The 72,089-nt window shown below is 38.2% G+C and overlaps 1 protein-coding gene across 2 annotated transcripts; it reads left to right on the top strand.

The window, feature by feature from the left end:
- The first annotated feature begins 6,707 nt into the window (after positions 1 to 6,707).
- On the top strand, positions 6,708 to 57,778 carry NAF1 (nuclear assembly factor 1 ribonucleoprotein). Of its 2 annotated transcripts, XM_055587575.1 has the most exons (9): positions 6,712 to 7,140; positions 9,962 to 10,130; positions 26,399 to 26,492; positions 40,849 to 40,931; positions 44,984 to 45,144; positions 48,076 to 48,127; positions 49,105 to 49,207; positions 56,521 to 56,625; positions 57,456 to 57,778. In XM_055587575.1, the coding sequence occupies exons 1-9, from the start codon at positions 6,881 to 6,883 to the stop codon at positions 57,596 to 57,598; spliced, it is 1,170 nt and encodes a 389-aa protein (XP_055443550.1). In that variant the 5' UTR covers positions 6,712 to 6,880; the 3' UTR covers positions 57,599 to 57,778. The 2 variants fall into 2 exon arrangements, with proteins under 2 accessions (XP_055443549.1, XP_055443550.1); XM_055587574.1 differs by lacking the exon at positions 57,456 to 57,778 and having other exon boundaries at positions 6,708 to 7,140; positions 56,521 to 57,431.
- Positions 57,779 to 72,089: the final 14,311 nt, after the last annotated feature.

Here is a 72,089-nt window from a genome sequence, read left to right on the forward strand (position 1 = left end):
GGTCTCCTGTATTACAGGTGAATTCTTTACTAACCGTGCTATCAGAGAAGCCCATGACAAACCTAGACAACATATTAAAAAGAAAAGACATTGCTTTGCCGACAAAGGTCCATCTAGTCAAAGCTACGCTTTTTCCAGTAGTCATGTATGGATGTGAGAGTTGGATTATAAAGAAACCTGAGCGCCAGAGCATTGATGCTTTTGAACCGTGGTGTTGGAGAAGACTCTTGAGAGTCCCTTGGACTGCAAGGAGATCCAACCAGTCAATCCTAAAGGAAATCAGTCCTGAATATTCATCGGAAGGACTGATGTTGAAGATGAAGCTCCAATTCTTTGGACACCTGATGAGAAGAACTAACTCATTAAAAAGACCCTGATGCTGGAGAAGATTGAAGGCAGGAGGAGAAAAGGACAGCAGAGGAAGAGATGGTTGGATGACATTACTGACTAGATGGACATGAGTTTGAGCAAGCTCCAGGAGTTGGTGATGGACAGGGAGGCCTGGCATGCTGCAGTCCATGGGCTAGCAAAGAGTTGGACATGACTGAGTGACTGAATTGAGCTGAACTCAGTTGTTCCACTTGTCCAAATTACCATCCAGGGAAGCCTGTTCATATTGCTCTTAGACATTTTAAACTACCTTATGGACAATTTCCTGGTGGCTCAGATGGTAAAGCATCTGCCTGCAATGCGGGAGACCTGGGTTCAATCCCTGGGTCAGGAAGATTCCCTAGAGAAGGAAATGGCAATCTACTCCAGTTCTCTTGCCCAGAATATTCTATGGACAGAGGAACCTTGTAGGCTACAGTCCATGGGGTCGCAAAGAGTCAGACACGACTGAGCAACTTCACTTCAATGGACAATTCAAGGTCTGGGAAATGAATTTCACATAACTTCCTTCTCTTATGGATAGAAATATTTTTAGTCATGGTGTGTATGTTTTCACACTGCACTGAAGCCTTCCTTTGCAGACAGGCTACTGCCTCTTCTGTGGCTAAGGTCCTTTGTACCCCTACCTGAGGAACTCCTCTCAAACTTCATAGTGATGGAGCAACCTATTGTACCAGCCACATACTTTGACAAGTCTGTGCTATTTTGCCAGTTTTTCAGCACTTTCAGTGTGCTTTCCTCAGCCCTCGGTTTAACACATTAAGGCATTATTGGAAGACTCAGTTGGCAGCATTTGTAGAGGTACTCCAAATACTTTGGCCAAAAGCATTGCTGTTGGTCCTTCTAAAGTTCAGATCCACTTGCTTTGGACACTCAGCTTCGAGGATGGTCAGAGGATGCCCGATGCACCTTGGCTCCTGTTTCTTTTGCTGCTGCTGCTGCTAAGTTGCTTCAGTTGTGTCCGACTCTGTGCAACCCCATAGATGGAAGCCTACCAGGCTCCCCCATCCCTGGGACTCTCCAGGAAAGAACACTGGAGTGGGTTGCTATTTCCTTCTCCATTGCATGAAAGTGAAAAGTGAAAGGGAAGTCGCTCAGTCGTGTCCGACTCTTAGAGACCCCATGGACTACAGCCTACCAGGCTCCTCCATCCATGGGATTTTCCAGGCAAGAGTACTGGAGTGGGGTGCCATTGCCTTCTCTGCCTGCTTCTTTTGAGCCCTAACTAATGAAGGGGAGACACTCCAATATTATAAAGGCTACTTGCTTCTATTAAAAATAGCCATGTTTTGGTAGAACAACCTTTTCAGAGTGTGCCCTTAAGAGATAAAAACCCTAAGCTTCATGCTTAGTAAACTGGAGACTTCATCTGTTGGGGAAGCTCTAGTAGAACACTCCTCAACCTCAGTGGAAAGGTTACTATCAGGTATTGCTTATCAAGTCTTGTGGAGCCGAACTGCAGGGCAGACTCCTGGATCCACATGACACACCTACAGGAAGCCCAGAACCCTGACTGGAGCTGCATGTACTCTGGTGACTTCAAAGTAGAGATTTCCTAGAGCTGAAACAGATGACACTGGATGACACAACTTTCCCAAGATATCCAGACTAAGCCTGTTGGAAGTTTGTCACCAAACCTTTGGAGATGACATAGCACTTCAGATGATCTCCAATGTCTATGCTCTTGATAACATCAGTTCAGTTCAGTTGCTCAGTCATGTCCGACTCTTTGTGACCCCACGGACTGCAGCATGCCAGGCCTCCCTGTCCATCACCAACTCCCGGAGCTTGCTCAAACATATGTCCATTGAGTCAGTGATGCCATTCAACCATCTTATCCTCTGTTGTCCCTTTCTCCTTCTGCCTTCAATCTTTTCCAGCATCAGGGTCTTTTTAATGAGTCAGTTCTTCACATCAGGCAGCCAAAGAATTGGAGCTTCATCTTCAGCATCAGTCTTTCCAATGAATATTCAGTACTGATCTCCTTTAGGATTGACTGGTTGGATCCCATTGGGATTGGATGCCATGATCTTAGTTTTTTGAATGTTGAGTTTTAAGCCAGCTTTTTCACTCTTCTCTTTCACTTTCTTCAAGAGGCTCTTTAGTTCTTCTTCACTTTCTACCATAAGTGTGGTGTCATCTGCATATCTGAGGTTATTGGTATTTCTCCCAGCAATCTTGATTCCAGCTTGTGCTTCATCCAGCCCAGCATTTTGCATGATGTACTCTGCATATAAGTTAAATAAGCAAGGTGACAAAATACAGTCTTACCGTACTCCTTTCCCAATTTGGAACCAGTCTATTGTTCCATGTCCAGTTCTAATTGTTCCTTCTTGACCTGTATACACCTTTCTCAGGAGACAGGTAAGGTGCTCTTGAATTCCCATCTCTAAGAATTTTCCACAGTTTGTTGTGATCCACAGTCAAAGACTTTGGCCTAGTCAATAAAGCAGGAGTAGATGTTTTTCTGGAACTCTCTTGCTTTTTCAATGATCCAACAGATGTTGGTAATTTGATCTCTGGTTCCTCTGCCTTTTCTAAATCCAACTTGAACATATGGAAGTTCTCAGTTCATGTACTATTGAAGTCTGGCTTGGAGAATTTTGAGCATTACTTTGTTAATGTGTGAGATGAGTGCAACTGTTTAAACATTCTTTGGCATAGCCTTTCTTTGGGATTGGAATGAAAACTGACCTTTTCCAGTACTGTAGCCACTGCTGAGTTTTCCAAATTTGCTGGCGTATTGATTGCAGCACTTTTACAGCATTATCTTTTAGGATTTGATATAGCTCAACTGGAATTCCATCACCTCCACTAGCTTTGTTCATAGTGATGCTTCCTAAGGTCCCTTGACTTCATACTCTAGGATGTCTGACTCTAGGTGAGTGATCACACCATGATGGTTTTCTGGGTCATGAAGATCTTTTTTGTACAGTTCTTCTGTGTATTCTTGCCACCTCTTCAAATATTTTCTGCTTCTCTTATGTCCATACCATTCCTGTCCTTTATTGTGCCCATCTTTGTATGAAATGTTCCTTGGTACCTCTAAACTTTTTGAAGACATCTCTAGTCTTTCCCATTCTATTGTTTTCCTCTCTTTCCACTGATCACTGAGGAAGGCTTTCTTATCTCTCCTTGCTATTCTTTGGAACTCTGCATTCTGAGGGATATATCTTTCCTTTCCTCCTTTGCTTTTCACTTCTCTTCTTTTCTCAGCTATTTGTAAGGCCTCCTCAGACAACCATTTTGCCTTTTTTGAAGATCCAGAATTACAATTCTCTGCTGATCCTGATCCATCTTTGCTGAAGAAATATCAGTCATTCTTTTAGATCAACATCAATATGACATCTACTTTCTTTGATTCCTGGTTCACTTTAAAATTCCAGTTCATTTGCCTTTACTCTCTATTGTTTTCTGTTTAGTATTACTTTGGGTTATCTGTCTTCTGTAGTGCATGCCTGTGCTACAATACAGTTCTCTACTAAAGTACTTATCCCTTGTTTTCAACTTGTCTTTTCTACTAAAGTGTTGGCTAGTTAGGGCAGGGCCTGTGTTTAAATCACCTTTCTATTTGCCCAGTTCATGATGTAAGCATGGGCACACTAGTAAGTAAATGATCACTGAGTGAACAAATAGGTATCTGGATTGTTCCCAAACCTAGGCTTCTGGTCTTGACCTTTCTATTCAACTCCTCTCAAAGGACTATGGGTATTTTTCAATTGTCCAGTTTTTCCTCAATTTCAATATCACAAACTCATTATCTTGTTCCAAGTCCTTAATGTTTATTAGTAATGCCAACTTCTTGCCAGTTTTCTCAGTTAGACAGTTTAGAGTACTTTGATTCTTCTGATGCTTGGGATTTCCTTTACTCTATTTCACTGACTGTATCGTTCATTAAGACTTTCAACACTCAATTCCTGGAAAAACTCAAGACTTTTTTGGCTAACTGGAGGATCCCTCTGACCCAAATTTGTTATCTGCTTAAAATTATACTGCATAGATCTGCAAGATCATTGTCACTGAAGCATCATTTTATTCATATCCATGTATTAGTCTATTTTCCATGGAATTTTGTGCACTAAACATGTATATGACACATGCCATTCTTTTGTATAAAACCTTAATTAAAATATTCATATGAACTAAATGAGATATTGGAGTCTTGACTGTGTGGATCACAACAAACTGTGTAAAATTCTTAGAGATGGGAGTGCTAGACCACATTACTTGCCTCGTGAGAAACCTGTATGCAGCTAAAGAAGCATCAGTTAGAACCAGACATGGAACAATGGCCTGGTTCAAAATTGGGAAAGGGGAACTTCAAGGCTGTATATTGTCACCCTGCTTATTTAACTGATATGCAGAGTACATCATACAAAATGCCTGGCTGGATGAATCACAAGCTGGAATCAAGATTGCCAGGAGAAATATCAAGAACCTCAGATATGCAGATGACACCACCCTAAATGGCAGAAAGCAAAGAGGAACTAAAGAGCCTCTTGATGAAGGTGAAAGAGGAGAGTGAAAAAGCTGGCTTAAGAGTCAGCATTCAAAAACCTAAGATAATGGCCCCCAGTTCTATCACTTCATAGCAAATAAATGGGGAAAAATTGGCAACAGCAACAGATTTTATTTTATTGGGTTCCAAAATCACTGCAGATGGTGACTACAGCCATGAAATTAAAAGATGCTTGTTCCTTGGAAGAAAAGCTATGAGGAAACTTGACAGTATATTAAAAAGCAGAGACATCAATCACTCTGCCCACAAAGGTCCATATAGTCAAAGCTATGGTTTTTCCAGTAGTCATGTATGGATGTGAGAGTTGGACCATAACAGAAGGCTGAGAGGGGAAGAATTGATTGCTTTTGAACTCTGGTGCTGGAGAAGACTCTTGAGAGTCTCTAGGACTGCAAGGAGATCAAACCAATCAATCCTAAAGGAAATCAACTCAGAATTTTCATTGGAAGGACTGATACTGAAGCTGAAGCTTCAATACTCTGGCTACCTGATGTGAAGAGCTGACTCGTTGGAAAAGACCCTGATGCTGGCAAAGACTGAGTGCAGAGGAGAAAGGGGAGACAGTGGTGAGATGGTTTTAAGGATGGTATCACTGACTCAATGCACATGAGTTTGAGCAAACTCCAGAAGACAGTGAAGGGCAGGGAAGCCTGGCCTGCTGGAGTCTATGTGGTTGCAAAGAGCTTAGGCACGACTGAGCAACTGAACAACAACAAAATTGAGATAGTATTTTTACCTCCATTTTATAGATAAGGAAAATGAAATTTAGTTATGTCAGACTTTCTTTCCCAAATCAGTTATACCAACATGGCAATGGCAGAGCTAAGATTCAAGCACAGGTCAATTCAGCTGGACATACTGAGCTTAATTTGTGCTTAATCACTGTATTAGCAAGTAGTACCTCGTCTTTAAATTTCTGCTTCTACTTGGAAGACTTCTAGGATACATCATGTCAGTCTTTAACTTTCTATCACTGCTGAACTAGCAAATTCTATTCCACATTTCAAATATCTCTATCTCCTGGGCTTTGACCTTTTCATTTCAACTGAATGGTAAACTCCTTAAAACTAGCAACAATGTATTATTCTTGTAGTAACTTCTATGAAGGTCTGGCACTGTGGAGGGCACATAATGAAACTGCATGAATACTGATAGTGTCTTAGGCACAGTCCTTGGCACATATGCACGCTTACTAAATGGTCACAATGATTACTATTTATTATTATCTGAGGGGCTAAAGCCTCAAACTGAAGTTCTAACAGGAAAACAAGAAAATTCTTACCTCTTCTTCAATCCTAAGAACTTCTTGCTTGCCTTCCTTAAGACCTAGAGTAATGGTTTCTCAGGCCATTAGTCATTTCACCCCCATTCCACCCTTTCTACGAAAGTGTCAACTAAAACACCAACAGGCAGCAACATGTTTCCCCCACGATTAGTGCTCTTTAAGTTGGGAGCGCTTTGGAGAAAACAAACAAACAAAAATATGAGTTGTAATTTTGGGGATGGATGGTCATTGTGTTTGTTGCCTGTCCACTGCTGTTGGTTCAAAGCTTCCTGACTCAAGTTTCCAATGTGCAGGTCCTCGCCCCATCAGGCGTCTCCCAGTCCTGCCATCCCTCCTTCCCATCTCAGCCTCCGTGTAACTGTCCCAGATCTAGCAGCGGCAAAGTCTCTCCATCTGGCCTCTCACAGTGAGCAGCGTTTCCCAAGACGCAGGGAAACCAGCGGCTTTAGGACCGCTCGGCTCCGCGTGCAAATACCTTCGGATCGCCCCGCCCCAGGGATCGCCGTTGCGTCCCGTTACGTCACACGCTTCCCGGAAGTGCCTCTGCGTTTGTTGCGGGGGCGCGTCTCCGGACGGCCCCGCGTGTGGTTATCAGAGCGGCGCGTGAAGCGGGCCTGTGCTTCGTTTCCGCGGCCGCTGTCGGCGAGGTGGTGAGCCTCCCGGCGCGAGCGTCCTAAGTTTGCGCCATGGAGGTGGTGGAGGCCTCCGCCGCTCAGCTGCAGACACTGCAATTCGGTGGCGCCGGCGTCGGAATTGGCCAGGAGGTGGTCGCGCCGGCCCCGGACCCCGCTCCGGTCGCAGCGCCGCCGGCGGCCCAGGGGGCCCCGGAGTCTGCGGGCGAACCGTCTCCTCAGCTCGTGCCGCCGTCGCTCCCGGGGCCGCCTCTGGAAGGGAACGGCCTGGAGACGTCGGACTCGGACTCCGACTCAGATTCGGACTCAGACAGGTCGTGCCCCCGGCGGCCGGGCACGTGGGGATGGCTCTGGTAGCGGGAGGCCTGGGCCGAGGAGGCAGGAGGGCCCGGGAGCCGGGGCGCGTCCCTTGCCGCGTCTGCAGTGTCCCCGGGAGGGAGCGAGGCTGTCGGGGCCCCTCCTCTAAGGCTGGGGGTCCGAGAGCCTTCTGTGGACAGTTTATCGTTTTCAGTTAGAACGTAGAAAACCTGAGAGTGGGGGCTTATTCCGGTGACTACTCGACGTGGTATGGCCTTGGGGGTTATAATTTAAAGTTTGTGGCACATCTTTTTCTCAAGTTTAGTGTGTACTCTTGCTGGTTGAACCAGGTAAATGGGGCATCAGATAAAGGATTTTTGTTTCTTTTCAGATCGACTCCTGACAGTTTTGTTAGTAGAATTTCTCTGGTGATGAATTTTCATGAAATTAGAGGAAAGTGATTCAACTATTACTACATGCTTTGCGTAGCTTTTGAGGCTTCTCCAGCCCTACCTCCTGTCTTTTATATAGTAAAGTTCTGTGGTTGGAGGCGAGTTCCCTGAACCACGCTGAATCTTGTCTGCAAGTGTTTGAGTGTGTTTTATGCCATGCTGTGTCGGTGAACAATATAGACACGATCCTTGCCTTACATTTTGGTGAGAGGGACGAAAAATGAAGTAAAAAAAAAAAAAGTGAGTTGTTGAAAATTACAAGGAAGGAACAAGCAAGGCACTTGTAGTAGAACCCAACCAGGTAGGACCCTCTGGCCATGTTAATTTTCGTTCTAACTGCTAGAGAAATTTGAAGAATTTTAAGCAGATGATTTTCATGCTCAAGTTAGCATTTTAATGTTTTACTCTGTGGAGAAGGAACTGAACTGTGTGTTCAAGAGTGAAAGCAGAGTGGTTGGCTTAGTGTGAAAGCAATGGGAAAGATGTTGTATTAGTCCACCGTGTGACGGTATTTGGATTGAGTATTTTGAAACTTTCCCAATTTGGATCGCTAATAGATGTGGCCTATGAAGAGGGCCATCAACTGGGTAGATGGCGGTGCTGTTTACTGAGATGGGGAGAAACCTTTCTGGGATGGGGGCTGTAAACCAATAGGAATGTTAAATTTAGACAGTTAATTTGAGATTTCACTGTCAACAAATTGGAGATGTCAGGGAAGCAGTAGGAGGACAATTCTGGTATGGAAATGTAAATTTGAACATCAAATTACAGGTAAAACTTACTTTAAGCTTTTTTTTTGGATATGAATTTTTAAATTTATTTACTTTTAATTGAAGGACAATTGCTTTACAATGTTGTGTTGGCTGGTTTCCGCGGTACATTGACATGAATCAGTCATAGGTATACATTTGTCCCCTCCCTCTTGAACCTCCCTCCCACCCTATCCCACCCTACTTCAAACTTTTTATTGTGGACATTTTCAGACTCAGAGTAATATAATGACTGTACACATAGCCATCACCAAGTTTCACAGTTTCCATTATTTCCTAGCTTTATTTAGTTATTTTTGGCTGTGTTGCGCAGGCATGGCTTTCCTCTAGTTAGGCGAGGTTGGGGGGCCGCTGCTCTTGATTGTGGTAGGTGGGCTTCTCATTGTGGTGGCCTTCTTGTGGAGCGCGGACTCTAGGTGTGCAAACTAAGTAGTTGTGGTACACTGGGCTTAGTTGCTCCACAGCATGTGGAATCCTCCTGGACAGGGGATTGAACTCATGTCCCTTTCATTGGCAGGTGGATTCCCGATCACTGGAGCACCAGGGAAGTCCCCTTAACTTTGTTTTACCTAACATTTCTAACTTGATAGTTTTAAAATAAGTGTCAGACAGCATGCCACCTTCCCTGTAAATTCTTTACTGTGCATTTCTGATAAAATATTTTCTACATAACAACCATGTCATTATCAGCTGTAGTAGAATGAACCCTAATTCCTTAACATCAACTAGTAGCACTCTGTATTTAGATTTTTCTAGTGGAATAGGAGTCATGTTTACCAATTTCATCATTGACTGAGCATGCAATACTTTGATACAGTTCCAAGGTTTCTACCTCTAGTGACTGGATTCAGGACTAAACAGTGAAATACAAGAGAAACTGAAAGAGAGAAACAGAATTAGTAGGGAGAATGCACTGTTTTTAACTTGTGAGTTTGTAGGTCATTAATTTGGCAGTTGTTAAGAGTTTAGGGGTGGAGCTTAGGGATATCAAGACTGAAGATTTAGCAGTTATCTGCACATTGGTAATGATTGAACTCATTGGAGGTTATACATGGAAAGAGTACTGGAGAGAAGAGAAGATGAGTATGGGACTTGTAGAAACAGCACATAAAAGGAGCTGAAGGGGGTACCAGTGAACAGTTCAAGCTAAGAGGATAGTTTTTGGCTCTGAGAATTGTTGTGGAAGTCAAGGGCTAAAGGGATTTTCAGAGAGTGGAGTGTTCAGCATGGATGGTAACTTGGAAAAGTTTCCAAATTGAAGACTGAGAAGCAAGTCTCTTTGCTTAATCTGATCCTTGGTGACTAATAAGACAGGTGCCTGGCCCAGAATTCTCTTCGGTCAGTGATTTGTCACATGCTTCAGACTGATGCATCACATAAGAGACAGTTGTAAAAAGAGGGTTTGGGTTAGAGCAGGGTTTGTGATCAGTTGATTAGAGTGATCAGTTGATTAGAGTGCTTTCCAAACACTATAGTCAATTTCAAAATGCTAGCCTTTGAATTATACCAGCAATCATAAACATCTAGTAACGCAGATATTTTCTAGTTGAATAATCATATTTTAATACCATTGTAATAATGCTTTTGTATCATTTTCAACTTTTTCTTCTCTATAGTGAAACAGATTCCGATAGTTCAAGCTCCTCCTCTTCCTCATCATCGTCCTCATCGTCTTCCTCTCGTATGTCCCTTCCTCCAGTTCTGTCAGATGGAGAAGATGACTTACTAGTTGAGAAGGAAAATAAGAATTTTCCTCTTAAAACAAAAGATGAGTTACTTCTTAGTGTAAGTACTTAGATTTGTTACTAAACTTAATTTATTATGTTCTGAAATATTTTGTGATACTGATATCATTTCATTTGGCCTGTATCTGCTCCATGAATTTGAAGACCACTCTCAACTTTTACTGGTCATACTTTTGCCATGCCTTGGCTTTCTTAAGTGAAAGAAAGAATTGATTCTGAATAATTTTTCAGGTTTGTTTCTAATGCTAACTTTTGATAATGTGCTGGGCATCTAGTTTAGCTTGCTGCCTTTCATTCTTATCTTCCCTAAAGATTGTAAGATGTACAATTCTTTTTTTGGGAAGGGGTCCAAAACTCAGAGAAACTTTAGTTCAGTAGCAGTTGAAACTGTTTTTTTAATCAATTGCATTTGGAGAAATAGAAAGCAAAATTAGGTCAGTTGCACTTTTGAGGATTTCTGTTTACTGGAAGTTTTTGGAACGTTATCATTATTACCGTTGGAGAAAACTTGTTTATTGTGGATAGATATTTATTGGCATTTGAATGCATGGTTATTTCCTCTTAGACTGTATGCTGTTCCTAGGAAGTTAATGATAGTCTTGTTGAAGCCTTATGGTATAAGAGGAAGGTCTTCTCAGAATTTCACAGTATGGGCTGTATTGCCGTATGGTTTTTTTTTTTTTTACAACTCCCACGTGTACTTTTAGTTATTGTTAATGTTTTTAAGAAATTTAATGGTCCCTAATTATAGTTATAAAACGCTTAAACCAGTGAAGTAGTAAAGCAAGATTTGAGAGAAATTTTTAAAGCCTAGAGACATTCAGGAACCTTTTCATGACCATACTGGATCGATTATTTCCTTTTTCTCTACTTGTAATAAAGAATTTTCTATCTCAGTTATGCCTTGTGTATTGAGAACCCTGGAATTTTGTGTGTGAATTCATCAGTGATTTATGTTTTCATACTGCCGACCTTAATCTCAGTGGGTTTTTACACAGAGGCTCTCCCAACTTATGATTATTTTCTGAAGTTATTGGCAGATTTGTTTGGTCTTGTCCCTGTATCTTAATCACTTTTCTACTTAAATCTCTCTTAGAATATAAGAATCAACAAATAAAGGATCATAGTACTTTAGTGTGTACATGTGTTTCATTTTCTTATTTATCCTACTGGATCTGAAATTCTTCCCTTGGGAATTCCTTGAAATTTAATGCAAAATCTTAGTCAATTTATTTAGGTATTTTTCTGGATAGAGTGCCCATATTTTCATCAGAAAGTCAAAAAGAGTCTGTGTCCACATTTTTGAGGACTGGTTCATAGCTGATCTTTGTGGCTCATGTAGTGCCCAGCAGAGTGCTTTTCAGATATCGGGCTGTCAGTCAAGAGTAATATGTGACTTGTGGAGCGGGTGAGTGAGTGGGCATGTGACATTCACTCATGTTTAAACTATTACAACACGCCTGCCATGTGCCAGAAACAAGACCCGTCTGGTTTCTACTCTAAATACACCTACTGGAGAGGCAGACAGTAAATGACAGGGAGAAGTGCTGGAAGTGCTGTTGAATTGTGTGAATGTATGCTTAGCTCATATCAAAATTCCTTTTTTTGCTGGGGAAAATATATTAGTTTTTAAAACTTGAAATAGTGAGAGGGTGTCTTCCTTTTTGTGCTAGTTCTGAAGGATCTTTGGGAAGGGGCAATTGTAGCCTTTTTTTTTTTTTCCCTTTTAAATTTTGGATTCTTAACTAGCTCCTCACACTATTTTATATTCTTAGGATTAGAAAGCAAATGTACTAAAAGTTCCTACTCCTACATATGGTTCTGGAGATATGTAGAGGAATGAGTTCCCTGGTCTGCTGTAAATCTTTTAGGGCTCTAGAAGAGTATATGAGGACTCTTTTTGGGATTTGCGCTCTCAAGGGAAAAGAATGATTTGGCCCTGAATTTCAAGAATGGTATGGCTACAAGTACTCATTGTCTTTAGGATCTGCTCTTTGTTGTTCAGGAGATGTTTCTGCATGTGGCTGGTGGCTTGGCCTCTGATACTCCTGAATGAACGTCGTGGACAGAACTTGGATTGGTTTACTGGGAGCCTGGTTCATGGGTCTGAACAAATAATTGAAGCTAGTGAGATGGGTATTCTGATTGCCTGGACATGAGTTGCATGATCACTCCTATACTCTCGTATGGAGAGTGTGTAGGAAAGTGTAAATGAGAGAAAGCAAATGAGCGAGTGTGAGGGTGGGAGTGTATGTGATAAGTGACAGAAAGGGAGTGCGAAAGGGTGTGAATTTTGAAGAGTATGGGTAGTATCAGCCCCATACAAACCACAAGGGATACGTTCATGGGAAGGGGAGGCTTAGAACGTGGCAGCTGTTGTTCAGTCAGTAATAATATTTATCTTCTGTGGAGGGAAAGAGGGAAATACGTGGAAGCAGTTAATCACATATGACATAGGTTGGACTCTTGGAGCTGCAACAGAGACCAGATTACATCAGGAGAAGGGGATTTACTGTAAACTTACTTGGCTAGGAAAGCCACTGGGAACCAAGGTAGCTATTGAGGATGGCTGTGCTGTTTCTTTTATGTGCTTCTTGGCATTCTCATAGCTTTGAGTGTCATTTTATTTTCTGACTCACTTCTGTTTGCCTGTAGATTCAATCAGTTTACCGCTAGCTTGCACTTGGGTTTCTTGTTCCTGGCTCTGTAGAAAATTTGATATGTTCTGCTCTCACTTTCTCCATGAACTGGCTATTCATGCCATATTCTTTGCTGACTTTTGAGACAGTCCTATTACTTAGCTTTGAATTTGTCTTATTTCAGATGACAGTTCATGCTTCCTGGGACGCATCCCCTCCTTTGTTACATAAAGTAGCTCTACTGCTGCTGCTAAGTCGCTTTAGTCATGTCTGATTCTGTGGGACCCCATAGACCACAGCCCACCAGGCTCCCCCATCCCTGGGATTCTCCAGGCAAGAACACTGGAGGTTGCCATTTCCTTCTCCAATGCATGAAAGTGAAAAGTAGCTCTAGCTGGTATTGAATGTGCCTTTGTAGGTCTACTGGTGTGTATCTTCTCAGGCAGCAGGGCTATGCAGTGGAACTGTTTGCTGTGTGTAGTCTACTAATTTCCTAATGAAATTCTGAAGAAAACCAGTGAAATATCCTGTGTTGTCTTTGCAAAAAGGTGTACATAAATTCAAATGGGTCAAATATTTAGTACCAGTTTCAGAGTTTGTGATGCATCTATGAGATCTTTAGGACAAAGACCAGCTTTACTGGTTTTATGGCCTAACTCTTCATAAAGTTTCTCATATTCTGGACTGTTTCCTGTTGTTGAGGCATTTGTTGTCGTTCAGATGCTAAGTCACGTCCCATTCTTTGTGATCCGTGGACTGTAGCACGCTAGGCTTCCTTGTCCTTCTCTGTCTCCCAGAGTTTGCTCAAATTCATGTCCATTGAGTTGGCGATGCTATCTAACCATCTCATCCTCTTTTGCCCGCTTCTCCTCCTGCCCTCAGTCTTTCCCAGCATCAGGGTCTTTTTCAGGGAGTCAGCTCTTCTCATCAGGTGGCCAAAGTATTGGAGCTTCAGCTTCAGCATCAGTCCTTCCGGTGAATATTCAGGGTTGATTTTCTTTAGGATTCACTGTTTTCATCTCCTTGGCGTCTTAAGAGACTTTGAAGAGTTCTGCAGAACCACAGTTCGAAAGCATCAAATAATTCTTGGCTGCTCAGTCTTCCTTATGGTACAACTCTCACATCCATGCATGACTACTGGAAAAACCATAGCTTTGACTATATGGACCTTTGTCAGTGAAGTGATGTCTCTGCTTTTTAATATGCTGTGGAGGTTCCTCATAGCTTTTATTCTAAGGAACAAGCGTCTTTTAGCTGCGCTCACCATTTGCAGTGATTTTGGAACCCCGCAAAATAAAATTTGTCATTGTTTCCAGTTTTTCCCTATTTGCCATGAAGTGAGGGGATCAGATGCCATGATCTTTGGTTTTTGAATACTGAGATTTAAGCCAGCTTTTTCACTCTCCTTTTTCATTCATCAAGAGGCTCTTTAATTCCTCTTTGCTTTCTGCCATTAAAGTGGTATCATCTGTATATCTGAGGTTGTTAATATTTCTCCAGGCAATCTTGATTCCAGCTTGTGATTCATCCAGCCTATATTTCACATAATGTAAGTAGGGTGACACCATACAAACTTGACATACTACTTTCCCAATATTGAACCAGTCTGTTGTTCCATGTTTGGTTCTAACTGTTGTTTCTTGATCTACATACAGTTTTCTCAGGAGACAAGTAAGTTGGTCTGGTATTCCTATCTCTTTTAAGAATTTTCCAGTTTGTTGTGATCCACACAGTCCAAGGCTTTAGTGTAGTCAGTGAAGCAGAAATATATTTTTTTCTCATATTCCCTTGCTTTTTCCATGATCCAAGGAATGTTGGCAATTTGGTCTTTGATTCCTCTGCCTTTTCTAAAACCAGGTTGTACAGCTCAAAGTTCTCAAGTACTGCTGAAGCCTAGCTTGAAGGATTTTGAGTATTATCTTACTAGCATGTGAAATGGGCACAACTGTATGGTACTTTGAATGTTCTTTGGCATTGCCTTTCTTTGAAATTGAAATAGAAACTGACCATTTCCAGTCCTGGGGTCACTGCTAAGTTTTCCAAATTTGTTGACATACTGAGTGTAGCATTTTAACAGTATCATCTTTTAGAATTTTAAATAGCTCAATTGGGATTCCATAACCTCCAGTAGCTTTGTAGTGATGCTTCCTAAGGCCCACTTGACTTCACACTCCCAAGTGTCTGGCTCTAGGTGATTGACCACACCATCGTGGTTATCCAGGTCATTAAGACCCTTGTGTATAGTTCTTCTATGTATTCTTGCCACTTCTTTTTAATATCTTCTGCTTCTGTTAGGTCCGTACTGTTTTTGTCCTTTCTTGTGCCTATGTTTGCATGAAATGTCCTCTTTTTATCTCCAAATTTCTTGAAGAGATTGATAGTCTTTCCCATTCTGTTGTTTTCATTGTTCATTTAAGAAGGCTTTCTTATCTCTCCTTACTGTGCTCTGGAACTCTGCACTCGGTGGGGTATATCTTTCCTCATCTCACATCTCTTCTTTTCTCAGCTATTTTTAAGTCCTCCTCAGACAACCATTTTGCCTTTATTTATATTGAGGATGAGTTTGGTTACCACCTCCTGTACAATATTGTGAACCTAGTTTGTCCATAATTCTCCAGGCACTCTGTCTACCAGAGCTAATCCCTTGAATCTGTTTGGTACCTCCACTGTATAATCGTACAGGATTTGATGATTTAGGTCATATCTGAATGGTCTAGTGGTTTTCCCTACTTTCTTCAATTTAAGCCTGAATTTTTCAATAAAGAGGTCATGATCTGAGCCACACTGAGCTCCAGGTCTTGTTTTGCTGGCTGAATAGAGCTTCTCCATCTTCGGCCGTGAAGAGTGTAATCAGTCTCATTTCAGTATTGACCATGTAATGATGTCCATGTGTAGAGTCGTCTTTTGTGTTGTTGGAAGTGAGTATTTGCTATGACCAGTGTGTTTTCTTGGCAAAACTCTGTTACCTTTTGTTTAGGCATGCTGAGCTTAACTTTTACCTCTTTAGTCTGTTTGTTAAGCAGGAATGTTGCCTTCCTGGATCTAACTTTTTAAATCATTTCTACTGTTGGACAGTTAGATCCTGATGATCTACCTACTAACTATTGCAGATCTATATTTGTAAGTATGTGGGAACTAAAGTGAAGTGACCTCAAGATTGTCCTTTTAGAGTTAAACAGAGCTGCAACAGTCCTTTGGGATGACAAGATGTTGTTATAACCTGATTTAAAAAAGTTGAGAGGAAGAGGAGAAAAGAGGGATTGGTCAGCCATAGACACATTGGAAAGGAGAGTAGTTGTAATCATCTCTTTACTTAGTGCAGGAATGCAGTATAGGACTTAAAGTTAACCAAGGGGAATCATTCTTTTAAAACATAAACACTTGAAAGCAGAGAAGATTTATATATAATCTATACAATAAACGTAAAGCAGCACACATATTACAGTTTTGGAACTACATTTAAACCACATAGGGTTTATGAAGTGTTTCAATGAATTGGAAAATCAGATTCTTTTTGAAGAATTTTCTCTCAGTTCTCAGTTGAGAATGTTCTCAACTCTTCTTTCAAATAAATTAGATGTGATGAAGATTTAGAATCATAAGGACATTTATAGGATTGTGACATTTTTAAGTCTTAATAAGAAGTTAATTGTATAAATTAGTGCCCATTGTTTTCTCTTCTGAAAACCTGAAGTTACATAATATTTAAAAATTATGATTGCAGTGTTTATGGGGATAAAACATGAATAATACTGCATTAGAGATAATGTGTATTTATGTGTGTAATATAGCATGACCAAGAAAAACATTTAAGTACTTGTAGGTAACTCTTGGTAAATTTACTTTCATAATTTAGAGACTGCCTATATTATATATTATATGGAGTATACAGTAGGCAATATAATTATGCAGTATAATTAGGTTGGCACTTTGTGTAGTTGTAATTAGGGTGAGGACAGTTTTTCTGATTGTGACAGTGAAGACCCATATCATGAAACTTCCTAATGTGAGGATCTGGAAATACCTAGGCCACCTGAAGTGATCAGAAGTTACAGTGGATTATTTCAGTTTTTTTTACTTCTCACAGTCTTGAAATTGTCTTGCACCTTGTTCTACTCTTAATATCGTTGATTGACTATGGTGTTTTCAGGGCCTAACTTGATTTATAAGTTTTGTCTTAAATGTGTAGACCTTAAATAGCTTCAGCTTTTGTTGAGTCTAGTATATGTGGAATTATCATATCATACCTTAAGACTGTTGATGACACTTTTTAATATTATTCTCAAAATGCCTGATATTTAAATGGCTTATATACTTGAAAGGAGGTAGGTTTTCAGTCATACTTGGTGCTTTTTAAAAACAGTGCTCACATTTTTTTAAAAATTAAAATTTTGTACTTCATTGCACAGTTACTTCAGTAAGCTTCTATGAAGCACAAATGATCCTGGATAAATACTGATTTATTCAGTAGAGTACCCATATGTGTCTTCTGTATATACATGTATATGATCATTATTACAGAAAAACATTCTATTAGGTTCCCTGACCCCTGTAGATTTTAATGAGTGAGTTGTGGCTGTTTTAGAGGATAAAGACCAATGTCTGTAAAGAAGACTCCAGCTTGGCTGGAGACACAGTTGGCTGCCACGTGCAGTCCTCTGCTCCTGGGTAACAGGAGAGAGTGGTGGGATAGTTTTGTTCCACTCTCCTCAGTTTTTAAAGTTCTCCCCAAACTGGCATCAAATGGCTTAGTTGCCATTTGGAATGTTTGATTTCTTTCTCACTATTTGCCGCCCTTTTTCTGTGTTTGTGAGTGAAAACCCAAAACAAGGTTCTTTAGATAATTTTACCTGAAAAGATCATGAATTAGTGATTTTTTCCCCCCTCCCCCAGTGATAAGCCTTCCTTGAGCTAGGGAAGTCAGGGCCATTGTAAGATATTGTTGTTTTTTCAGAGGGCCATTTCTGACTGATTAGCTTCTTCCATTTTTCTGATGAAAGTCTTAGACACCATTTTTTGACTGGCATTATCTACAGTTTAATTTTTAATAGGATGAATTTTAATGTTAGATGCTACACATTTGAATATTTTGTTTAACTGAGCAATGATAGACTGTTGTTGATCTTTCACAGTTACTTGAGATGTGGTTGGGACCTTGCATTTCTTTAATGCCATAGCTGAAGATCATAACATCTGTTCTTCAGAATCAGAGTAACTTGATTCAAGTCTGTTATGTAATTTCTGTATTAATGTTCTGTCTTTTTGATTGCATGCTGTTAAACATTTTTAAAAATTGTACTATTAGTCACTTGTATGAATTGTTGAGAAATTTTTTTTTTTGCTTAGTTTCTCACTACTTATAGATAGATAAGAAAACTGATAACCCAAAAATAACTTTCCTGATGCAGTGAGTGAGGAAGAGCAGATTCAGATCTGGCATCAGATGGAGTCTAGTCAGCTCTGTTTTTCCGTTCCTGCTTAGGACTTTTTCACAGCACTGGAATTTGATCATTTGAACTTCCCGATTATTTGGTTTTTGAGTAATGAGCATAATTTGTAATGGTGAAAGATGATTCTGTCGTCTAATTTAAGCTTTCCTACATTATTGTAAGAAACCCTCTGTTGCCCTTTAATAAAGCCTTTGATTTGGATCTGTAGATGCACCAGAAGCAGAGGATTGGATTTCATTAGTATGTTGACTTTCAGCATTTTGCTGAATGCTGTGACTATTTTTGGTGACTCAGTGGTGGAGAATCTGCCTGCCAATGCAGGAGATGTGGGTTCAGTCCCTGGGCCAGGAAAATCCCCCAGAGTGGGAAATGGCAACCCACTCCAGCATTCTTGCCTGGAAAATCCCATGGACAGTGAAATCTGGTGGGTTAGAGTCCGTGGGGTCACAAAGAGTCAGACACAGCTTAGCAACTAAGCACACATGAAAGCATAGATATTTATATTTAGCTGCAGATTGTATATATCCAAAATAAGTTGTTAGTTTCTTTTTAATTTTGGAAAGTAACAAATAGCAATAATGACAAAGATTGATCACACACCTTCATTTCCCAGGTATTCAGGTTAACGTCAAGACCTAATATGGTGCATACTGTTAAAATGTGGTCCTAAAATTATACTTGTATTAATGGCTAAAAATAGATGGTCCGCTTATACTTGGGTATATATTTAGTAATGGAGGGCTCTTTGGATGTATGAGAGTGTAAAGCAGTGCTATCCAGCCAGTCCTCCTGCAGTGATGGACATGTCCTATTATATTAACCCTGTTTTTATACCACAGCAACAGAACACTTGAATGTGGCTAGTGCTCCTGAAGACTGCATTGTAAATTTTATTTAATTTTAATTAATTAAATTTAAATAATCAAATTAACTAACATCTTGTATTAGATAAGCAGAGTAGGAGTCTTTCCTACTCACTCATTAATCTTTCTGTGAGGGTCATAGGTAAACCAGGCTCATGCTTTAATCTTCCTCACTAGCTGTAAATAGGCTTCTTACTTTTTGTTTTCATGAGACTCAGTTTTGTTTATATGATAAAGGGCCCGGATTTCTCTCATCATGTCTGCCCTCGGCCTTTTGGTTTGTCGTCGTTACGTGTCTCATCTCTTACTCTATATACTCTCCACTGGCAAGGCACTAGTGTCATTTACTGTGTGTTTTGGTCCCTTTCTTTTGTTCTTTGTCACTGGAGTGTGCTTCTCCCCGTCTCTATCACACATACACATCCTTTCTCCACTTGTGGAAAACAAAGTTTTGGTTTTCATTTGAAAGAGGTTATGAGACTGAGCAGATTGAATTTTGTACCAGGGCAACTGCTGTATTAGTTACTCTCCTGGCTAAAATAATACTTGCTGCTGCAAACCTGAGGTATCTGTGTGTCAGTTCTGTGCAGTGAAGCTTAATTGGAAGCCACCCTTTTTTACTTTCTTTTTGAGAAGGCTGGGTTGAGATTCTTTTCATTCCTTGAGGATTCTCTTTTGAATTTTAAGAATTGTAGTTTCATTATCTGATTTGTGCTTTGACTGAAAAACTCCAATTTAAATTTTTTGTTTGTTGTTTGTTAGCTTGGGTTGATGAGCTAAGTCAATTCATTTAATAAATATATACTAAATACCTACTTTGTGATAGTCATTGTTCTTACCATAGCAAGAAGCAAGGCAGACCTGGTCCTAGTTTTTGTTGGATTTGTTGTCTAGTTTGGGACATAGATTTTAAGCAGGTAAAAGAATAGTATGTTAGACATTAATATATTCACAAGAAAACAAAACCACAGGATAATTTGATACAGACTGACTAGGCTTGGTGGTGGTGCAGTTCTTTAGCTTAATGGTTAGGGAAGTTAAGATCACTTGAGACATCTATCTACATGTTGAGACAGGATTTTATGTTGACGGTGTGACATTGCAGTCCGAGAAGCTTTCCATTTGAACCTTCTAAAATTATGCCTTCAAACCTGTCAAAAATCTTCATGGAAAGCACATCCCTCGGATGAATTGTTGAGGGAGTTTGGGAGATTTGTGCCCCCTTTATCTTTTATCCCTTGTTTCCTAGCATGCTTATTTGAAAAGGACAAATATCTCTTTTCTCCATTGATTCCGTTTCCAAATATCTGCCATTTCCAAAGCAAATATACTGGTTGGCTTAACTAGACTTTCAAAAGCAAATTCCAAAACAGGCTGTTAACCTGGAATTGTAATAGGCTGATTGCATTTATCTCTTAAGTTATATGTACTATACATACCTTTTGTGTTTTGTAGAGCATTTGTGATAAGAGACTTCATGCATATCGCTTTTATAGGTAGGGTCTTTTACCATTAAGAAGCAGTTGAATGCCTTCATTGGCCTTCTGTAGGAATCACAGAAAACTGTATATATTCCCACATTTCAGAGTCCTGGGGTCAGTGAGCTGGAATTAGAAGTATGATATCTGTATTCTAAGTTTGGTTCTATGTGAGATCAGAAATCCTTCCCATTAGTAGGTAAAACTTGCTGTTTTATTAATACATAGGTTGAAAATGGGGTAGTAACAGTTCAGGGAGCCTGCCAGCCTGTATTTTGAACACAAGTGCAAGTCCCCACCTCACTGCAAATAGTCTAGCTTTATTTACCTTCCCTTGTCTCTCATGCTGGCTGTCTCACAGACATTCTTGGAGCAGGATGTCAGGACTCTGTCAGACCCTGTATAGTTTGACATGCTCAACTCAGAGTGATTTATGTGATAATAATCTCAAAAGATGATGAAAAGGCATTTGGTAAAGTTTTAACAGTCATCATGTCTCACTTAAAAAAGAGACATAAAAATAGGAATATATGTATACCTTTCTTAACCTTATTAAAAAAAAAATCCCAATCAAAATGCATTCTTATGCTTGACATTTGAAACATTCCTGATAGAGATACAAGCCCACAATCATCACACTTGCTTGACATTTGTATTGTAGTCATACCAACCACAGTTATTTGAACAGTTCAAAATACAATGTGCTAATATTGAAAAGTAGAACTTATTTTTTTGAAAATATGATAATAGAGTGACTATACAAGAAAAGCACTAGACATGAATTTCAGCATGATATTGTGTTCATGTAATTTTATTTTTTGATAAGAGTACTTTTATTTATTTATTATTAATTTTTTAATTGAAGGATAATTGCTTTACAGAATTTTGTTGTTTTCTGTCAAGCATCAGTATGAATCACCCATAGTTATATGTATGTCCCCTCCCTCTTGAACCTCCCTTTCATCTCCCTCCCCATCCCACCCCTCTAGGTTGATACAGAGCCCCTGTTTGAGTTCCCTGAGACAGAATGCAAAGTCCCATTGGCAGTTTTACATATGCTAATGTAAGTTTCCATGTTACTCTCTCCATCATACATATAATTTTAAAAGTGAAACTAAAGTAAGGAAGGAGAAGGCAATGGCAACCCACTCCGGTACTCTTGCCTGGAAAATCCCATGGACGGAGAAGCCTGGTAGGCTGCTGTCCATGGGGTCGCTAAGAGTCAGGCACAACTGAGCGATTTCACTTTCACTTTTCACTGTCGTGCATTGGAGAAGGAAATGGCAACCCACTCCAGTGTTCTTGCCTGGAGAATCCCAGGGATGGCGGAGCCTGGTGGGCTGCCCTCTGTGGGGTCACATGGAGTCAGACACGACTGAAGCAACTTAGCAGCAGCAGCAAAGTAAGGACAGGAACAATGTTTCAAATGTGATCTTGTTATAGAGGTCTTCATAAATGTGATACAGGGTTAAAATCAGAAAAAAGGAAAAGATTGATATATTTGTGAGATAAGGGAATGGATATTTGCTGTATAGTTGATAATGGGAAAATGTTCTTAAAAACCCCAAATTTTCTTACAAACTGATAAAAAGATAAACCTTTCAGAAGAACTATATATAAAGTATACAAACAATTCATAAATACATTCAGATAGCCAGGAATCATGTTGTCCTGATTAATGAAGAACTTTAGATTTAAGGCAGGATACTATTTTGGACCTATTGGGTGGGCTTTAAAGTTTGCTCCTGAGCGATGACATTGATAATAGGAAAACCTCTTCATACATCATTCATGGAAGTGTGCATTGATGCAGCCTTTTTGAAAGGAGATTTAGCAGTATTTGTCAAAATTAAAAATGTTTATACCTTTGGATCTAGCAGTTCACTTAGAAGAATTTATCATGAGAGTTACACAAACGTATGTATTAAAGAATGTTCATTGTATCATTTTGTGTAATAATAAAAATTAAAGCTTGCCGATTATTATGATATAGGATGATTGGTATACTAAGTTATAGTCCCTAAAATAGATACTTATTTTTGATGTAGAAAGACGTGCAAGATATAACATGAAAAGGATAGCTTATATTACAATATGGATATTTTATTTGAATGAGACATATTAAAGTTAAATGTAAAGTTTGTGTCTGCCTAGTAAACATACTTGAAAATCTGTTAACAGCTGTCTATGGAGAGGAATTGGAACAAGGTTGAAAGGAATAGGGTAGGGGAGATTTTTGCTTTTTTTTTTTATTTTGCTTTTTATTTTTTAAATTTATTTGCTGTTCATGTTTTAAATATTTTTGTATTCTTCTGTACTACCGAAGTTTTTATTAAAAAAAAAACAAAACAGGAACATATGTAACTTTTATATTTAAAGTTAAAAACGATGAAAACAGTACCAGAATTTTGGTTTGGATCAAAACGTAATTATATTGCATGGGCCTTTATTCCTCCTTATAGAAAATACAAATTAAGGAACCTTCCATTTTGTAGTCAAAATAGCATTTATTTATTGAGAATAGCATTGATTTGTGTCTTAAGTGTTACTGGCATGTGATCTGCCCTCCTGCCTGGTTCGGAGGTTTCCATAAAAGATCTCATAGCATTTCTGCTTTTCTTCCTTTCCTCTATCTACAAACTCTTAGCTTTATTTAACCAGCAGACTTTGTTACGGTCTAAAAGTAATGAAAGATTTTGCTCTATACCTTACTGTAATTTGGTGAAACAGCGAGCAGTTTTCATCCTTGTGTGGCTGCATTGCTGTTGTTCAGTCACTGAGTTGTGTCTGACTCTTTCTGACCCCATGGACTGCTGCATGCCAGACTTCCCTGCCCTTCACCATCTCCCAGAGTTTGCTCAGACTCATGTCAGTTGAGTCGGTGATGCCATCCAACCATCTCATCCTCTCTTGTCCCCTTCTCTTGCCTTCAGTCTTTCCCAGCATCAGGGTCTTTTCTAATGAGTCGGCTCTTCCAGTCAGGTGGCCAGAGTATTGGATCTTCAGCATCAGTCCTTCCAATGAATATTCAGGATTGATTTCCATTAGGATTGACTGGTTTGATCTCCTTGCAGTCCAAGAGACTCCCAAGAGTCTTCTCCAACACAATTCTAAAGCATCAGTTTGTCAGAGCTCAGCCTTCTTCATGGTCCAACTCTCACATCCATACATGACTACTGGAAAAGCCATAGCTTTGAGTAGACGGACCTTTGTTGGCAGAGTAGTGTCTCTACTTTTTAATATGCTGTCTAGGTTTTTCATAGTTTTTCTCCCAAGGATTAAGTGTCTTTTAATTTAATGGCAGCAATCACTATAGCAGGGATTTGGGAGCCCAAGAAAATAAAGTCTCTTACTGTTTCCATTGTTTCCCCATCTATTTGCCATGAGGTGTTAGGACCAGATGCCATGATCTTTGTTTTTTGAATGTTGAGTTTTAAGTCAGCCTTTTCACAATCCTCTTTTACTTTCATCAGGAGGCTCTGTAGTTCTTCATTTTCTGCCATGGGGGTGGTGTCATCTGCGTATCTGTGGTTATTGATATTTCTCCCATCAATCTTGATTCCAGCTTGTGCTTCCTTCATCCAGCCTGGCATTTCGCATGATGTACTCTGCATATAAATTAAATAAGCAGGGTGAAAACATACAGCCTTCATGTACTTCTTTCCCAATTTGGAGTCAGTCTGTTGTTCCATGTTCAGTTCTAACTGTTGCTTCTTGACCTGTATATGTGTTTCTTATATATAGGTCTTGTATTTCCATCTCTTTAAGAATTTTCCACAGTTTGTTGTGATCCACACAGTCAAAGGGTTTTATGTAGTCAATAAAGCAGAAGTAGATATTTTTCTGGAATTCTCTTGCTTTTTCTATGATCTAGTGGATTTTAGCAGTTGATCTCTGGTTCCTGTGCCTTTTCTAAATCCAGCTTGAACATCTGGAAGTTCTCAGTATATGTACTGTTGTTGCCTGGCTTGGAAAATGTTGAGCATTACTTTGCCAGCATGTGAAATGAGTGTAGTTGTGCAGTAGTTTGAGGATTCCTTGGCATTGCCTTTCTTTGGAATTAGAATGAAAACTTACCTTTTCCAGTCCTGTGGCCACTGCTGAGTTTTCCAAATTTGCTGACATATTGAGTACAGCACTTTTGCAGCATCATCTTTCAGGATTTGGAATAGCTCAGCAGTAATTCCATCACCTCCACTAGCTTTGTACATAGTGATGCTTCCTGAGGCCAATTTGACTTCACATTCCAGGATGTCTTGCTATAGGTAAGTAATCACACCATTTTGATTATCTGGGTCATGAAGATCTTTTTTGTACAGTTCTTCTGTGTATTCTTCCCACCTCTTCTTAATATCTTCTGCTTCTGTTAGGCCCATACCATTTCTGTCCTTTATCGAGCCCATCTTTGCATGAAATGTTCCCTTGGTATCTCTAAATTTCTTGAAGATATCTCTAGTCTTTCCCATTCTGTTGTTTTTCTCTATTTCTTTGCATTGATGGCTGAGGAAGGCATTCTTATCTCTCCTTGCTATTCTTTGGAACTCTGCATTCAAATGCTTATATCTTTCCTTTTCTCCTTTGCTTTTCACTTCTCTTCTTTTCACAGCTATTTGTAAGGCCTCCCCAGACAGCCATTTTGCTTTTTTGCATTTCTTTTCCATGGGGAGGGTCTTGATCCCTGTCTCCTGTACAATGTCAAGAACCTCCGTCCATAGTTCATCAGGCACTCTATCTATCAGATCTAGGCCCTTAAATCTATTTCTCACTTCCACTGTATAATCATAAGGATTTGATTTAGGTCATACCTAAATGGTCTAGTGGATTTCTCCACTTTCTTCAGTTTAAGTCTGAATTTGGCAATAAGGAGTTCATGATCTGAGCCACAGTCAGCTCCCAGTCTTGTTTTTGCTAAAAGCCTCGACTGGAGATCCTGTAGAGGAAAATGAGTACCTGAGATACACTCATCTAAAATGCTCTGTATGATTTAGGTTTTCCTGTCTTTTTTAACAGTTTTCCAAAAGTCATTTTTTCTCTCCCAGACTTAACCCTAGTATACCATTAATAGGCTCTTCGCACTTTCCTTTAAGCCCTTCTTAGGGAAAAACTTTTCTTGGGAGAATCAGTTGTGATCATTTGACAAAGGTGAACAGAAAGCTCTGTTTATTTGATTTAAAGCCTAAGGTCTGCTTTCTTAGATTTTTCTTCAATATCCTCTCTACTTCAATATCTTGTTTCTGTACAACTGACAAACAGCACCTGGGTCAGAATGTAAAGAAATTTGGTTTTAACCTAGACAGGGAAGAAGATAATCAGGTAACAGCTTCACAGCTTCTTGAGCTGAAACTTACTACATCATTTCGAGGAAATATGTATTTTGTCTTGAAGAGACCAGAAATTCATCTTCCTTTCACACAGCCTCAGAAAAGTTAGCTGTTCCTCTGTTAAATTTTAGTTCAGTCATAGTCGAATTAATTAACTAACCACATTAAGACAGATCAGAGAACTCTTCTGTGGAGAAATCAGAGCCAATAGAATTAATTCTCTTCAAGTGGAATGTTTCTGGGAGTTATTTTATATTGTCTCTTTTAGGATGGTCTCTTGTTCAAGTCGATTGGAAAAATCTAGAGTGGTATTTAGGTCTGCGTTATGGGTTAGGGTGTAGATACTAGATCTCTTGAATCACTTAGGTGGGGAGATGTTGGAGAGGGGAGAAATGTTCAGACACTAGAAAGGACGACATCCAAGAGATGAAAAATACTTAATGTTACATCTCAGAAACAGAAACAGCATGCTACATGGAAGCCGTCTTTAAAAAAAAAAAAAAAAAAAAATTAAGTTCTTGAATCTGGAGGAAGATTACTGCTTTTTTGTATTACAGGAACTACCTTCTGTTGAAGAACTCACTATTGTTCTGCCTGAAGATATTGAATTAAAGCCTCTTGGGATGGTTTCAAGTATTATTGAACAATTAGGTATGTATATATTTTTATTAATAATTATAATTTATATGCAAGCATATACTAATAATCAAAGACTTATGGTTAGGGAATTTTCTCCAAAATATATAATAATACTTCATTTTATAGCTGTTAGGTTTGAACAGATAAATTCAGTTTTTACTTACACCAAGTGAAAGTGAAGTTGCTCAGTTGTGTCCTACTCTTTGTGACCCCATAGACTGTAGCCTACCAGGCTCCTCTGTCCATGGGATTTTCCAGGCAATAGTACTGAAGTGGATTGCCTTTTCCTTCTCCAGGGGATCTTCCCAACCCAGGGCTCGAACCCAGGTCTCCTGCATTGTAGACAGACGCTTTATCATCTGAGCCACCAGGGAAGTAGTACATAAATACAATGTCTTTTTAAAAATTTAAAGTGTGCTTTTACTGACATAGAAATTTCTCCAAAATTTATTTGAATGATACATGTGTTTTCTGTTGCTGTTAAGTTACTACAAATTTAGTGGTTTAAAACAACACATTTATTACTTTATAGTACTGTGGGCCGGAAGTATGATAGGTCCCACTGGCTAAAATCAAGGGGTCCTTCAGGCCCAAGTTGCTCTCTGGAGGCTCTGAAGGATAATGCATTTCTTGACCTTTTCCAGTATCTGAAGGTCTCTCATATTCCTTTGCGCATGGCCCCCTCCCTTCATTTTCAAAATCCATAATGTAGCTTCTCTCTGACCTTCTCTATCATCACATCCCCCTCTGATGGATCACCACAGACTGGGAAGATTCTCTGCTTCTAAGGACTCCTTAGATTGTGTCTACCCACTGTTAACCAGGGAAATTTTGTACTGCAAGGTGCTTAGCCTTATTCTTATCAGCAAAGTCTCTCTTCTTAATATAAAATATGATTCACAGGTTCAGGGATTTGTGTGTGTGGATATCTTTTTTTGGGGGTAGAGAGCTGTTACTCTGCCTACTGCCTTTGATTTTATCTTACAAACAAGTAAATTAGAAAGTTCTATGATTTAATACTGACATTAATACCATGAAATATGAACCCATTGGAGTATATGAGAACTAAATTTTACAGATTTCTTTTAGCCCTAAGATATGATGTCAGTACAGGAGAGACTTTGAAATTAATTTTGCTACTATTAACTCTAGTAAGCGACACCAAAAATTAGGACTGCAAGTTGACAAAGACATAGGATTTTTGAACTGAGAAAAAGGCCTAAATGGTCCACCAGTCCATAGTTTATGACTTAAGGGACATAGAAGAATTTGAGTCACTTGCTCCTATGATCTGTTGTATAATCAATCAGTGGTAGAAATGAAAATTTATGTTTTGATCTTTTTATTTATTTTTAACACGAAAAACATTTTGTACTGGGGTATAGCCAGTTAACAGTGTTCTAGTACTTTCAGGTGAACAGGGAAGGGACTCAGCCATTCATATACCTGTATCCATTCTCCCCCAAACCCCACTCCCACCCAGGCTGCCACATAACATTGAGCAGAGTTCCATGTGCTCTGCAGTAGATCTTTGTTATTCATTTTAAACAGAGCAGTATGTACATGACCTTCCCAAAGTCCCTAACTATCCCTTCTCCCCAGGCAATCAGAAGTTTGTTTTCTAAGTCTGTAAGTCTCTTTCTGTTTTATAAGTAAGTTTATTTGTATTATTTCTTTTAAATTCCTCATATAAGGGATGTCATATATTTCTCCTTCTCTGTCTGACTTCACTCAGTATGACACTCTCTAGGTCCATCCTAGTTGCTGCAAATGACATTATTTGATTCTTTTTAATGGTTGAGTAATACTCCATTGAATATATGTACCACATCTTTATTCATTCCTCTGTGAATGAACATTTAGGTTGCTTCCATGTCTTGGCTTTTGTAAACAGTGCTGCAGTGAACACTGGGATGCATGCATCTTTTTGGGCCATGTATTTCTCTGGATATAGGCCCAGGAGTGGAATTGCAGAATCATTGAAACCATGATTAAAAACCTTTCAACAAACAAAAGTCCAGGACATGACAGCTTCACAGGTGAATTTTATCAAACATTGAGAGAAGAGTTAAAACATCTATCCTTCTGAAACTGTTGTTTTCATCTTTTCTTTAAATTGTCTTACCACTATTTTAAAAAATAAGTCTTACTTACAATTTGGCAGTTTATTAATGAAAATTCCAATTAAACCTTTTTATAAAAATCATAATTACTAAAACTTGACAGGATTCTTGAGTCATTACATTTACTATCTTATGGTATTTAATAATATGCAAAAATAAATCAGAGAGGTAATTTCTTGATTATATAGTATGAGTCAACTGTTTATTGGACTTGATGTGTATAGAAAACGTTTAGGTCATAATGTTCATTCTCAAGGGAAAGAAAAGTAAATTATGTGATACATATGAAATAATGCTTTTAAAAGATACTATTTTGACTAACACATCCTAATAGACTAACAAAATTCTCAACCTGCTGGGAATAAAGATTAATGAATCAAACAGAGCATGTGCTGCTATTGAACATGCTTGTTACACACTCTGTTTTGAAACTTGAAACATGTAACATTATTTAGACCTTTTACAAAAAAGAAAATAACATTAAATATCAGTCAGCTAGGTTGTGGTGATAGTTCTGTGTGGGTTTCACCATACGATCATGTTAAAATCTCTTATGTACTCTTTTCTTCAGTTCACAGTCTCAGTCGTGTCTGACTCTCTGTGACCTCATGGACTGCAGCACACGAGGCGTCCCTGTCCATCACCAACTGCTGGAGCTTACTCAAACCAATGTCCATTGAGTTGGTGATGCCATCCAACCGTCTCATCCTCTGTTGTCCCCTTCTCCTCCTGCCCTCAATCTTTCCCAGCATCAGGGTCTTTTCCAATGAGTCAGTTCTTCGCATGAGGTGGCCAAAGTATCAGAGTTTCAGCTTCAACATCAGTCCTTTCAATGAACATCCAGGACTCATTTCCTTTAGGATGGACTGGTTGGATCTCCTTGCAGTCCAAGGGACTCTCAAGAGTCTTCTCGAACAACACAGTTCAGAAGCATCAATTCTTCGGCACTCAGCTTTCTTCAAGTCCAACTCTCACATCCATACATGACCACTGGAAAAACCATAGCCTTGACTAGACAGACCTTTGTTGGTAAAGTAATGTTTCTGCTTTTGAATATGCTGTCTAGGATGGTCATAACTTTTCTTCTAAGGAGTAAGTGTCTTTTAATTTAATGGCTGCAGTCACCATCTGCAGTGATTTTTGGAGCCCTCCAAAATAAAGTCTATCACTGTTTCCATTGTTTCCCCATCTATTTGCCATGAAGTGATGGGACCAGATGCCATGATCTTCGTTTTTTGAATGTTGAGCTTTAAGCCAACTTTTTCTCTCCTCTTACTTTCATCAAGAGGCTCTTCTTTGCTTTCTGCCATAAGCGTGATGTCATCTGCCTAGCCAAGGTTATTGATATTTCTCCCGGCAATCTTGATTCCAGCTTGTGCTCCATCCAGCCCAACATTTCTCATGATGTACTCTGCATATAAGTAAAATAAGCAGAGTGGCAATATAAAGCCTTGATGTACTTTTCTGATTTGGAACCAGTCTGTTGTTCCATGTCCAGTTCTAACTGTTGCTTCTTGACTTGCATACAGATTTCTCAGAAGACAGGTCAGGTGGTCTGGTATTCCCATCTCTCTAAGAATTTTCCACAGTTTTTTGTGATCCACACAGTCAAAGGCTTTTATGTAGTCAATAAAGCAGAAGATGTTTTTCTGCAATTCTCTTTCTTTTTCGATGATCCAGCAGATGTTGCCAATTTGATCTCTGGTTCCTCTGCCTTTTCCAAACCAGCTTGAACATCTGAAAGTTCATGGTTCATGTACTGTTGAAGCCTGGCTTTGGGACTTTTGAGCATTACTTTGCTAGTGTGTGAGATGAGTGCAATTGTGTGGTAGTGTGAATATTCTTTGGCATTGCTGTTCTTTTGGATTGGAATGAAAACTTACCTTCTTCAGTCCTGTGGCCACTGCTGAGTTGTCCAAATTTGCTGGCATATTGAGTGCAGCACTTTGACAGCATCATTTTTAAGGATTTGAAATAGCTCAAATGGAGTTCCATCACCTCCACTAGCTTTGTTTGTAGTGATGGTTCCTAAGGCCCATTTAACTTCACCTTCCAGGATGTCTAGCTCTAGGTGAGTGTTCACACCAACATAGTTATCTGGGTCATGAAGAATTTTTTATACAGTTCTTCTGTGTATTCTTGCCACCTCGTCTTTGTATCTTCTGCTTCTGTTAGGTCCATACCATTTCTGTCGTTTATTGTGCCCATCTTTGCATGAAATGTTCCCTTGGTATCTCCTGTTTTCTTCAAGAGATCTCTAGCCTTTCCCATTTTATTGTTTTCTTCTATTTCTTTGCATTGATCACTGAGAAAGGCTTTCTTATCTCTACTTGCTATTCTTTGGAACTCTGCATTCAAATGGATATATCTTTCCTTTTCTCCTTTGCCTTTCACATCTTTTATTTTCTCAGCTATTTGTAAGCCTGTTAGGACAACCATTTTGCCTTTTTGCATTTCTGTTTTTGGGGTTGGACTTGATCATTGCGTCCTGTGCAATGTCACGAACCTCCATCCATAGTTCTTCATATCAAATGTGAGGATTTTGAATTAGTTTTTAATTTTCATGTAATTTGACCCTGGGAAATTCTGTAATTATTCAGTATTATTATCAGTCTTTGTCATCTTTATTCCAAAAGCAGATCTAGCTCAAAAATTGTTGCCCGTTCCTTAGTGCATGTTCCAACTTAGAACTAGTAAATCTTGAAATTAATTGGGATACAATTGAAATCCTTGAAGGGATTTTATTTTTTTAATTTTTATTTATTTTTTTAATATATTTTATTTCATTTTTTAACTTTACAATATTGTATTGGTTTTGCATATATCAACATGAGTCCTCCACAGGTATACACGTGTTCCCCATCCTGAACCCTCCTCCTCCCACTTCCCTCCCCGTAGCATCCCTCTGGGTCATCCTAGTGCACCAGCCCCAAGCATCCAGTATCATGCATCGAACCTGGACTGGCGACTCGTTTCATATATGATATTATACATGTTTTTCAATGCCATTCTCCCAAATCATCCCACCCTTTCCCTCTCCCATAGAGTCCAAAAGACTGTTCTATACATCAGTGTCTCTTCTGCTGTCTCGTATACAGGGTTATTGTTTCTATCTTTCTAAATTCCATATATGTGCGTTAGTATACTGTATTGGTGTTTTTCTTCCTGGCTTACTTCACTCTGGATAATAGGCTCCAGTTTCATCCACCTCATTAGAACTGATTCAAATGTATTCTTTTTAATGGCTGAAGTAATACTCCATTGTGTATATGTACCACAGCTTTCTTATCCACTCATCTGCTGATGGACATCTAGGTTGCTTCCATGTCCTGGCTGTTACAAACAGTGCTGCGATGAACATTGGGGTACACGTGTCTCTTTCAATTCTGGTTTCCTCAGTGTGTATGCCCAGCAGTGGGATTGCTGGGTCATACGGCAGTTCTATTTCCAGTTTTTTAAGGAATCTCCACACTGTTCTCCATAGTGGCTGTACTAGTTTGCATTCCCACCAAGAGTGTAAGAGGGTTCCCTTTTCTCCACATCCTCTCCAGCATTTATTGCTTGTAGACTTTTGGATCGCAGCCATTCTGAATGGTGTTAAATGGTACCTCATTGTGGTTTTGATTTGCATTTCTCTGATAATGAGTGATGTTGAGCATCTTTTCATGTATTTGTTAGCCATCTGTATGTTTTCTTTGGAGAAATGTCTAGTTCTTTGGCCCATTTTTTGATTGGGTCATTTATTTTTCTGGAATTGAGCTGTAGGAGTTGCTTGTATATTTTTGAGATTAGTTGTTTGTCAGTTGCTTCATTTGCTATTATTTTCTCCCATTCTGAAGACTGTCTTTTCACCTTGCTAATAGTTTCCTTTGTTGTGCAGAAGCTTTTAAGTTTAATTAGGTCCCATTTGTTTATTTTTGCTTTTATTTCCAATATTCTGGGAGGTGGGTCATAGAGGATCCTGCTGTGATGTATGTCAGAGAGTGTTTTGCCTATGTTCTCTAGGAGTTTTATAGTTTCTGGTCTTATGTTTAGATCTTTAATCCACTTGGAGTTTATTTTTGTGTATGGTGTTAGAAAGTGTTCTAGTTTCATTCTTTTACAAGTGGTTGACCAGTTTTCCCAGCACCACTTGTTAAAGAGATTGTCTTTAATCCATTGTATATTCTTGCCTCCTTTGTCAAAGATAAGGTGTCCATATGTGCGTGGATTTACCTCTGGGCTTTCTATTTTGTTCCATTGATCTATATTTCTGTCTTTGTCCCAGTACTGTACTGTCTTGATGACAGTGGCTTTGTAGTAGAGCCTGAAGTCAGGCAGATTGATTCCTCCAGTTCCATTCTTCTTTCTCAACATTGCTTTGGCTATTCTTGTATTTCCATACAAATTGTGAAATTATTTGTTCTAGCTCTGTGAAGAATACCATTGGTAGCTTGATAGGGATTGCATTGAATCTATAAATTGCTTTGGGTAGTATACTCATTTTCACTATATTGATTCTTCTAATCCATGAACATGGTATATTTCTCCATCTATTAGTGTCCTCTTTAATTTCTTTCACCAGTGTTTTATAGTTTTCTATATATAGGTCTTTAGTTTCTTTAGGTAGATATATTCCTAAGTATTTTATTCTCTTCATTGCAATGGTGAATGGAATTGTTTCCTTAATTTCTCTTTCTGTTTTCTCATTATTAGTGTATAGGAATGCAAGGGATTTCTGTTTCCTTAATTTCTCTTTCTATTTTCTCATTATTAGTGTATAGGAATACAAGGGATTTCTGTATGTTAATTTTATATCCTGCAACTTTACTATATTCATTGATTAGTTCTAGTAATTTTCTGGTGGATTCTTTAGGGTTTTCTATGTAGAGGATCATGTCATCTGCAAACAGTGAGAGTTTTACTTCTTCTTTTCCAATTTGAACTTTTTTATTTCTTTTTCTGCTCTGATTGCTGTGGCCAGAACTTCCAAAACTATGTTGAATAGTAATGGTGAAAGTGGGCACCCTTGTCTTTTCCTGACTTTAGGGGAAATGCTTTCAATTTTTCACCATTGAGGATAGTGTTTTCTGTGGGTTTGTCATATATAGCTTTTATTAGTTGAGGTATGTTGCTTCTATTCCTGCTTTCTGGAGAGTTTTTATCATAAATGGATATTGAATTTTGTCAAAGGCTTTCTCTGCATCTATTGAGATCATCATATGGCTTTTATTTTTCAATTTGTTAATGTGGTGTATTACATTGATTGATTTGCAAATATTGAAGAATCCTTTCATCCCTGGGATAAAGCCCACTTGGTCATGGTGTATGATCTTTTTAATGTATTGTTGGATTCTGATTGCTAGAATTTTGTTACGGATTTTTGCATCTATGTTCATCAGTGATATTGACCTGTAGTTTTCTTTATTTGTGGCATCTTTGTCAGGTTTTGGTACTAGGGTGATGGTGGCCTCATAGAATGAGTTTGGAAGTTTACCTTCCTCTGCAGTTTTCTGGAAGAGTTTGAGTAGGCTAGGTGTTAGCTCTTCTCTAAATTTTTGGTAGAATTCAGCTGTGAAGCCGTCTGCACCTGGGCTTTGGTTTGCTGGAAGATTTTTGATTACAGTTTCAATTTCCGTGCTTGTGATGGGTCTGTTAAGATTTTGTATTTCTTCCTGGTCCAGTTTTGGAAAGTTGTACTTTCTAAGAATTTGTCCATTTCTTCCACATTGTCCATTTTATTGGTACATAATTGCTGATAGTAGTCTCTTATGATCCTTTGTATTTCTGTGTTGTCTCTTGTGATCTCTCCATTTTCATTTCTAATTTTATTGATTTGATTTTTCTCCCTTTGTTTCTTGATGAGTCTGGCTAATGGTTTGTCTATTTTATTTATCCTTTCAAATAACCAGCTTTTGGCTTTGTTGATTTTTGCTGTGGTCTCTTTTGTTTCTTTTGCTTTTATTTCTGCCCTAATTCTTAAGACTTTGTTTCTTCTACTAACCCTGTGGTTCTTCATTTCTTCCTTTTGTAGTTGCTTTAGGTGTAGAGTTAGGTTATTTATTTGACTTTTTTCTTGTTTCTTGAGGTATGCCTGTATTGCTATGAACTTTCCCCTTAGGGCTGCTTTTACAGTGTCCCACGGGTTTTGGGTTGTTGTGTTTTCATTTTCATTCGTTTCTATGCAAATTTTGATTTCTTTTTTGATTTCTTCTGTGATTATTATTAAGCAGCGTGTTGTTCAGCCTCCATATGTTGGAAATTTTAATAGTTTTTCTCCTGTAATTGAGATCTAATCTTACTGCATTGTGGTCAGAAAAGACGCTTGGAATGATTTCAATTTTTTTGAATTTACCAAGGCTAGATTTATGGCCCAGGATGTGATCTATCCTGGAGAAGGTTCCGTGTGTGCTTGAGAAAAAGGTGAAATTCATTGTTTTGGGGTGAAATGTCCTATAGATATCAATTAAGTCTAACTGGTCTATTGTATTATTTAAAGTTTGTGTTTCCTTGTTAATTTTCTGTTTAGTTATCTATCCATAGTTGTGAGTGGGGTATTAAAGTCTCCCACTATTATTGTGTTACTGTTAATTTCCCCTTATATACTTGTTAGCATTTGTCTTACATATCACAGTGCTCCTATGTTGGGTGCATATATATTTATGATTGTTATATCTTCTTCTTGGATTGATTCTTTGATCATTATGTAGTGACCTTTTTGTCTCTTTTCACAGCCTTTCTTTTAAAGTCTATTTTATTTGATATGAGTATTGCTACTCCTGCTTTTTTTTGGTCTCTATTTTCATTGAAAATCTTTTTCCAGCCCTTCACTTTCAGTCTGTATGTGTCCTCTGTTTTCAGGTGGGTCCCCTGTAGACAACATATATAGGGGTCTTGTTTTTGTATCCATTCAGCCAGTCTTTGTCTTTTGGTTGGGGCATTCAACCCATTTACGTTTAAGGTAATTATTGATAAGTATGATCCCGTTGCCATTTACTTTATTGTTTTGGGTTTGAGTTTATACACCTTTTTGTGTTTCCTGTCTAGAGAATATCCTTTAGTATTTGTTGGAGAGCTGGTTTGGTGGTGCTGAATTCTCTCAGCTTTTGCTTGTCTGTAAAGCTTTTGATTTCTCCTTCATATTTGAATGAGATCCTTGCTGGGTACAATAATCTGGGCTGTAGGTTATTTTCTTTCATCACTTTAAGTATGTCTTGCCATTCCCTCCTGGCTTGAAGAGTTTCTATTGAAAGATCAGCTGTTATCCTTATGGGAATTCCCTTGTGTGATATTTGTTGTTTTTCCCTTGCTGGTTTTAATATTGGTTCTTTGTGTTTGATCTTTGTTAATTTGATTAATATGTGTCTTGGGGTGTTTCACCTTGGGTTTATCCTGTTTGGGACTCTCTGGGTGTCTTGGACTTGGGTGATTATTTCCTTCCCCATTTTAGGGAAGTTTTCAACTATTATCTCCTCAAGTATTTTCTCATGGTCTTTCTATTTGTCTTCTTCTTCTGGGACTCCTATGATTCGAATGTTGTGGTGTTTAATGTTGTCCTGGAGGTCTCTGAGATTGTCCTCATTTCTTTTAATTCGTTTTTCTTTTTTCTTCTCTGATTCATTTATTTCTACCATTCTATCTTCTAATTCACTAATCCTATCTTCTGCCTCTATTATTTTACTATTTGTTGCCTCCAGAGTGTTTTTGATCTCATTTATTGCATTATTCATTATATATTGACTCTATTTTATTTCTTCTAGGTCCTTGTTAAACCTTTCTTGCATCTTCTCAATCCTTGTCTCCAGGCTATTTATCTGTGATTCCATTTTGATTTCAAGATTTTGGATCATTTTCACTATCATTATTTGGAATTCTTTATCAGGTAGATTCCCTATCTCTTCCTCTTTTATTTGGTTTGGTGGGCATTTATACTGTTCCTTTACCTGCTGGGTATTCCTCTGTCTCTTCATCTTGTTTATATTGCTGAGTTTGGGGTGTCCTTTCTGTATTCTGGCAGTTTGTGGAGTTCTCTTTATTGTGGCGTTTCCTCGCTGTGGGTGGGTTTGTACAGGTGGCTTGTCAAGGTTTCCTGGTTAGGGAAGCTTGTGTCAGTGTTCTGATGGGTGGAGCTGGATTTCTTCTCTCTGGAGTGCAATGAAGTGTCGAGTAATGAGTTATGAGATGTCTATGGTTTTGTAGTAACTTTGGGCAGCCTGTATATTGGAGCTCAGGGCTGTGTTCCTGAGTTGCTGGAGAATTTGCGTGGTATGTCTTGCTCTGGAACTTGTTGGCCCTTGGGTGGTGCTTGGTTTTGGTGTAGGTATGGAGGTGTTTGATGAACTCCTGTCAATTAATGTTCCCTGGAGTCAAGAGTTCCCTGGAGTCAGGGTTTGGACTTAAGCCTCCTGCTTCCGGTTTTCAGTCTTATTTTTACAGTAGTCTCAGAATTTCTCCTTCTATACAGTACCATTGATAAAACATCTAGGTTAAAGATGAAAAGTTTCTCCACAGTGAGGAACACCCAGAAAGGTTCACAGAGTTACATGAGGAAGAGAAGAGGGAGGAGGGAGTTAGAGGTGACCCGAACAAGGTGAGGTGGAATCAATAGAGGAGAGAGCAGGCTAGCCAGTAATCACTTCCTTATGTGCACTCCACAACTGGACCACTCAGAGATGTTCACGGAGTTATACAGAGAATAGAGGAGGGAGGAAGGAGACAGAGGTGGCCAGGAGGATAAAAGGGGGGGATGAAAATGAGAGAGACAGATCCAGCCAGAAATCAGTTCCCTAAGTGTTCTCCACCATCTGGAACACACAGAAATTCACAGAGTTGGGTAGAGCAGAGAGGGGTTAGGCAGGAGACACAGGCAACCTGGTGGAGAAAAAGGAGAGTCCAGAGGGGGAGAGAGCAGTCAAGCCAGTAAATCTTGCTCCCAAGTAAAAATGGGTACTGAAGATTGGGTTCATAAAGTTACAAAATTGATAACAAATACCAAAAAGCAAATTAAAAATCTACAGTAGAGTGTGGAATTTCAAATATACAATGTTAAAGAACAGAAGAAAAAGAAAGAGAGAAAAAAAAAAAGTCACAAAAATGATAAAGAAAATATAGGTACAAAATTGATAACAAATGCCAAAAAGCAAAAATTAAAAATCTAGAGTAGAGTTTGGAATTTCAAAAATACAATGTTAAAGAAAAGAAGAAAAAAAATTAATAAAAGAAAAAAAAGTCACAGAAATTATTAAAAAAATAGGTACAAAATTGATAACAAATACCAAAAAGCAGAAATTAAAAATCTAGAGTATAGTGTGAAATTTCAGAAATACAATGTTAAAGAAAAGAACAAGAAAAAGAGAAAAAAAAAGTCACAAAAATTATTAAAAAAAATATAGGTACAAAATTGATAACAAATACCAAAAAGGAAAAATTAAAAATCTAGAGTAGAGTTTGGAATTTCAAAAATACAATGTTAAAGAAAAGAAGAAAAAAAAATTAATAAAAGAAAAAAAAACAAAGTCTCAAAAATTATAAAAAATATGAAGTTTTCTTTTAAAACAAGAGGGTTTTTTTTTTTTTTTTTTTTGCAAAGTAATAGTAGGTTCAGTTCAGTCGCTCAGTCGTGTCCGACTCTTTGCGACCCCATGAATTGCAGCACGCCAGGCCTCCCTGTCCATCACCAACTCCCGGAGTTCACTCACACTGATGCCCATTGAGTCAGTGATGCCATCCAGCCATCTCATCCTCTGTCGTCCCCTTCTCCTCCTGCCCACAATCCCTCCCAGCATCAGAGTCTTTTCCAATGAGTCAACTCTTCGCATGAGGTGGCCAAAGTACTGGAGTTTCAGCTTTAGCATAAAAGTGAAAATTAAAGGAGTAATAGAGGACTTAAAATTTTTTTTTAAATTAAAAAAAGAAAAAAAAGAAAGAATGATTGTAAAAATATATCTAGGACTTTCTCTGGTGGTGTTGTGGGTATTGTGGGCTCAGTTCATTTTTGGCTAGTTCCTTGGTCCGGCTTATATTTCTCAAGATCTATAGGTCCCTTTGTATGTAGTCAGTACTAATGACAGGGTTTTAATCTATTGCACCTGTCTCTTCCAAGGCGGTTCCCTCTGTTTTAGCTTCTGTTTGCTGGTCTCTTCAGTGTCTGATTTCTGCCCTGACACAAAGTGGGCAGTGGTGGACACTTTTTTTTTTTTTTTTTTTAGGCTCACTTGTTCAGTCACACTGTGGGGAGGAAGGGACACTGCAAACAAATAACACTGGCGTGTGCTCGCAGTGCCTCAGCCACACTGGGCCTGCCCCCGCTCATAGAGCGTGTACCCTCCCTGCCCACACTGCTCAGGCTCTAGGTTGCTCCTCTGGGAACCATCCAAGGCTGGCCCTGGGCTGCATGCACCTCCCAGGTCTAAGCCGCTCAGGTTCAGGTACTCGGGTAGTCCTCAGAGGTGCAGACTCAGTTGGGCCTGCATTTTGTGACCTTCCCAGGTCCGAGCAGCTCAGGTGATGAGGTGTTTGGCCAGCGCGGTCCCTGCAACTTATCGCCTCTCCCATCCATCCCTGCCGCTCGGTTTTCTGGGTATACAACCGGCGCACCTTCTCAGGCGGATGTTGACTGTCCAGAACCCCAAGAAGTCTTAGTTAGCAAAGAAGCCTGCTTACAGTTTTGTAGATAATGTCTCTCTGGAGCTGCGATTGCCCCCTTCCGGCTCTGGCTGCCTGTCACCGGAGGGGGATGGTCTGCAGCTGGCTGTCTCTGTTGAGTCCTTTGTTCTGTGTGTGGGCCTGGCAGTGTCTTAGGTTAGGGCTGGCTTTTCGCGTGAGTTATCCCACTGTCTGGTTTGCTAGCCCAAGTTAGTTCGCTCAGATAGTGCTCCGGGCATTCAGGCCGGATCCTTACTCTAAGCGATGCAGCCCACGCCTCCCTGTCCAGCTCCCGCTTGCTTGTGGCAGATGCAGGTGTCTGCGCTGCTTCTCTGCTGGGGGAGTTACCGCTGGGCTTGTAATCTGTGGAGTTTAATTGTTTATTTATTTTTCCTCCCTGTTACGTTGCCGTCTGTGCTTCCAAGGCTCTCCACAGACTCGGCAGTGAGAGTGTTTCCTGGTGTTTGGAAACCTCTCTCTTTTTAAGACTCCCTTCCCGGGACGGAGCTCCGTCCCTCCCTTTTGTCTCTTTTTTTGTCTTTTATATTTTTTCCTACCTCCTTTCGAAGACAGTGGGCTGCTTTTCTGGGTGCCTGATGTCCTCTGCCAGCATTCAGAAATTGTTTTGTGGAATTTACTCGGTGTTTAAATGTTCTTTTGATGAATTTGTGGGGGAGAAAGTGGTCTCCCCATCCTATTCCTTCACCATCTTCTGAAGGGATTTTAATAATCAACTAGTATTTCATATTCCAAGTGGAAATGGCATTATCTGTATGATGTGATGGAGTATTTTTGTTTGTAGCTTTAATTTTCTAAGAATCTAGTGTGTATGTGTGTCTGTGTGAATGTATATGTGTGTTTGTTTTCGTTTTGCTGTTGTATATTTTTAGTTTGACATTGTGGCACTTAACAAGAACAGAATGTGCTAGACTGGGGGGATAAGCTTTTTGTCTTTTTATTTATTTATTTTAATTGGAGGGTAATTACTTTACAATACTGTAGTGGTTTTTGCCATGCATCTACATGAATCAGCCATGGGTGTACATGTGTCCCCTGTCCTGAATCTCCCTCCCGCCTCCCTCCCCATCCCATCCCTCAGGGTCTTCCCAGTGCACCTGGGAGCCACATTACTGGGAACTCTTATCATTCTTTCTTCATCTGTTCAGAGGAAAATATTTTTGTGAAGTCTTTAACTTTTTCATATATCGGTATGTAATCAGTACTTTTCAGAAAAGGATTTCTAGGGTGAGAAACAAGACTAATTTCTTCTAAAACAGGAGTTATGTGACTAAATGTGATTATTATTTTTTGGATAAAAATTGCTTGAGAAAATGTACACAGCTTGACTTTGTTGACTTTTGACTAATGGGTAATTCCAGCTTTCTGTGAGATTTTGTACTTTAATCTTTTTTCCCAGAATTTTAGCTTTCATATAAAAGAAAATAATGTAGAATATATTTCCTTATGCTACTTGTTTATCCAGGAGGAATGGTTACCAAGGTATATTATCCCACCTTAAATTTCATTTTAAATTATGTGGAGATTAAAGCGTAAATTCTGATTTGAATTCTGCATTATCTTCTGATTAAATCTTGAAATAATCTATTTTGTTTCATTTTCAGTAATAATTGAATCTATGACTAACGTACCTCCAGTTAATGAGGAGACTGTAATTTTTAAAACTGATCGACAGGCAGCAGGAAAGGTTTGTAAAACAATACTCAATTCCTACTAATTACCCTGTTTCTTTGTTGATTGGATTTTCTGACTTTAGTATCTTAAGTTTATTAGTTAAGTATGTGAGCAATTTAGAGCTCTCAAATTTTAGTACATTCCTGATTTTCTTCAGTAATTTGTGTCTGTCTGTAAATTGGTTTAATTTGTTGTTGTTTTTATATAGAATTTTTTTCCTGACATTTGTCAGGTTCTTTGCCAGGCAGTGGGTCTGTATTTTGAATAAGACACAGTTCTTCCAGTTACTCAGTTGGGTGCAGGAGACTTTCCAATGCATAATAGTTCATAAACCTTTTTGCTTTTTGTGGCCCTTTGAATAGTGGCTCTTGAAACTTTTTAGACTTTGACTTCCTCACTTGGAAGCTGAGAGTGGAATCTTTTCAAGTGGAAAAAGTTTTAGGTGACACCAGTAAAGGGTCACTGTAAGCACTTTCTGGAGAATTGTGAATATGTACTTTAGTACCGTTATAAGATTAGGTCCCTTTTAACATCCTTACATGCAGGGAACAACCCTGCATGATGGATGGCTGCATTTTACCCAACAGATATATAATTCTGAGTGGTCATCAGAGGACAGAAAATCTTCCAAGATGAAGAATATAAATATCAACCAAGTAGTCTCTTTCTGGCAGCAGGGGCAGAGTTTTATTCACTTCGGGATATTCCACTGTGTATAGTTAGAGTCCTTTGTGGATTATATGGGCTAAGTAAATAAGTATTGAGTTGATAACAGACAATTGAGAAACCAGATGTTGTCTCTGGAGAAAACTTATTGGGCTTTACTTTTTCCTAGATAAGTGACAGTTGACATCTTTTTTATTTTAAGAAATAGAATTAATTCGTGTTTAATCAGAAAAAAAGCATTTATTTTGAATTATATTATTAGAGCAACTCACATAATTTTCCCTTTTCTGTGCCTTTTCCTGCTGTTCCATTCTGACAGATTAGAAAGGGATTTGGCTTTTATGAGGGCCCTGCCACCCTGCATTGCCTACTTTTTAGGTTGACCGACTAATTTACCAAAATAAATGAGTCTCTTACAACTGCAAAGCAATCAGTGACAGAATTAATTGGAGTCCAGAGCTAATGCTTTTTGGCAATTTTTGAAAAAGTTTGTGAAGAGAAGAAAGACTTTAATACCTGAAGGGTGGTGTTGACTTTTCCCTTTCAAATACCTAGGCTTAATACTTTTGTTTCAAGTATGGGTCTCAGTACTTTTGGTTCAGAGGAAGAAGGACTGAAATACAGAATAAACCCTATTTACTGCTAGTACCTTTGTAAGGGGCTAGAGAGAGTCTAGGGGCTTAGCCTGGGGAGCTGTTGAGAGAGGAATGGAGGTGAGTGGAGATGGCTGGGGAGGGGAGCTCTTGAGCACAGGGATGCTGCTGTACCTCTTGGGGAGACCAGGGAGAAGAGGCTAGGGAAATGTACTTCCTGCTTTTCTGACTGAATTAAAACTGATTATTTCCATGATTCCTTTTATTTATGACATTATTCCTTTTCCCTCTCCTTTTCAGTAACAGTAATAATCAGCTACAGTGTCAGATATCCTCTGTATCTTTTTAAATTCACTGAAACTGTAAGGAAATAGAATTATCCTCATTTATTCAGAAATCACAATAGCTAACAAGAAGCAAAATGCAATTTATAACACAGGTGGTCTGATTTTTTTTTGCCCCCGTCCCATCTCCTTCCTTGTTTCCCACTGATTTAAAGGAGGGCAACTTCAGATTTGAAATTCTGCCTTTTGCACTTTAATCCTAGAAATGATTAGTTCCTGTTGATAATTAATGAATGAATTCCATTTTTAATGTTGAATTCTTATATTAGGGAATTTTTAAAACATTAACAACTTATGCCATCTATAAGTTGGATTTCTTGATCATTGTCTCTACCTTTAGTTTTGAATATTTGTTCGAGTGTTTGTTGTTTTTATTGTTTTTTTGTTTTACTTTTTAACAAATGAGGACTTTTCAGTCAATCAGCAACTGAGGATATAATAAAATAGGTACTTTTAATGCAGTTGATTTAAATTATTATTTGGAATGTTATTTAATAATTTGCATCAAGAGTTTTAGTAGTAATCATACTTTTGGCTTTGATAGTTCCATCCCTTATGAACTAGTTTTCAGGAATTCTGAAGTACAGAGATTTACAGATAAAGGTGTTCATTATGGCGTCATTTCTGAACAAATTGGGAGCTTGTCTCAATATTCTACAATATAAAATAGGTTAAATTCTGCTAGATCTGTAAAGGAGTGTTAAATAGCCACAGAAATTATATATTATGAAAAATATATTTAACATGAAAAAAACTAAAACTTTAGGCTTTAAAAGGGAGCAATAGATCAGTGGAACAGGATAGAAAGCCGGAAAATAAGCTCATGCACTTATGATCAATTAATTTACAATGAAAGAGGCAAGAATAGGCAATGAAGAAAAGACAGTCTCTTTAGTAGGTGGAAAATCTGGACAGCTATATGTAAAGATTGAAATTAGAACATTCTCTAATACCATGTTGCTAAAGTAAAGTCAGAATGGATTGAAGACCTAAATACAAGACAGGATATGATCAAACTTTTAAAGGAAAACATGGGCAGAACCCTCTTTGACATAAATCACAGCAGTGTTTTTTTCAGCTCTGTCTCCTAGAGTCGTGGAACGAAAGACAAAAATAAACAAAAGGGACCTGATTAAACTTAAAAGCTTTTACACATTAAAGAAAACCATAGACAAAACAAAAAGCGTATAGACTGGAAGAAAATATTTGCAATATATGCTACCAATGGGATTAATTTCCAAAATACACAAATAGCTCATACAAGTCAATATCAAACAACCCAATCAAAAATGAGCAGAAGACCTAAATAGACATTTTTCTAAAGACATACAGATGGCTAAGAGGCACATGAAAAGATACTCAATATCTCTAATTATTGGAGAAACTCAGGTCAACATATACACAATGGAATATTACTCAGCAATTAAAAAGAAAGCATTTGAATCAGTTTTAATGAGGTGGATGAAACTGGAGCCTATTATACAGAGTGAAGTAAGTCAGAAAGAAAGATGCCAATATAGTATATTAACGCATATATATGGGATTTAGAAAGATGGTAATGATGACCCTATATACGAGACAGCAAAAGAGATACAGATGTAAAGAACAGACTTTTGGACTCTGTGGGAGAAGGCGAGCGTGGGATGATTTGAGAGAATAGCATTGAAACATGAATATTATCATATGTGAAACAGATTGCCAGCCCAGGTTCAATGCGTGAGACAGGGTGCTCAGGGCTGGTGCACTGGGATGACACTGAAGGATGGGATGGGGAGGGAGATGGGAGAGGGGTTCAGGATGGGGCCTGAAAGCATGTACACCTGTGGCTGATTCATGTGACTGTATGGCAAAAACCTCCACAATATTGTGAAATAAGTAGCCTCCAATTAAAAAAACAAAAAACAAAAAAACTATAGTGAAGTATTACCTCATACCAGTCAGAATGGCCATCACTAGAAAGTCTGTAGATAATAAACCCTGGTGAGGGTGTGGAGTAAAAGGAACTCTCTTTCACTGTTGGTGGGAATGTAAATTGGTGCAGCCACTATGGACGGTGGTATGGAGGTTCCTTAAAAATCTGTAGAGTTAGTGTATGATCCGGCAGTCTTATTTCTGAGTGTATATCCAGAGAAAACTATAATTTGGAAAGGTACATGTATGCCAGAGTTCATAGCAGCACTATTTCCAGTGGCCAACATGTGGAAGCCATGTACATGTCCATTGATAGATGACTGGAATCTGAAAAATCACACACATGCAGTATTGTTTCTGTTTTATGTTTTGGTTTTTTGGTCAAGAGGCTTGTGGGATCTTAATTTCCCAAGCAGGGATTCAACCTGCACCCTCTGCATTGGAAAGTGAAGGCTTAACCACTGCACTGCCAGGGAAGTCCCAATAGTATGAACTTTTGAAGTCCTTACTTTACTGTCGAAGGAGAACTTTATGTTTCTTCTCTTTTATAGATATTTGAGATATTTGGACCTGTTGCACATCCATTTTATGTATTACGGTTTAATTCTTCAGAGCATATTGAAAATAAAGGTATTAAAATAAAGGACACTATGTATTTTGCTCCATCAATGAAAGACTTCACCCAGTATATATTCACAGAGAAGCTTAAACAGTAAGTACTTTATTGGCATGTTACTTCTTTGCTTATCTGGTGTTTGTGTTTTAGGAGTAATTCTTAGTGATGTAGTTTCTTGCAGTTATGCTGATATCTGTGTTCCCAAGAGCTCATTTGTCTTCCTGGTAACATCTCTGAAAGCTACAGTTGTTATCAGGTTTTACAAGGTAGAGATCATTTGTATTTTTTTGACCAAAATGACATGATCAACTGGTAAGAGCCATATACATTTTCTGAATTTTAATTCATTATCTTTTCCATTATATACTTTTGTGCATATATGTGCTACAACTTTTCCATCGTAAAGAAAGATTTCTTTGGATTGCATCCATAAGCTTCATTATTTAATGCAACTTTATAATTCTTAAAAAGAAAAAAGAAAAATGAGTAAATTTTAAGTTGCTTATAAATTGTGCATTTATAGAAGAACATATTTGTGTGTTGTGTATCAAGCTGCAATTAACAGAGTTGACTTAACCAGCAAACCAGCAATCTCCATTCTGTCTGTAAATGTGCTGTATGATATCCTGTGGTATGTATCTGGTGATATTTCTTGTTTCCACTGATGAGCTATATATTTGTCTGTATAAATTTGTTGCCAGATGTTAGCTGTAGAGCTATTTTTATCAGATTTGTTATTATAATTACATAATTAATTTTTGCACAAACCAGTGGCATGTGAATTAAAGTAGAATAACTTTTTCTGTAAATATAAATTGAATGCTTTGGAAGGATGTAATAAATATGAACCACGCATGTATACCTGTGGCAGATTCATTTCAATATTTGGCAAAACTAATACAATATTGTAAAGTTTAAAAATAAAATAAAAAATATAAAGATAAAAAAAAAGATAAAAAAAAAAACAAACGTTGCCCATTTAGGAGTGGAGAAAAATACGGCAAAGGATTGGGGAAGAGATCTTAAATCTGAAAAGATTTTGTATTCAGTTTGACACAAAAGTCCCTTTGAAATCTAACTGTGTTTCAGTTGGAAACTTGAAATACAGGTGAAGCATTAGGAGTGTTGTTTTTGCAGAAGATATCGTGAGTAGTGACTTTGGTGCTTGTCAAACCATGATACCAGTCCCATCTGGGAGAATGCCTCTTTACCACTTACATACTAAATCCAGTCTGAGTTTTAATATTTGGAAATCTCTGAAATGAGATGAATATTTTGTTCCTGATAATTTGTTAAACTCATGTTTAAAAAAACACAGAAGTACCTATAGGAACTTAAGTTGTTCTTCAGGCTATGTAAGGTTAATTTTTCTAAATAACCATTAACATGAAAGGTGAATTAAATATAGCAAAGTTATAAAAATTTTAATATGCTTTAAAACCATGCCTTAAATAAATAGCGTTTTGTTCTGTTTGAATATTAAGTTGTTGCTTTGGATATTCCATATATTAGCTTTTAAGGGGTAAAATATTTTAGCTTAAAATAGATAGGATGAAGAGATTTTTCTGAAGGTGTTTTTAGACAGATTTAGAAGCAGTCTTTGTTCTGATTTGCAAGGACAAGATTTTTTGTCTTTTTTTGCAAAGAAAGAATAAGAAACTAAAGAATCTGGAAATTGAGCCCACTCTGCAGAAGCCCCGCCTGATGAAGTCCATTCTGTTCTAGACTGCATTTTTTCTGTTGGTCAAGGGAACTCCTTTTCTTTGAGGTGGAGAAGTTGAACTTATCTCCAGCTTACCTGCCTTTAATTGGGTTATTTTAATCTTAGCTTCCCATGAACTTACTCTTGTTAAAGGTGCTGTTGGAAATCTTGCTTGTTCTTTTGTTTAGTAGTTTTTGATTTTCTGTGGTAATGCCCCAGTTGGGGAACTTTTCCCATTTCTGCCTTTAGAAGATTTCATTCTTAGGTCACTTCAGGCCGTGAGATGGTATCCATGCAAAAAGGAGCCCCGGAGCTATGATAAATGCATGGGTAGAAGATAATAATTAAAAATGGAAAAAGTCTTTGATAAGGCTTTATGTATAAGAACAGAATTCCAAATTAAAATAGTAGAGTAGACTCAGAAAAAAAGATTTCATGTTGTGCGAGCTCACTGACATCTGTAAATTGATTTTAATGGATTAATGGATTAATTAATTCCTGGGAGTTTCATTTATTTTTGAGATTTGGTGTCAAGCAGTGAGGACAACATCTACTCCTAATACTTTGTAATATTTTAATGTAATTGAATAACAAATACTGTCAAACTGTGAAATCAGGATCAAACAAATACAATTAAAAATGAGCTGTCAGAAATTATAATAGATCTACATGCTTTTGTTGGTCATAGAGTATAAAACTTTTCACTAAGAATAATTAGTGTCCTATCGGATCTTCACAGCTCCTCCTCCCCAAACTCTAGATGCCTTTGTCTCGCCCTCTGCTCTGAGAGTCACTCTTGGAACAGGCCTTGCTTACTCATGGAGGATCACTGATAATTCTCAGGTGAATCGAGGAAGAAGCATTTCATGTTGTGATCTCTGTTGTTGAACCTGTAAAGTCTTACATAAGGAAATACCTCGTATTCCCTTTTTGTGTCCTTGGCACCTGAACATCTGATGGTGGTCTTGGATAGGTATTTACTGAAGGAGATTTATGAGCTGAGCTCAGGTATCACGAGAGTATCAGTCAGAGTCAGAGCACCTGGAGCTGCTGAAGAATTGCAGAACCACTTTGCCCTGCACAGCATGGTGTCGACTTCTCATTCTGATTCTCCACTCCTAATATATATGTGTGCTCTTCCCACATCTTCTTAAATAAAGAACAGAGAAATGAACCTTTATTCTTTTCTCTTATTGTCTTATATATTGCAAATTAAGATTGAGCTTAGGTCTTTTGCTTTTTTATTTTCCATGCTATTAGGTTATAAGCACTTAACAGAATCTTAATAAGTACTTTGACCCTTTGACCTTTGTTTGTTCCCCTAGGGATAGGGGATCAGATGCATCATGGAAGAATGATCAAGAACCACCACCAGAGGTAAGTGTCTTTTCACACAGTATTTGAGAAAGGAAGACAGGACTCAGTCTTATACATCCCTCATTCCTGACCTGAAGGATGTCCTCGAAACTGCTCACTAGTCACACTGCCTTCTGCCAGCCCTCGTGCTCTCCCCTCCCTCCGATGCCTTTTATACCTCACAATTAGATTGTGGTCATTTCAGAAAAAAATATTTTCAATCACATTTTAATTATTATCAGATTATCATTTTCCTTATAGTGTCCTGTTTTTATCAATTTTGTTGATACCTGGTAAAGGCAAAATTATCATTTAAAATATTTTTTTTTAGTTTAGTATATTCACCACATGGGACGTGAAGATGTTTCTTGATGATACTTTTAATAAGCTACTTTTCTTTTGGAGGTAGAAAATAATTACAGTCTACCTACTTCTCCATTTTTTACAGTATACTCACCTTCCTAAAAAGAGTGTTCTTTTTTTTGTCAGCAATAATATTTTACATTTCAAAGTAGCTTGATATATATGGTCTTTATTAAAACATGAAAATTACAGCAATGAGTATATACATTCTTAAAAATAGCATGAATTTATACTTTTGCATTTTTATTTTATAAAACAAAAATACAATTATAAGAGTTTTTTAATGCGCTCATAGTTCTGATGAAGTTTCTCAGTTTTGTAAATTCTTGATATTTATAGATTTAACTCTGGTCATTGTAGATTCTCAAGCAGTGCTAAAGGTTTATGATCTGTGTTAATTTGTGATTTTGCTGACGCTGTGTGAGTCAGTGGATGCCCACTTAGAGGATTACGTAATCAGAAGCAGTCCTATTTTAGCATTCACATTGCCACGGCATTATGCCTTCTGATTTGTGTCATGTGTACATGTATTAACTTTCAGGGTCACTTAAATAAGTGCTTTATTCTCTTTACCTCTGATAATGTACCACTGGATTGGTAAATGCATATGACATAAATCTATTTTTTCGTGTAAGGCCTTGGATTTCAGTGATGATGAAAAGGAAAAAGAAGCCAAACAGAGGAAAAAATCTCAGATTCAAGGTCGGAAAAAATTCAGATCTGAATTTAATGAACCTGGTGAGTTAAATGTAGAAAATGTGCATACGTGTTAAGTCTCTTCTGTTGTGTCCGACTTTTGCGACCCCAGGGCCTGGAATCTGTTAGGCTCCTCTGTACATAGGATTCTCCAGGAAAGAATACTAGAGTGGGTTGCCATGCCCTCCTCAGCGTTCAGTTCAGTCTAGTCACTCAATCGTGTCTGAAGCAAAATCACAAATCACAAATTAGCAACCCCATGGACTGCAGCACACTGGGCTTCCCTGTCCATCACCAACTCCGAGTTTACTCACACTGTTCTCCATTGAGTTGGTGATGCCATCCAACCATCTCATCCTCTGTCATCCCCTTCTCCTCTTGCCTTCAATCTTTCCCAGCCTTAGGGTCTTTTCCAGTGAGTCAGTTTTTCACATCAGATGGCCAAAGTATTGGGAGTTTCAGCTCTAGCTTCAGTCTTTCCAATGAATATTCAGGACTGATCTCCTTTAGGTTGGATCTCCTTGCAGTCCAAGGGACTCTCAAGAGTCTTCTCCAACACCACAGCTCAAAAGCATCAATTCTTCGGTGCTCACCTTTCTTTATAGTCCAACTCTCACATCCATATGTGACTACTGGAAAAACCATAGCCTTGACTAGACAGACCTTTGTTGGCAAAGGGATGTCTCTGCTTTTTAATATGCTGTCTAGGTTGGTCATAGCTTTTCTTCCAAGGAGCAAGCATCTTTTAACTTCATGGCTGCAGTCACCATATGCGGTGATTTTGGAGCCCCAAAAATCAAAGTGTCACTGTTTCCACTGTTTTCCCATCTATTTGCCATGAAGTGATGGGACCAGATGCCATGATCTTAGTTTTCTGAATGTTGGACTTTAAGCCAACTTTTTCACTCTCCTCTTTCACTTTCATCAAGAGGCTCTTTAGTTCTTTTCTTTCTGCCATAAGGGTGGTGTCATCTGCATGTCTGAGTTTATTGATATTTCTCCTGGCAATCTTGATTACAGCTTGTGCTTCATCCAGTCCAGCGTTTTTCATGATGTACTTTGCATATAAGTTAAATAAGCATGGTGACAGTATATAACCTTGATGTATGCCTTTCCCTATTTGGAACCAGTCTGTTGTTCCATGTCCAGTTTTACCTGTTGTTTCTTGACAGGTCAGGTGGTCTGGTATTCCCATCTCTTAAAGAATTTTCCACAGTTTGTTGTGATCCACACAGTCAAAGGCTTTGGCATAGTCAATAAAGCAGAAGTAGATATTTTTCTGGAACTCTCTTGCTTTTTCGATGATCCACTGAATGTTGGCCATTTGATCTCTGTTTCCTCTGTCTTTTCTAAATCCAGCTTCAACATCTGGAAGTTCATGGTTCACGTACTGTTGAACCCTGGCTTGGAGAATTTTGAGCATTATTTTGCTAGCGTGTGAAATGAGTGCAGTTCTGTGGTAGTTTGAGCATTCTTTGGCACTCCTAAGTGTAGTATATAGTATTTTTAATCTTCATTTACATCTGTATAAATTGCTCAGTAAGAAAACTGAGGGAGCTATCTAGGGGTTTTCTTGTACTTTCTGGCATCTGCCAGCATTGGAGGCATCGCACAGCATGGGGTGGGGTGTGGTAGGAGAGGCACAAGGGACACTCGGGTAGTTTTCAAGCTTGGGGGTGTAAAAAATGGCTCCTTGGGATAAAAAATAAAAGAATCATTTGTGCTTATCAGTCCTTTTTTTTTTTTTATTCCAAGAAACCTGTTTGCTTCCATTTTTAGAATTAAATGATATGGTGCTTAAGCTAAAATCAAGGTGTTTTGTTAGCTTTTAACACCAGTGCAGTCACAGAAGAAGGTCCTCATGTTGCCTTGTTATATCCACACCCACTTCCTTTCTTCTTCCGTTTCCTCAACTCCCGACAGCCACTCATCTGTGTGCCATTTCTGTGATATATTTTGTCCTGTCAAGAATGGTTCATATAAATTATCAGTTGGGTTTTGTTACTGAGCATATTTTTCTGGAAATCATCTAGATTGTTGTATGTATAATAAGTTTGTTTTCATTCCAGGGTGGTGTTCTGTGGTATGAGTATACCGCAGGTGGTTTAACCATTCATCCATTTAAGGGCATTTGTGGTGTTTACAGTTTTGGGTTTTATGAATAAAGCTACTTTATACATTTGTGCACAGATTTTTATGTGAACACAAATGTTCACATTTCTCTGGGATAAATGCCCAAGAGTACAGTTGGGTTATATAATATAGTTGACAAGTGAACAACTTTGGGGTAAGGGGCACTGACATCCCCCTCCCTTCCATGCAGTTGAAAATCTGTATGACTTAAAGTTGGCCCTCTGTACCCATGGTTATACATCCGTGGATTCAGCCAATCATGGACTGTATAGTATGTTTTTATTGAGAAAAATCTGCTTAAAAGTGGACCTATGTAGTTCAAACCTGTGTTATTTAAGGGCCCACTGTAGTTCCATGTTTAGTTTCTTGAGAGTCTTTCATATTGTTGTTCATGTGGCTTTAACCACTTTACATTCTTGTCCCTAGTGTATGAGTTTCCCAGTTTGTCTGCATTCTCACAAGCATTTGTCATTGTCATCATTTTTTATTTTAGCCATTCTAATGAGTATGTAATGATACGTAGTTGTGATTTTAATTTGGATTTTCCTAATAGCTAGTGATACTGACCAGCTTTCCATGTGCTCATTTGCTATCTATATCCCTTCAATGCTTTTTTGTTCATATTGTGCCCATTTTCTAATTGTATTTCTGCTTTACTCTTGAGTTATGAGAGTTTATATTTAATTGCTAATACTTCTTTAGCTTGAGTTTTCATCATTATAAAGGAGCTTTGCAGAATGAAATTTTTTGTTTTGATGAAGCCCAATTTATCTACTTTTCTTTGATGGAGTCTGAGAATTCCTTTCCTAGACTTACATTCCAAAGATTTTCTCTTTTTTATTTCCTAAAAATTTTCATAATTATTTTTAGCCATTTTAATCCCTTTGCCTTTCCATATGACTTTTGAAATAAACTTCCCTATATTGACAGAAAGTCTTGCTTGAATTTTGATAGAAATTGGATTGAACCTGTGTATTGGTTTGGGGAGAATTGATGTCTTAACTGGATTGAGTCTTCCGTTCCACAAACATGGTGTACATCTCCATTAATTTAGATTTTTTAAAAATTTCTTTCACCAGCATTATGTAGTTTACAGAATGTAAGTTCTGTACATCTTTTGTTAGATATACACCTGAGTATTTCAATTTGGGGGAAATCATTGTAACTGCTATTGCATTTTTAATTTGTGTTCATGTGTTCATTTCTAGAATACAGAAATAATTATTGTTTGTATGTTTAGCTTGTGTCTTGTGACTTTGCTAAACTCATTAGTTCCAGGAATTTTTCTCCTGAGATTTCAATGTAGACAGTTATGTCAGTGGCAAGTAGAAATAGTGTTTGTCTTTTCCTTCCCAATCCGTATGCTTTTTTAGCTCTCTTTCATTTCTGAACTGGCTGTAATGTCTGGCACTATATTCAGTACATATGTTTTATTCCTGATCATAGAAGGAAACATTTAGTATTTTACCATTAAGTATAATATTAGGTATAGGGTTACTGTAGGTGTTCTTTATCAAGTTGAGGAAGTTTCTGTTTAGTCTTTGGTCCTAAACATTTTTTCAGAAATCACGAATAATAATTTTGACAATTATTTTTCTGCATTGATTGATAATATCACATGACTCCTTCATTAACTTGTTAATAAAGTAGATTACATTGGTTTTAGAATATTGAATGAGCATCACTGAAATAAACCAGTTAGCCATGGTGTGTAATTCTTTGTAAATAGTGCTGAATTTTGCTTATATTTTGATAAAGATTTTTATGTTTATATTCATGAGAGGTATTGGTCTAGTTTTCTTTCAGACTATTTTTAACTGGTTTTGTTGTCAGCAGAGTAGTTTCATAAAAATGAATTGAGATTTTCTGTTTTTGGTATACTTGAAAACATTATGTAGACTTGCTGTTAATTTTTTATATTTGGTAAAAAAAAAATCTCCAGTGAACCACTTCAGACTGGAGATAGCTTTTTGGGGAGACTTAATTACAAATTCAGTTTACTTAATAGTTTACTTACTTTTCCATGTTGGATAGGTTATAGTAGCTTTTATTTTTCAAGGACTTGGTCCATTTTATCTAATTTGTCAAATTATGTATGTAGAGTTGGTTTGCAAGATTGTCTTCATTTTGATGTCTTTGATATTGATCATTTGTGGCTTGTATTTTTTCAGTTTTGCTTAGAAGATAGCAAATTATATTGATCTTTCACAGAGCCAATTCTTTGTTATTGATTTTTATTTATTATTTTTCTATTAGCATTTGCATTCTTTTAACTCTTTATCATTAACTTTCTACTGCTTGCTTTGAGTTTATTTTGTTTTGGTTTTTATAGATTCTTAAGGTGGGAGTTCAGAGAAGACGATGGCACCCCACTCCAGTACTCTTGCCTGGAAAATCCCATGGATGGAGGAGCCTGGTGGGCTACAGTCCATGGGGTCGCTGAGAGTTAGACACGACTGAGCGACTTCACTTTCACTTTTTACTCTTATGCATTGGAGAAGGAAATGGCAACCCACTCCAGTGTTTGTGCCTTGAGAATACTAGGCACAGGGGAGCCTGGTGGGCTGCCATCTATGGGGTCGCACAGAGTCGGACACGACTGAAGCGACTTAGCAGCAGCAAAGTGGGAGTTTATGTTATTAAAGACTTTACTCTTTGAATCTGTTCCACAGATACTTATACATTTTATTTATTGTGATTTATATTAATGTTTCTTTGTTTTTATTCCTTTTGACACAGTCTTTTGGACCAATGGATAATTTAGAAGAGTATTATTTAGTATTTTCTCTATCCTTAATGATTTTCCATCTAGTTATCTCGTCAGTTGTTGAGAGAGAGCATGTGGTTGGTGCATACACATTTAAGATGGCTAAATCTTCTTGGTAGGTGACCCTTATATCATAAAATGTCCCTATTCTGAAGCCTGTTTTATCTGATATTAATATAATTAGTTATATTGCATATTGTAGCTTGTTCCATTCTCTTAGATTCAACGTGACTATCACTTGAAATAAGCTTTTTACAGACTATAGTTGTTTTCTAATCCACTCTGCCAGCTACTGTGTTTTGATTGGTATATTTAGACCATTTATATTTAATGTAATTATTGATATGTTTGGGCTTAAATCTGCCCTTTTCTGTATTCTAATTTTTATTTCTCTGTTGTCTTTCTTCTGCCTTCCTGTGGTTATAAATTGTTTTAGAATTCTGTTTGCATTTATCTGCAGTGTTGATTGTATGAGTATAGCTTTTTCAGTGGTTGGTTTAGGTCTTTAATTATCACAATCTACTGTTGTTGTTTTACAGCTAGAGTGCAATCTATGACCGTGAATTTTAAATCATTATAACTGGGCTCTAACACAACTTTATTAGTCAAAATTGCAACCGTTACAATGAACACATTTTCCCAACTAGAAGAAACAAGTTTGTTTATTCCTGTAACATAAAAATCTGTCCTTTGGGATTCAACAAACTCTTGGAAAGCATTTTCTGCCTTGTGCTGTGGAAGCATTTTCTGTGCAAAAAGTTGTCAAGCTACTTGAAGAAGTGGTCCTCAGTTGGCGAGAGGTTTTGTGAATATGGTAGATGAGGCAAAACTTCATAGCCCAATTCATTCAACTTTTGAAGCATTGGTTGTGTGGCGTGTGGTTGCGCATTGTCGTGGATAAAAATTGAGCCATTTCTGTTGACCAGTGCTGGCTGCTAGTGTTGTGGTTTTCAGTGCATCAGTTCGATTTGTTGAGCATACTTCTCAGATGTAATGGTTTCTCTGAGATTCAGAAAGTTGTAGTGGATCAGACGAACAGCTGACCACCAAACAGTGACCATGACCTTTTTTTGGTGCAGATTTGGCTTTGGGAAGTGCTTTGGAGCTTCTTGGTCCAGCCACTGAGCTGATCATTGCCAGCTGTTGTGTAAAATCCACTTTTCATTGCATGTCACAATCTGACTGAGAAATGGTTTGTTGTTGTTGCATAGAATTAAAGAAGATAATACTTCAAAACAATTTTTTTTTTCAGTCAACTCGTGAGGCAGCAACTTACTGAGCTTTTTCATCTTTCCAATTTGCTTCAAATGGCAAATGACCATAGAATGGTTGATACTGAGTTCTTTGGCAACTTCTTATACAGTTGTTAAGAGGATCAGCTTTGATGATCCTCGGTCATTGTCAGCTTCCAATACCCAGCCACTGCACTCTTCATCTTCAAGCCTCCTTTGCAAAACTCCTTGAACCACCACTGCACTGTCCATTAGTAGTTGCTGGGTCAAATGCATTGCTGATTTTGTGAGTTGTCTCCACTAGTTTATGACCCATTTTGATCTCGAATAATAAAATTGCTCGTATTTGCTTTTTGTCTAACATCATTTCTCCAGTCTAAAATAAATATAAAATAAACAGCAAATAATAAGTCATTAGGGAAAAAACATAAAGTGAGAAATATGCATTTAATGATGTATAACATAACCACATTTATTTAAGAATGTATTCCAATGTGAAATGGCAAAAGTTCAACAATGCAAAACCACAGTCACCTTTGCCACCAACCTAATACGTTGTTTTGTTCTTTTGGGGAAAGGAAGGAGGTTGCATTATTACTGTTTACGTCCTGGTGAGTATAAGAGTTGGGCTTTTCATTTTAGCTTCAGTTGACATCTGAGCCTGGGGCTGTCTCATTACTGCTGGGCACAGGCCGGCCTCCTCTTGTGTCTGCTGAATGTAGGAGTGCCTCATTACTGCTCCTGACACTATTGGGACTGGCCTTGTTACGCTGGGCAGTGATGAATGTCCTGACTCTCCTGGGTTTTCTCTGACTCCACCTCAAGTGCAGGAAGTGGAGGAAGGCTTTTAGGGGGCTATTGCCGGTAGAGACAAAAGTCTATGTTCCCCATGTGATCTGCATTGTCATTGAGGGGACGTGCTGACTGGCTCCCTGCTCAGCCTCTTCGACCACCTTTGAGCATGTGAGTGGAAGTGGTGTCCAGTTTTCTCTGTGGTGTTTGGCTGAAATCCAGTGGTTCTTGTCTCAAAGTTTTGTCTTGATAAACTTTCCCTCTCCTGATCCTCTGACCTTTAGGATTCATTTAAAGATCATTTTAAGCCTTACAAAATTATAACTACTGTAATATATACTGGAAGTTAAGGCATTCTTGAAATTTTAAACACTGTATTTTGATGTATGAAAATTAATTTTAATTTTGTCTTTATGCTCTTTCCTTCAAAGGTGAAGATTTTGCAGAAGTACATCACAATTGGAATGTTCATAGCTCTGCTTCAGAGCATTCCAAAGGATATCATAACAGAGAATTCACAAGAGGATTTTCCCAGGGTAGATATCCTCAATCTTGCCCTGGCAGGCCCCCACCTCCACAGTTTTATAATGCAGAACACATGGTCCCTCAGGACCCTTCAGGATTTGTGCCACAGAGACAGGATAGCCCCATGATGCCACAGTATCCCTTCCCTCCTCCAGGGTTTGACATACATAACTTCTCCCTCCCTCCCCCCCCACCCCCACCTCCTGCCTCTGCAAACATGGGCTGGGCTGCCCCTGCTGTGGCCCCTCACCCGATAATCCCCCTGCCCTATTCCCTAGCCCCACCTCCGCCCCCCCCACCCCTGCCTCTGCCCTCCTCTTCTGGAGATAGTAATTCTGCTCATTTTGGACCTTACTATTAGGTTGATCTGATCTGATCTGATACATTCCTGAGAAATGTGGACTTTTATGTACACACATGCATATATATGTGGAAGCATTTTTTAAAAAGAGATTATAGAGCTAGATTTTTAAAGCATTGTAAATTAAAAAATAGTTCCTTCAGTTTTAGGTTGATATGTATTGTAACCTTTATGAAAATTTAATGTTAAACTTGTGGTGGGGAATCCAATTATGTAATATTTAATTAATTCTTTGAATCTTGCCTAATTAAATAGTATGCCTCAATTTAATAATCTGGGGCACCTTTCATCATGGATTAAAATATATTGACCATACTGATTATCTTCTTGGTGTATCTGAAAATAAAATGTTAAGTCCTATTGAGAGCCTTTAAAATAAACTATTTTTATAAATATATTTTAAAAATTGACTCTGGTTGTAAATGCAGTTTACCAATAAATTAAAATGTACCTTTTTTTTTTTTTTTTTTTTTTTTAAAGCAGGTGAAAAGTACAGAGAAGAAAAGCGTTATTATGTCTTGGCAGAAGTCATGTGTATAATTAAAGTTAATATTTATTTATTTTGCATTGACAGGCTTTCCATTATCTGTGCAGATTTCCATTATTCAGGCATGATCCAGTAAACTTTACTGTTTAACTGCTTAAAGAGACACAAAGAGTATTCACAGTAAAATGCATTATTCATTCACAGTAATGTGCATTTACCAACAGCAAGGAGACTTGTGTGTCCATATGGATTTCCCAGATTCTTGGATGCCTAGCACAGATTAAGTGCTTAATAAAAAAAAATCTATTAAATGACAGACTGAATGTAGACTTTTAATTAAATAACCAGTGAATGTTATTTTACATGATTGTGTACTCATGAAACATAAGTGTAAGGAAATCTTAGAATTTTAGAGATAGAAGAGGCTTTAGAAGTAGCCTAGAGTAGTCTTAATTTAATAACCTTGGAGCGGCCTAAGGACTCCAGAGAAGTCAAGTCACTAAGGTTGCCAGTGAGGCAGCAAGAAGATAAACTGAATTCTGATCTTCAGACCTGTACTTTATATTAAATTGGTGTTTTCCAATCTTTCATTCCTTGGCAGTCTTAGAAAATAATACTTGTTTGCTGGTTAGGGTAACCTGGTAATTTATCACAAGCATGTGGATTCTAGTTGCAGGTCCCCATTTTCTTCCCCCTCCCCCCACCACCCCCAAGGGCTGAGGAGACTCTATTCAGGGTTCTTGGGTCTTGAGATGAGAGGTTCTTGCTTTGGTGGTAACACTGGCTTAAACATGTGTTGTATTTCATGTTTCTTTTTTGAAATGATATTTATTGCAGCTTCTGTTTAGGAGTTGCCTTTATAGATCACAGCACAGTCTTACAGAATAGTAAGACACAGTCTTCTTTTGGTTGATGAAGTATTTTAAGAGTTACGTGAGGCTATATCTAAAAGCACTGAGGAAACTCCAAAACGGAAAGAGTGAGATGTTGCCATTCAGTTGCAACAAGTTAGTGAGCTGTTATAATCCTCAAGGTATGTAAAAAATCTTTAGACCTCTGTTCAAAAGTAGACTGTAGATATTGAGCTGAGTGATACCATTTGACTTCTGCTTTCAATTAAGCTGCTACCTTAAGCACTTAGGTCCAACTTGCCTTCCTCCCTATACTTACTTCAAGGCCTTTGAAACTTCAGAAGTGACCTAAGCTTTGAATGATTTATTAAAAGTGCACATTCTTGAGTTTTATCCTAAGATTCAAATTCAGTAGATTTGAGATAAGATCTAGGAAACCACTTTTAACAGGTACCCCCAGGTGATGAATTTCAGGATTTATTCTTGGTCTGTGTGGATTTCAGGGTACATGTCTATTGCAACTTCTACACCCTTCCCTCTGGGACTGAAGGGAGTTGTTTAGGGTGGTAGTCAGGCTGTGGAGGGAGTTGGGGAAGAAGAGAGAAATAAAACTGGCTGCCTGAATTGTTCATGACATCTCACTCACTTGGTTCTGTTATATATATATATTTTTAGCTGTACACATCTTTGGAGTTTAAGAGGAGGGACCCAAGTTTGGAAAAAAATATTATAATTTTCATCATCTTAATCTTAAAGAGTGCTGTTTTTAAAATCATATGGTCCTAGATCCTTAAATTACTAGCCAATATAAATACTTAGAATATTCTTCACATGCCATTTGTCATCTGAAATAGGCTATTCTTTAAGCCATTTTTCTACAATGAAATAGATAGTCATTCACATTATAGCATACAGATAACGCTTCTGCATGTCTGTGTGTTGGTTGCTCAGTCTTGTCTGACTCTGCAACACATGGGCAGTAGCCTGCCAGGTGCCTCTGTCCATGGGATTTTCCAGGCAAGAATACTGGAGTGGGTTGCCATTTCCTTCTCCAGGGGATTTTGCTGACCCAGGGATTGAACCCGAATCTCCTGCATTGCAGGCCGATTCTTCACCATCTGAGCCATCAGGGAAGCCTTTTGCATGTCTTGTTATAAATAATGATAAAAGGAAATAAAAATTATAGTGTAAGCTAATATGTTTATTTTATTAGATGAGTGTCTTTCTCCTTTTCCTTTCTTTAATGGAAAAGATAGTGAAGTCCTTGGTAATTCGATGACTTGTCCTCATGTTAGGAATAAAGACTGAAAGAACTCGGTTGAGACTCTAGTGTAGACCTAGAATAGGAGGTGCAGTACAGAACTTTGCAAAATACATTTCAGAAGCCTTATAGTTAAGTCATAAAGTTCAGTTCTAAAATGCCCCCATCCTGCTGTGTAACAACTGAACGATTAGTAGGGCCTAGTTGTCATACCAGTTGGATGCACTGGCAGAGCCTGTGTACAGGGGTCTCACCTTTGCGAACGTTGAAGACTACGGGATGCTTGTTCTTCCCTGTTTCCCTTCCCCTCTTCCTACCCATTCATTCTGACTTGTTACTCCCCACCTTCAACCCCCGCCTGGTCTTGTGCTACTTTCTCCTTGCTTGTTTAGAGTTGGTGAAACTCAAGTACATTAAAATTTCAAGACATAGGAAAAGAGTAGAGGGACTTCCCTGGAGGTCCAGTCGTTAAGACTTTGCCTCCCAGTGCTGGGGGTTCAGTCCCTGTTCAGAGAGCTGAGATCCCACATACCCGCAGCCAAAAAGCTAAGAACATAACACAGTGATGTAACAAATTCAATAAAGACTTCAGTTAATAATGAATAGAATCTTGAGTTCCAATCTATAATTTAATGCTATTTGATTTTTAAAAATGGTATTTAAAATCCCCATATGCTAAAAATCTTAGTGTTTCTTAAGAACAAGTTTTCTTAAAGATTTGGGGAGGGAGAAAATCTTGGACATAATGTATCATTTAGATATATTCTGTTTCAGCAATAATTGGCATTTGCTTTCAGTACTATGAATTTAAACATTTTAAGACGATATGATTAACTGGTTTAATGATCCCATTGTTGAGATATGATTCTTTTTCCATCTGTGCTACCAGGGAAACCCAAGGGAAAATAAGTATGTTGTTAAACACTAGGTCTTTTTAAGAAAGGAATTAAAAACTAGATGAATGTTCTGTAGAGTCAGTTTGTATGTTCTTACAATATGTGTTCATAAAATCTTTCTGACATTGCCTATTTGATTCCAATGAATAAACTCTCAGGTCTATTAAAAAAAAAATAGACAATAGAATGAATGCAAGCTGGAAAATAAAATGATTATGAGAAATTGTCCAGTTATGTTGCAGGTACTCTATGATTTAATACAGTCTATATTTATGACAATACATTCAGGGTAAAAGCAACAGCAGTACACATTTGTGTCCTTTTCTGCAGATAAATTGCCCTTATTCCAAAAGCCTTACTCATCAATCTGACCCAGCCAGATCCTAAATTTATGTAGCAATTATGTTCCAGAAAACCATGGAAACATTTACTATACTGTTCTGAAATTAAAATTGAAAAATACCTTCTTAATACCACCTATCAGGCCAAAGTACTTGTTTTGAGCTACTATCAGCGATAAAATTCTCTCTCATCTTTGACTCTGCACTCCAGACATGTACAATTACTTAGTGTTCTGGAAATGAGGTACACAGTTGTGTATCAAATGGTAAAATAATGAAAATAGCCAATGAAAAGTTTCTTCACATTCAATAAAGAAGTATACTTAATTATATTTTATATGTATACTTGCAAATATATACATTTGAAAGCTAGTGCAAAAGCCTGATTATTATGCATATTTTAGTTCAGTGCCTTTTATTTCTACTCATAAGGTTGATGAAATGGGAATAAATATTATATTGACTTATTTTGTAGTTAGTTGCACTGTAACATCCCCCAGAAAGAGCAAACTGATGTGATATGGTAAAAGCTTTTTATTGACATTGAAAATACAAGGGCTAAACATTGTTTCTAACACAAAGTGAAAATGAAAGTGAAGTTGCTCAGTCGTGTCCGACTCTTTGCAACCCATGGACTATAGCCTACCAGGCTCCTTGGTCCATGGAATTTTCCAGGCAAGAGTACTGGAGTGGGTTGCCATTTCTTTCTCCAGGGGATCTTCCCAACCCAAGAATCGAACCTGGGTCTCCCACGTTGCAGGCAGACGCTTTACCATCTGAGCCACGAGGGAAGACTAACACAAAATATGGCCCAAATAGTGGGACAGATACAAAGGAATGAAACTTTTTAGCAGAGAATCCCTGTTAAAACGTGATGTATAGATGGTGGTGGTCTGTAATGTTTAGATGGTAGAAGTGAACTAATATGTTCTCAGTATCCATAGCCAGTGGCAGAACCATTGCTGCAGCTCTTGAAACCTTGCACGTGTGCTCCTGTGACACACGGGAGGGATGCTCTTCCCCATTGCACCACTCTCCAAATGTCTGCTTGACCATGCATCATGCAGTGCTTTGTGTCAGGACATGGCAGTGTCAGCCTTGGGTGTGCCAGCTGTCTTAGTGGCTGATTTATTCAAAGCAAATGATTAATTTTCTTTAATAGCAGTTTGGTTTTTGACCAACCAATTCCTGGTTGTTGTTCAGTCACTAAGTCGTGTCCAACTCTGCAACCCTGTGGAGTGCAGCACACCAGGCTTCCCTGACCATTATCTCCCAAAGTTTGCTCAAACTCATGTTCATTAAGTTGGTGGTGCTGTCTAACCATCTTATCCTCTGTTGACCACTTCTGCCCTCAGTCTTTCACAGCATCAGAGTCTTTTCCAGTGAGTTGGCTCTTTGCATCAGGTGACCAGAACATTGGAGCATCAGTCCTTCCAATGAGTATTCAGGGTTGATTTCCTTTATGATTGACTGATTTGATCTCCTTGCCGTCTAAGGAACTCTCAAGGGTCTTTTCCAGCACCATAGTTCAAAAGCATCAATTCTTTGGCGCTCAGTCTTTATGGTTCAACTCTCACATCCATACATGACTACTGGAAAAAACCATAGCTTTGACTGTACAGACCTTTGTCAGCAAAGTGATGTCTCTGCTTTTTAATAATTCCTGGTACTTTATTGCCAGTATCATAATTTCAAAATAAATCCTGTCCAGCAAAATTAGGGGTTTAAAATACAAGGGCAGAAGAAAATAATCTATAGGCATTAACTAATGTGTTCAGATACTTTTTGAAATCTGTGAAATTGCCTACAAAATTCATTTGGTTCAATCTAATACATGGACTCTAGAATGTGTTACTTCCCACATTTATTTTTCTCCAGTGAGCATCTCCCTGTCCAATATCCTACAGGACACATTTTAGAAACACTGTCACAGACGTTCACTGGGGAAGCTCATGATGGAGCACATTTCTCAGATACACCTGGTCTTGCTAAGACAATTTATTGGAGTTAACAGCTGATCCTGGAGTCTGGCAGTAATGTTAAATACTTTGTATTAGGCTAGGAAATCACTATTTAATATACACTCTTTGGTTCTTAACCTGTTCTCACCCCCTGTCCCCCACAGTGTACTGCTGCTGCTGAGTCACTTCAGTCGTGTCTGACTCTGTGCGACCCCATAGATGGCAGCCCACCAGGCTCCTCCATCCATGGGATTTTCCAGGCAAGAGTACTGGAGTGGGTTGCCATTGCCTTCTCCAGCCACAGTGTACTAGAACCCACTAAAAGCCTGGGACATTTACATTTTTCTAGAAAAGAAGCTTTCCTCTCTTTTTTTAAATTAATCTTTTTATTGAAGGATAATTGCTTTACAGAATTTTGTTGTTTTCTGTCAAACCTCAACATGAATCAGCCATAGGTACACATATATTCCCTCCCTTTTGAAACCCCTTCCCATCTCCCTCCCTATCCCACCCCACTAGATTGATACAGAGCCCCTGTTTGAGTTTCCTAAGCCATACAGCAAATTCCCCTTGGCTATCTATTTTATATATGGTAATGTAAGTTTCCATGTTACTCTCTCCATACATCTCACCCTCTCCTCCCCTCTCCCCATGTCCATAAGTCTATTCTCTATGTCTGTTTCTCCATTTCTGCCCTGTTAATAAATTCTTCAGTACCATTTTTCTAGATTTTGTATATATGTGTTAGAATATGGTATTTATCTTTCTCTTTCTGATTCACATCACTCTGTGTAGTAGGTTCTAGGTTCATCCACCTCATTAGAAGTGCCTCAAAGGCATTCCTTTTTATGGTTGAGTATTATTCCATTGTGTATATGTACCACAAATTCTTCATCCTTTCATGTGTTGATGGACATCTAGGTTGCTTCCATGTTCTAGCTATTGCAAATAGTGCTGTAATGAACAATGGGATACATGTGTCTTTTTCAATTTTGGTTTCCTCAGGGTATATGCCTAAGAGTAGTATTGCTGGGTCATATGGTAGTTTTATTCCTAGTTTTTTAAGGAATATTCGTACCATCTTCCATAGTAGCTTTATTAATTTACATTCACACCAACAGTGCAAGATCATTTCCTTTTCTCCACACCCTCTCCAGCATCAATCATTTGTAGACTTTTTGATGATGGCTATTCTGACTGGTGTGAGGTGATATCTCGTACTTTTGATTTGCATTTCTCTAATAATGATGAATGTTGAGCATCTTTTCATGTGTTTGTTAGCCACCTGTATGTCTTCTTTGGAGAAATGTCTGTTTAGGTCTTTTTCCCACTTTTTGATTGGGATGTTTGTTTTTCTGGTAGTTAGTTGTATGAGCTGCTTATATATTTTGTAAATTAATCCTTTGTCAGTTGTTTCATTTGCTATTATTTTCTCCCATTCTGAGGGTTGTCTTTTCACCTCACTTATAGTTTGCTGTGCAGAAGTTTTAAGCTTAATCAGACCCTACTTGTTTACTTTTGGTTTTATTTCTGTTACTCTAGGAGGTGGGTCATAGAAGATTTTGCTTTGATTTATATCATCAAGTGTTCTGCCTGTGTTCTCCTCTAGGAGTTTATAGTTTCTGGTCTTACATTTAGGTCTTTAATTTATTTTGAGTTTATCTTTGTGTATGTTGTTAGGAAATATTCTAATTTCTTTCTTTTACATGGAGCTGTCCAGTTTTCCCAGCACCATTTATTGAAGAGGCTGTCTTTACCCCATTGTATATTCTTGCCTCCTTTGTCAAAAATAAGGTGCCCATAGGTTTATTTCTGGGGTTTCTATCTTGTTCCATTGGTCCATATTTCTGTTTTTGTGCCAGTAACATACTGTCTTGATGACTGTGAAAGTGAAAGTGAAGTCGCTCAGTCGTGTCCAACTCTTTGTGACCCATGGACTGTAGCCCACCAAGCTCTTCTGTCCATGGGATTCTCCAGGCAAGAATACTGGAGTAGGTTGCCATTTCCTTCTCCATGATGACTGTAGTTTTGTAGTATAATTTGAAGTCAAGAAGGTTGATTCCTTAAGCTCCATTCTTCTTTATCAATACTGCTTTGGCTATTCAAGATCTTTTGTGTTTCCATATGAATTGTGGAATTTTCTGTTCTAGTTCTGTGAAAAATGTCATTGTTAATTTGATAGGGATCACATTGAATCTATCGATTGCATTTGGTAGTATAGTCATTTTCATCAGGAACATGGAATATCTGTCCATCTGTTTGTATCATCTTTGATTTCTTTCATTCAGTTCAGTTCAGTCACTCAGTCGTGTCCGACTCTTTGCGACCTCATGAATCGCAGCACGCCAGGCCTCCCTGTCCATCACCAACTCCCAGAGTTCACTCAGACTCACATCCATCGAGTCAGTGATGCCATCCAGCCATCTCATCCTCTGTCGTCCCCTTCTCCTCCTGCCCCCAATCCCTCCCAGCATCAGAGTCTTTTCCAATGAGTCAACTCTTTGCATGAGGTGGCCAAAGTACTGGACTCTCATCTTAAGCATCATTCCTTCCAAAGAAATCCCAGGGCTGATCTTCAGAATGGACTGGTTGGATCTCCTTGCAGTCCAAGGGACTCTCAAGAGTCTTCTCCAACACCACAGTTCAAAAGCATCAATTCTTCGGCACTCAGCTTTCTTCACAGTCCAACTCTCACATCCGTACATGACCACAGGAAAAACCATAACCTTGACTAGACGGACCTTTGTTGGCAAATTAATGTCTCTGCTTTTGAATATGCTATGTAGGTTGGTCATAACTTTCCTTCCAAGGAGTAACCATCTTTTAATTTCATGGCTGCAGTCACCATCTGCAGTGATTTTGGAGCCCCAAAAAATAAAGTCTGACACTGTTTCCACTGTTTCCCCATCTATTTCCCATGAAGTGATGGGACCGGATGCCATGAGCTTCATTTTCTGAATGTTGAGCTTTTGTACAGTTATTTTGTCTCCTTAGGTAAGTTTATTCCTAGATATTTTATTCTTTTTGTTGCAATGGTGAATGGAATTGATTCCTTAATTTCTCTTTCTGATTTTTCATTGTTAGTATATAGAAATGCAAGTGATTTCTGTGTATTGATTTTGTATCCTGCGACTTTGTTAAATTCACTGATTAGCTCTAATAATTTTTCTGATACTATCTTTAGGGTTTTCTATGTACAGTATCATGTCATCTGCAAACAGTGAGAGCTTTACTTCTTCTATTCCAATCTGGATTCCTTTTATTTCTTCTTCTTCTCTGATTGCTGTAGCTAGGACTTCCAGAACTGTGTTGAATAATAGTGGTGAAAGTGGACACCTTTGTCTTGTTCCCGATCTTAGGGGGAATGCTTTCAGTTTTTCACCATTGAGAATAATGTTTGCTACAGGCTTATAGATAGCCTTTACTATGTTGAGGTATATTCCTTCTATGCCCATTTTTTGAAGTGTTTTAATCATAAATGGGTGCTGAATTTTGTGAAAGGCTTTTCTGCACTTATTGAGATTATCATATGGTTTTTATCTTTCAGTTTGTTAATAAGCTGTATTGCATTGATTGATTTGTGTATATTGAAGAATACTTGCAACCCTGGAATAAATCCAACTTGATCATGGTGTATGAGCTTTTTGATGTGTTGCTGAATTCTGTTAGCTAAAATTTTGTTGAGGATTTTTGCATCTATGCTCATTAGTGATATTGGCCTGTAGTTTTCTTTTTTTGTGTTGTCTTTGTTTGATTTTGGTAACAGGATACTGGTGGCCTCATAGAATGAGTTTTGAAGTGTTCCTTCCTCTGCACATTTTTGAAAGAGTTTGAGAAAAATAGGCATTAGCTCTTTTCTAAATGTTTGATAGAATTCTCCTGTGAAGCCATCTGGTCCTGGACTTTTGTTTTTTGGGAGATTTTTGATCACAGCTTCAATTTCACTGCTTATAATTGGGTTGTCCATAATTTCTATATCTTCCTGATGGAAGATTGGACTTTTCTAAGAATCTGTCCATTTATTCCAGGTTATCCATTTTATTGCCATATTTTTGTTCTTAATATTCTCTTATAAACCTTTGTATTTCTGCATTGTCTGTTGTAACCTCTCCTTTTTCATTTTTAATTTTGCTGATTTGATTCTTCTTTTTTTTCCTTGATGAGTCAGGCTAAAGGTTTGTCAATTTTGTTTATCTTCTCAAAGAACCAGCTTTTAGTTTTACTAATCTTTACTATTGTTTCTTTCATTTCTTTTTCATTTATTTCTGCTTGGACCTTTATGACTTCTTTCCTTCTACTAACTTTGGGGTTTTTTTCCTTCTTTTTCCAGTTGTTTTAGATGTAAAGCTAGGCTGCCTATTTGATGTTTTTCTTGTTTCTTAAGGTAGGATTGTATTGCTATAAACTATTCTCTTAGAACTGCTTTTGCTGCATCCCATAGGTTTTGTGTTGTGTTTTCATTGTCATTTTTTTCTAAACATTTTTAAATTTCCCTTTTGATTTCTTCAGTAACCTGTTGATTATTTAGAAAAGTATTGTTTAATCTCCATGTGTTTGTGTTTCTTACAGTTTTTTTCCTTGTAATTGATATCTAGTCTCATAGTGTTGTGGTTGGAGAAGATGCTTGATACAATTCAGTTTTCTTAAATTTACTGAGGTTTGATTTGTGACCCAAGATGTGGGCTATCCTGGAGAATGTTCCATGTGCACTTGAGAAGAAGGTGTATTCTTCTGCATTTGGATGGAATGTCCTGAAGATATCAATGAGATCTCTTGATATCAATGAGATCTCATCTAATGTATCATTTAAGACTTGTGTTTCCTTATTAATTTTCTTTTTTGATGATCTGTCCATTGGTGTGAGTGGGATGTTAAAGTCTCCTACTATTATTGTGTTACTGTCAATTTCTCCTTTTATGTCTGTTAGTGTTTGTCTTTGGAAAAGTCAATGGCAACCCACTCCAGTACTCTTGCCTGGAAAATCCCACGGATGGAGGAGCCTGGTAGGCTGCGGTCCATGGGATCACTAAGAGTTGGACACGACTGAGCGACTTCACTTTCACTTTTCACTTTCATGCATTGGAGAAGGAAATGGCAACCCACTCCGGTGTTCTTGCCTGGAGAATCCCAAGGATGGGGAAGCCTGATGGGCTGCTGTCTATGGAGTCTCACAGAGTTGGACACAACTGAAGCGACTTAGCAGCAGCAGCAGCAGTGTTTCTCTTATGTATTGAGGTGCTCCTATGTTGGGTGCATAGATATTTACAATTGTTATGTCTTCCTCTTGGATTTATCCCTAGATCATTATGTAGTGTCCTGCCTTATCTGTTGTAATATTCTTTATTTTAAGGTCTATTTTGTCTGATATGAGAATTGCTACTCCCAGCATTCTTTTGCTTCCCATTTGCATGGAATATATTTTCCCATCCTCTCACCTTCAGCCTATATGTGTCTTGTTTTTGTATCCATTCAGCCACTCTGTGTCTTTTGGTTGGAAAAATTAATCTAATTACATTTAAAGAAATTATTGATATATATGTTCCTATTGCCATTTTCTTAATTGTTTGGGGTTGATTTTGTAGATCTTTTTTCTTCTCTTGTATTTCTTGACTATATAAGTCCCTTTAACATTTGTTGTAATGCTAGTTTGATGGTACTGAGTTTGCTTTTGCTTGTTTGAAAAGCTTTTGATTTCTTTATCAATTTTGAATGAGATTCTTGCTGGGTACAGTTACCTTGGTTTTATTTATTTTTTTTTTTAATTTTATTTTATTTTTAAACTTTACAAAATTGTATTAGTTTTGCCAAATACCTTGGTTTTAGATTTTTCCCTTTCAGTACTTTAAATATATCCTGCCATTCCCTTCTGGTCTGTAGAGTTTCTGCTGAAAGATCAGCTGTTAAACGTATGGGGTTTCCCTTGTATGTTATTTGTTGTTTTTCCTTTGCTACTTTTAATATTCTTTCTTTGTGTTTAGTCTTTGTTAGTTTGATTAGTATGTGTCTTAGTGTGTTTTTCCTTGGGTTTACCTTGTATGAGACTCTGCACCTCTTGGACTTGATTGACTATTTACTTTTCCATGTTGGGGATATTTTCAACAACTATAATCTCTTCAAAAAATTTTTCATACCCTTTCTTTTTCTCTTCTTCTTCTGGGACCCCTATCATTCGAATGTTGGTGTGTTTGACCTTGTCCCAGAGGTCTCTGAGACTCTCCTCAGTTCTTTTCATTCTTTTTACTTTTTTCTGCTCTTCAGAAGTTATTTCCACCATTTTATCTTCCAGCTCACCAATTTGTTCTTCTGCTTCAGATATTCTGCTATTGATTGCTTTCAGAGTAGTTTTTAATTTCAGTAATTGTGTTGTTTTTCTCAGTATGTTTATTCTTTAATTCTTCTAGGTCTTTGTTAATTGATTCTTGCATTTTCTGCATTTTGTTTTCAAGGCTTTTGATCATCTTTACTATTATTATTCTGAATTCTTTTTTAGGTAGTTTGCCTAAATCCTCTTTTTTTTTTTTTTTTTTTTTGACTTTTATGTTTCTAATTTGTTCCTTCATTTGTGTAGTATTTCTCTGCCTTTTCATTATTATTATTATTTAACTAACTGTGTTTGAGGTCACCTTTTCCCAGGCTTAAAGGTTGAATTCTTTCTTCCTTTTAGTTTCTGCCCTCTGAAAGTTGGTCCAGTGGTTTTTGTAAGCTTTATATAGGATGAGATTTGTGCTGAGATTTTTTGTTGGTTTGCTTGTTTTTCCTCTAAAGGGCAAGGCTGAGTGAGGTGCTAATCCTGTCTGCTGATGATTGGGTTTGTATTTTTGTTTTGTTGCTTAGATGAGGCATCCTGCACAGGATGCTACTGGTGGTTGTGTGATGCTGGGTCTTGTTTTCAAGTGGTTTCCTTTGTGTGAGTCCTCACTATTTGATACTCCCTAGGGTTAGTTCTGGAGAAGGCAATGGCACCCCACTCCTGTATTCTTGCCTGGAAAATCCCACGGATGGAGGAGCCTGGTAGGCTGCAGCCCATGGGGTCGCTAGGAGTCAGACATGACTGACTGACTTCATTTTCACTTTTCACTTTCCTGCATTGGAGAAGGAAATGGCAACCCACTCCAGTGTTCTTGCCTGGAGAATCCCAGGGACGGGGGAGCCTGTTGGGCTGCCGTCTATGGGGTCGCATAGAGTCGGACATGACTGAAGCAACTTAGCAGCAGCAGCAGCAGCAGGGTTAGTTCTCTGGTAGTCTAGGGTCTTGGAGTCAGTGCTCCCACTCCAAAGGCTCGGGGATTGATCTCTGATCAGGAACGAAGATTCCACAAGTGGTTTATTTTGGCATTAAGTGAGACTAAAACAAATATCCAAAAATGAGAAACCAAAGATGAGCCCCAGACAAATGGCAGTTGCAAAATCAGATAAATAATAATTAAAATAATGGAATATACATATATACCCATAAGCAAAGTCAAAACACTCCAACAAAAATAAAGTACAATAGACTGACCCTGTAAACAAAGGAAACCAAAGATTATATCTACCAGTTAAGAACAAAACTAAAGCACAAACTGGAAAACAAAACTAAAGTAAGGTGCCAATTGGGGAATAAAACAATGAAAATAAAACTAACAAATATGTTGAGCAGAAAGGAATGAAAGAAAAGAAAGAAAAATATATAAATTTAAATAGAGGTAGATAAAGATTTATATTCATTGAAGATTAACTGCAAGGGGAAAAGAACAGTAGGAAAAGCAAACAGTAATAAATGTAGAAAAGATAATAGGTTTTAAAAATTAAAAAAAGAGAGAGAGAAAAAAAAAACAAAAAACTCCACAGAACTGCAAAAGCCCAAAGTAGAGGCAGAGGTTTATAAAAAACGGGACTAAGAAAAAGCTCAAAAGCTTAATAGATGTCGTAGTGCCAATAAAATCGTCAACCACAACAGAGGGGGGAAAGAAAAGAAAAAAATCTACAAGAATCTACAGAACAAGTGAAACCATAAGAATAATAAATGTTTTTCTTGAGTCACTGCTGTCAGAATCCTTTCCCTCTCTGGGAGTCACAGTCCACCTCACCTCCCTAGGATGCCCCCCAACACTGCTGATCTCTGGACCTGCTGTGGGGGCAGATCAGATTCTAATCTGGTCCTACTCCTGTGTGTTCTTGCCTCCAGTGTCCACAGCTCTCAGAACTAGTGCCTTTTCTTTTGTGGGAGCTCTCAATGTCCTTTTATATATTCCATAGACACAGAGTCTGCCTAGTTGATCATGTGGATTTAAGCCTAGTTGATCATGTGGATTTAATCTGCAGCTTGTACAGCTGGTGGGAAGGTTTTGGATCTTCTTTGTTAGCCACACCGCCCCTGGGTTTCAATTGTTTTATTTCCACCTCTGCATGTGGGTCATCCACTGGGGTTTGCTCCTGAGGCTGCCCTGGAGGACTTGGGTTTCCCTCTGTGCAGACCAGGTATGGAGGTGGTGCAGCTGCCTGGGTTGGCAGTACCATATATTCAGGTGAATTGGTGGCTAGGGCAATAGTAAATATAGTGCTCTAGAAGGGTATGGGAACCAGTATTGGCCAATACGTTCCAGTATTCTTAACTAGAGAACCCCCCTTACAGAGAAGCCTGGCAGGGCCACAATCTACAGGGTCACAAAGAGTTGGACACGACCAAGGTGACCCTGCATGTATAGACAAAAGATGGTTTTTTTTTTTTTTGCCTGTGGCAGCTCTGCCCCAGTGAGAGTTGAGCGTGAAGGTGGCGCAGCTGCTTGGCTTGCAGGGACCCTGGTAGTGCCAAGTTTATAGCGACACAGCCTGCCTCTACCGCAGGAATTATGGCCCTATCTGAGTCTTTTCTTGAGCCTCTTGTAGCTGGCGATCAGAAGGCCTCTTTGTCCAGTCTTTCTCCGTAGCTCTGCCTGTTCAGGCAGGTCTTTCCTTTTGTTTTTAAAGAGAGAAGGGGCTGGAGTCTCAAGTTTTCTCCTTTTAGAGTAAGCATATATAACAAATGGTTTTTAGATTTGATAGTTCACAAGTCCTTTAAAAAAAAAAATTATGAACTCCCAAAGCTGTACTCACAGTTTACATTGGGAGACATTGAATTATAAAGCTAAAATCTCTATAAAAATGCTTCTGATTTCTTATAGAATTTTTATATCTGCAAAACTGTATCTGTGGATACATTCAAATTAAAGAAACGTTGGCCTCAACAATGTTGGATTTCAAATGGCTTTATAAGCAAAACTTCCAAATAATTGTAGCCAGGGAAAAAGGAAATATTTAATGGTCTTACACATCTAGATAATGTGTTCCCAATGTTT

This window comes from Bubalus kerabau, chromosome 7, assembly GCF_029407905.1.
Source record: "Bubalus kerabau isolate K-KA32 ecotype Philippines breed swamp buffalo chromosome 7, PCC_UOA_SB_1v2, whole genome shotgun sequence".
NCBI lineage: Eukaryota > Metazoa > Chordata > Mammalia > Artiodactyla > Bovidae > Bubalus > Bubalus kerabau.

Bases quoted from the DNA above. Each gene is read 5' to 3' on its own strand.
- NAF1 (XM_055587574.1), top strand. From the start codon at position 6,881: ATGGAGGTGGTGGAGGCCTCCGCCGCTCAGCTGCAGACACTGCAATTC. The intron at 26,493-40,848 runs GTATGTATATAT...TTTCATTTTCAG, and splicing joins AAGTATTATTGAACAATTAG to TAATAATTGAATCTATGACT. The intron at 45,145-48,075 runs GTAAGTACTTTA...TTGTTCCCCTAG, and splicing joins TTCACAGAGAAGCTTAAACA to GGATAGGGGATCAGATGCAT.